Raw genomic sequence first — 72089 nt, forward strand, 5'->3', positions numbered from 1 at the left:
GTTGTTGGAATATTCTGACTTATTGAGAAGCCAGGATATGCTTGGAGCCTCAGTAGGACAGCTCTGAAGACTGGAGCTACAACAGAACAGCTCAGCAATGAAGGAAAGGTGTTCTGACTACCAGGAAGCCAGGTTACCTGGAGCTGCAATGGGACAGCTCAGCCCTAAAAGAAAGGTGTCCTGACTATTGAGAAGCCAGGCTACTGAAATCTGGAGGTGCTGTGGGGGATAGTCTTCCTGCAGGATATAGGGACCCTGCTCTTCTCCTGGAGAACCACTATAGTTGGGTTCTGCTCTGTTTCCTTACCTAGCAGAGCTCTCAGCTTCTTTTGCCCCAGATGGTTCTTCTGCTGACCCTCTGTTAAAGTGAAGCCCACTGCAGAAATGTAGCAATCTCCTCCATCTCCAGTGAAAAGTTGTTACTTTTCCTCATCTGGCCTTGCTCAGCCCCCTTAAGGAGCTTCCTAGCAAGGTTCTTCTGTTCTGCTCTGCCTTGCTACGCCCCGCTAGGGAGCATCTTAGCAAGGTTTTTCAGCTCAGTCCTAAAAGGGGAAGGTCTTGGTCAGATTCTTCTACTCTGTGCCAGCAAATGAAGGCTGTAACACAAGACTCTTTTGAGAAAGAGGTTTATTTGGGAAGGAAGAATCCAGGAGAGTGGCTGTCTCTGCCAGGGAGGGATTAATGGCAGCTCTTAACCGAAGGGGTGGAGAGGCTTATATAGGGCTTCTTAGGGGCAGAGTTTTCCCAGGGACATGGGGGATTAGTTAGGTGTTCCATGCTCAGGGATTGGTCAGTTTAGCTGGTCAGGGGCAGAGGTGGCTCTGCCTTCATGGCCAAACTGTTTCTTTCATTGGTCCTTGAGCTTTTTGACTCTTAGTACCAGGGCATATTTCTTTGACTGACTCTGATTCTAGGGATGAAGTGTGTTTCTTCGATGCTAGTTTCAGAGTCCGGGCACATGTCTTGAGTCCTGGGTTCAGGGATAAAGATGTTTCTCTCCTTGGCCCAGGTCCCAAATTCAGGGTGTGTTTCATTTCCCTGACTCTGAATTCAGAGTCAGAGTGCTCAGTGATTGGTCGGTTTCCTGCTCCTGTTGTCCCTTTTACCCTACAGTTACTACTGGAATCTCTTACCAGATGGAGACTGAGTGTACTCATCCTTGAATCCCACAACTGTTGTAGATATGTGTTCAAGCTTACAATTTCCCTGTTATATAGTAATTATATGTTCAAAATTTTGAAGTACTGTCGATTTTTTTTAATATAGCAGTCACAATACTTCATAGGCCCAACATTGATGTGTGGAAGTTCCATTCAGTGGGAGTTTCCTGTTCAGTGTCTCACTGTGCATCCCACACTAAGGTCAATGGTCTTAATGTGTAGCTATCCTGATCTCACAGGGTCACACTTGTTGCCAAGGCTGACCTCACAGGGTCTCACCCTGCATTTATTCTGACCTCACAGAGTCTCTCTCACCCTACATCTATTCTGACCTCACAGGATCGCACTATGCAGCATGGACTGAGCTCACAGGGCCACACTGTATAGCTATGTTGACCATACAGGCTCACACTGTGTAGCTATGCTGACCTCAAAGAGAAATCAGGGTACATGATAAAATGTTACAGCAACTTAAGAATGTAAGGTAGAGACATAGTAATAAATGTACACATATTACTAGCTTTCACTTCTTCAATTAAATATACTCCTAAATATTTAATTTTCTATGCTTCTATAAATAAGATTTGTTTTTTGTTATCTACCTGATTCAATTTGTGATGCCCATCAACTCATATATTTTATTAGTTCTTTGAGAATTTTGTATATACACAGGATGTATTTTGATCATATTCATATATACTCCTTTCTGAATCAAACCAAACTTACCTCTTGTCCTTCCACTCAACTTCATGTTATATGTCTAACTGCAGTAAGCTGGGCACATACTACCATTATTTCTACACTTGTAAGAGTCTGTCAATCTAGGACATAGCTCCTTTTACAAGTCTCAGTTCTCCAGTATCTTAGTGGAAGGCTCATAAACATCTGGAATTCACCAGTATTCTAGTGGAAGGCTCACATACGTCTGGAATTCACCAGTATTCTAGTGGAAGGCTCACATACATCTGGAATTCACCAGTATCTTAGTGGAAGGCTCACATGCATCTGGAATTCACCAGTATTCTAGTGGAAGGCTCACATACATCTGGAATTCACCAGTATTCTAGTGGAAGGCTCACATACATCTGGAATTCACCAGTATCTTAGTGGAAGGCTCACATACATCTGGAATTCACCAGTATTCTAGTGGAAGGCTCACATGCATCTGGAATTCACCAGTATTCTAGTGGAAGGCTCACATACGTCTGGAATTCACCAGCATTCTAGTGGAAGGCTCACATACATCTGGAATTCACCAGTATCTTAGTGGAAGGATCACATGCATCTGGAATTCACCAGTATTCTAGTGGAAGGCTCACATACATCTGGAATTCACCAGTATTCTAGTGGAAGGCTCACATGCATCTGGAATTAACCAGTATTCTAGTGGAAGGCTCACATACATCTGGAATTCACCAGTATTCTAGTGGAAGGCTCACATACATCTGGAATTCACCAGTATCTTAGTGGAAGGCTCACATGCATCTGGAATTCACCAGTATTCTAGTGGAAGGCTCACATACATCTGGAATTCACCAGTATTCTAGTGGAAGGCTCACATGCATCTGGAATTCACCAGTATTCTAGTGGAAGGCTCACATACATCTGGAATTCACCAGTGTTCTAGTGGAAGGCTCACATGCATCTGGAATTCACCAGTATTCTAGTGGAAGGCTCACATGCATCTGGAATTCACCAGTATTCTAGTGGAAGGCTCACATACATCTGGAATTCACCAGTGTTCTAGTGGAAGGCTCACATGCATCTGGAATTCACCAGTATTCTAGTGGAAGGCTCACATACATCTGGAATTCACCAGTATTCTAGTGGAAGGCTCACATACATCTGGAATTCACCAGTATCTTAGTAGAAGGCTCACATGCATCTGGAATTCACCAGTATTCTAGTGGAAGGCTCACATACATCTAGAATTCACCAGTGTTCTAGTGGAAGGCTCACATACATCTGGAATTCACCAGTATTCTAGTGGAAGGCTCACATGCATCTGGAATTCACCAGTATTCTAGTGGAAGGCTCACATACATCTGGAATTCACCAGTATTCTAGTGGAAGGATCACATACATCTGGAATATACCAGTATTCTAATGGAAGGATCATATAAATCTGACAGTCACTGACAATTTCTTATGTAGCAGCTTCTAACTAGCTACTGTAAACTTGTCCTGTTCCAAAAAACATATAATGTCTTCACCATTTGATGGACAACAAACTATATATTTCCAAAATATTGGAATCTCAGTGTTCAGGGAAGAACTTACTTTTCTTCCTTATTTGGATATTTATCTTATATTCACTGTGTGTAAACTTCACTTTCAAATAAAAGAATTATTTTAGTTTGTTCTACAATTGGATTCTAAATTATAAAATATGGAAATAATGTCAGTCTTATAGGCATAAGATGAGCAGTATTTTTTCTGTATAGCTTATATTTAATAAATAATAAAATCCACAAAGAATTTATGTGAAGCTCATAGTCTGAAGGAAAATGATATAATTGAACATGTTCTTTTCAGTTACATTTAAGAAGCAGCATCTCAATATTACTTAAGGTTATTTTTAATATTAACCTTATAGTCTAGGTTTTTTTAGAACATTGAGATTTTTTCCAGTTACTTTATATTTCTTGACTAAAAAGCAATCATTTGTGGATGAATAAATGTTTCAGCAATTAGGAGCACTTTCTCCTCTCATATAAGATGAGGCTTTGCTACACAAAACTCATGATAAGTGGTTCAAAACACCCTGTAGCTCCAGTTCCAGGGGCATCCAAGAGCTCTATGTTCTCCTTGGGCATCATCACCAACCTGGTACACACAGAGACACACATATTCAAGCTCGATAGATAGATAGATAGATAGATAGATAGATAGATAGATAGATAGATAGATAGATAGATAGATAGATAGATAGATGATAGATAGATAGGTAGATAGATCCATAAAAGAAAGAGGCATTTGGTTATGATGATAAAAGTATGAGAGAAGAAAAAATAAATGAATTACTAACTACTCCAGTTTAACCTTCTGCGTAAGTATCTCCAAGTGACATCCAACTCTGCATTATAGTAGAGATTATTGTCAACAGGTAAAAAAGTTGGAAGTAATTTAATGTATTACCTATGTATGTAAAGTCTAAAGACCCTGTTTAATTGCTATCGGAATTCACATTTTTTTTCCTCCAGAGCTTCCTTATTGCATTTTTTACCTCAGAATTCCTGAGGGTATAGATTAAAGGATTCAGCAGAGGAGCCACCATAGTATAAAAGACAGCAACTGCTTTATCAATTGGCAAAGTGGTTACTGGGCGTAGATACACAAATATGCAAGGAATAAAAGACAAAATCACTATTGTAATATGAGACACACAGGTGGAGAGGGCTTTGTGCCTGCCTTCCAAGCTATAGTTTTTTAGAGAGCGTAAGATGATCACATAGGATCCCATCAAGAGGAGGAAGTTAAATAGGCAGATGAACCCGCTGTTGGCAGCAACGAAGAGACCAAGAATATGTGTGTCCATGCAGACAAGTTCCAACAGTGGGTACAAGTCACACATAAAATGGTCTATGATGTTGGGGCCACAGAAGGGCAGCCAGACTGTAAAAAGGATCTGAATAGTTGCATGGAGAAACCCTCCAGTCCAGGCCACTCCCACCAGGAGAATGCACAGCTTGTAGCTCATGATGGTCATATAGTGCAGAGGTTTGCAGATGGCCACATAGCGGTCATAGGCCATCACTGTCAAGAGAATGATCTCAGTTGCACCAAAAATGTGCTCTGCATAGACTTGTGCCATGCATCCATTAAAGGAGATGACTTTGTTCTCTTGAAGGGAGTCCACAATCAGCTTCGGAGCTGAAGAGGAAGTGTAAATCACATCTATCACGGAAAGGTGGCTCAGGAAGAAGTACATGGGGGAACTCAGAGCTCTGCTGTGGATGATGGTGACCACAATGAGCAGGTTGCCTGAAATTGTTACCAGGTACAGAACCAAAAATGTCACGAAGACCACTTTCTGCACTTGGGGGTTCTGTGTGAGACCTATCAAGATGAATTCAGTCACGTTCCTTTTATTCTCCATTTGTGTAGTGTAGATATTTGTTTTTGAACAAGAAAGTATTATTTTTACCTTTAGGAAAAAAGAATCAAAATAAATATTCCAAAAATTCAGTATCTTCATCACTCTATTGTTTCAAAAATGAGGTCCTGTTTTCCCAAATTTTGTAGAAATAGAAACCTCAAGTCTTTTCTTATTTGATTTTTTTAGTCTCTTATTTTCTCAACCTCAACTGTATTCTTTTAAGACACAGAACATCAAGAAAAAATAAATCAAATTTATTGGGGTCCAAGAAGCAGTTGCAAACTTGTTTTTTCTCCAGAAGAATGGAACATTGTAATCATTAGAAGCAATGGTTTTAGAAATTAAAAAGATCTAGAACTGTATATGAAATAAGGTGAATTAGAACTATAAAATAGGCTTTATCCTACTCATAATTATGTAAACATGTCATGGGTGTCATGTTTTTCTTAAAATTTTTTATACAATATATTTTGATCATTTTTTTCTTCTTTCCCCAACTCCTACAAGATCCTCCTCCTCTCCTCCCTATCCATCAACTTTATGTTCTCTCTTTACAAAAACAAACAAAAAACAAACAAGCAAAAACAAAACCCAATCCCCTAAACAAAGAACAAAACTAAAACCAAAAGGCAGCAAATAAACAAACACTCAACAAAAAGTAACCCAGGTACCAAAAAACAAATACTTTTTTTTAACATGTGGAAGTTAGTCTATAAGTTTTTGATAGTGTGCTGAATGTCATCTTTATTGTACCAACTAAACTTGTTCTCTAGTTTAAACTAATATCGTCAATCAAAATTTACATAATTAGCAAATAAGTCTACTCTGAAAAATCAACCAGAATCCACTCAATATAAAATCTATTTTATTTGCTTGACAAAGAATTAATATATCACTAAACTTCAAAATAGTATTTAAAACGCCGTTGTTATTACTAGGCCTTGCATTTTTCTGGACTTTCAATTTATTACAACTTTTTATTTGTTCCTAACACAGAAGGACTATGTAAAGTAAGGCAATTTGTCCCCATCTCTTGAGAGTATGATACATACTTAAGGGCATGTAAAAGAGAGCTTGTTCTCTGTGATCCCAAGAATAGTTCTTTGACACAATGGCTTTATAGCCCTAAACCTGGGATTATGACCTCCCTTGTAAACAGCTCAGTGTATCAGGGAACCCAAGAACTGCTGAGAATATAATGGAGTGGATTTCTAATTGCTAGATCTTCTCTAGAGAATCAGCAATGGACTAATAGATTTTTCTAAATTCTAGAATGCATATGCCAAAATCGTACTTCATAATCAAAACCATAAATAATCCCAAAACATGACTCATTCATCATTCAGTAATAATTCTATTTTCTGCAAATTTTATGTAATCTGAATATATTTTAATTCTTTTAAAATATTCAGATCCCCTCTTTTCCCTCCCATCATGCAGACACAAAGACAAACTAAACAAATCAGCCATTTGTCAAAACTGGCGTCTCTAGTGTTCAATGGCTGGTTAAAAGAATAAATGAGTTTCATTTCCTGCTCTAGTTCAAAGACTAATAGCATACACTGAGGTATATATTTATCTATATCAAAAAGAGACCGATCTTCCATAAAAGGAAAGGCAACAATGGAGAGGTAAAGACATAAATGAACAACCTCATCTCACACTGAGAAAATCTGGGTACTTATTTCAATTTCTATGCTCAGATATTTGAGCATGAAGCTTTTGCTGTGCTGTGTTTTTGCACATTTGTTGCAGCATGTTTAGGCTTACATGTCCTGCTCAAGTTTTCTGAGAGACAGCCTAACACTGAGCACTGGTTGAGCACTTGTCATTATACTAAGTGATTTGTTTGCAGTATTTCACCTATTTCTCCTAAATAGTGCCAAAGTTTTAGACGCCTTTAAATTTGAATTTTAAAGAAAAGAAGACTTACCTAAAGTACCAGTGGGAAAATGTAAAGAAGCCTGTTTCCAAACACAGGACGTCTGTCTCTAGCTCTTTAGCATTTTCAGTGCCTGTGTCTCTAATGCATATCAGTTTACTTTGAGGACCAGCATTACCAGAGCTCAAATAATTGAGCTAGTGCCTTAAAGTCACCAGCTGTGGTCATAGGAAATCCCCCACAGTCCTCTGCTAAGCTGCAAAAGAAAGCCAAATGGTAATGAGTTCAGGTTTGCAGCCTGCAAATCTGTAGAGTCACTCTAAATAAGGATACCCAGTTAACTTGTATTTCACATGCTTACATATTGTTAAGTTGAGGAGCCAGGACCAGGTAGGTGAATTTCAATGACAGAGGACAAGAATATCCTAGGTTTGCTAAATTCTAAAACAGATGTTTTCTGCCTCTGTAACTCACCTTTCTTAAGATGATACAGTATAAATACATACAGGAAAACAGTAGCCCTAAAGGAGAGAGTTTAACTGCCACTTTGTACTTATCAATAACTGCCTTGATTCTTTAAAAAAGCTATATCACACAAGGTTATAAGGAGGAGCAGAAGGAGAGAGAACATGAACAAGGAAGTCAGGACCACGAGGGGTGCACCCAACCACTGAGACAGTGGGGCCGATCTATTGGGAGCTCACCAAGGCCAGCTGGACTGCTACTGAAAAAACATGGGATAAAACCGGACTCTCTGAATGTGGCGGACAATGAGAGCTGACGAGAGGCCAAGGAGAATGGCACGGGAACTTTCATCTGGCGATAGATCGAGAGAGAGACAGAGACCCAATTTGGAGCAACGGTCTGAGCTCTTAAGGTCCAAATGAGGAGCAGAAGGAGGGAGAACATGAGCAAGGAAGTCAGGACCACGAGGCGTGCACCCACCCACTGTGACAGTGGAACTGATCTATTGGGAGCTCTCCAAGGCCAGCTGGACTGGGACTGAATAAGCATGGGTTGAAACTGGACTCTCTGAACATGGCGGACAATGAAGGCTGATGAGAAGCCAAGGACAATGGCACTAGGTTTCGATCCTAATACATGAACTGGCTTTGTGGGAGCTTAGCCTGATTGGATGCTCACCTTCCTGGGCCTGGATAGAAGTGGGAGGACCTTGGTCTTCCTGTAGGGCAGGGAATTTGGACTGCTCTTCAGTATCGAGAGGGAGGGGAAATGGACTGGGGGGAGGAGAAGAGGAGTGGGGATGGGGGAGGGGAGTGGGGGGAGGGGGCAATGTGTGGGAGGAGGGGGAGGGAAATGGGAAACGGGGAGCAGTTGGAAATTTTAATTAAAAAAGAATAAAAAAAAAGCTATATCACATCTTAAGAATACTAAATCCTGCAGTATAGCTAGGACTTTATTCACTGCATCAGAAACATGTCTCCTGGTTAGTTTCACACACAAGAATGTTCTAAAAGATCAAAATTAAAGGTGCCCTTGATCCTGAGTTTTAGTACAGATATCCATTCATATTTAAAAGTATACCCTTCTCTCTCCAAGACAGAATTTTTAATGCATCAGCCTTTGAATATTAGCTTCAGTGTTGAAAGTGTTCTATTGAAAAAAGAGTTTAAAAGAATTCTTCCTCCCATTCTAACCGAGCTTCATGACTGTGAAGGCCATACATCTGTCACAGTTTTACTTTCAAATGAGCATTTTAAAATTCTTAGCTGTACCCAGTGCCTATTTGTACTGATATAAGATGAGATAGATTAATTTTTGTTGACTCCCATCGTAGTCCTTCCCCTTTCGGAATGGAGATGGAGGAGGAATAAAGGGGGAGTGTAAAAGGGAAATGAGGGAGGGGAACGGGAGGAAAGGAGGAAAGGGGAATTGTGGTTGGTATGTAAAATAAATGGAAAAAGTTACTAAGAAGAAAAGTGTCACTAAAAAGAAAATATGTATGACAAATTACACAAACTTCCATGTACAGATTGCATGTCATATACAGGAAGAAATGTTTGGTGACCCTCCCTACTACTTCATTCTCTGTGTACCATATGTACACAACCTAGATTCCATAAATTGTATTTCACATATATCTGTGTCTATAGTTAGGAGATCAAATATTTGTGCATGATCTCCTGAAACATCTAAAGGTGTCCAAATGTAATGCTTTAATTCTTTTAATTGCAAACTCCTTCCAGGGAGAGAAGGAAAATAAGAGAAACTAGCTTAAAAATCAGAATTCTGGGTAGCCTACCTTGGCTGCTGGTGCAGTTGAGAGTGCCCGGTGTGTTCAGAAACACAGAGAAATCATCGCATACAGCTGCTTAGGCAGCATTTCAGGTAATGTATGAATCTCCAATTATTAATGATTAAATGATACTTCAGCAAGCAGACTGTCGAACGACGCAGGCTTCTTTTTTATTGTTTTTATTATTATTATTATTAAAAATTTCCACCTCCTCCATTTTGATGCTCACAAGCTTCTTCAAATGGCTTTAACACATACTTTTGAAGCTCTGATGCCTTTGCAATTTTTTAAAAAATTAAAAGAAAAGATGAAAGAAGGGCAAATTCTATGTTGAATTTGAAACTGAAAGTTCTGGGGAAAATATAGAGTATCTTTTGATTTTCTGTTATTATTAAAACAATTACAGAACAAGAGACACAAATATTTCTAACCCCTAACCTAAGAATAACCTAAGAATAGCTTATTCTGGAATCATTGTGTGTGGAAAGTCTGCTGAGGACGTTATTATTGAGTGAATCTGTCTCACCTTTGCCCTCACAGGAATTAATTATTTATGATTTTTGAAGATTTTATTTTAGGAACGGATATCTTGGTGTATTTATTTATAAACAAATCACTGATTAGTTCTTTTCCCTGAAGTTGAAATTAGTTTATCAGCAGTCTGTATGTCTGGTCCTGGATAATATGTGGTGAAGTGTGCATATTTTAACCCCTTGAGGACCATGAACTAGGACACACATGACTCTCATTACTGTGTGTATAACAACCTGGGGTTTTGCTCAGGTTGTGTCCCTGGGGAAGTTTTCTTGGTCTGAGGTCATGTAGAAGACAGAAATTTTTACTCTTTGAATTGTACTAGAATGTATCTTATTCTGTCCATAGGAATGAATTTTGGAAACTGACACACTTTCAATTGATGTGTTTGCTCTCTAGAGCTAGATGCTAAACAAAAGATAAGATACTAGTATCAACTTTCCTAGTGTAGAAACCTTTCCTGATTCTCTGCCTCCCCATTGACACTTTGTTCACAAGTTTACAGATCTAAGTGACTTTCTTTTCTTTTCTTTTTGATTTTATTGAGCTATACATTTTTTTCTCTGCTCCCATCCCTTCCTCTCCCCTCCCCTTCAACTCTCTCTCATGGTTCCCATGCTCCCAATTTAATCAGGAGATCTTGTCTTTTTCTACTTCCCATGTAGATTAGATCCATGTATGTCTCTCTTAGGGCCTCCATTGTTGTCTAGGTTCTTTGGTATTGTGATTTGTAGGCTGGTTTTCTTTGCTTTATGTTTAAAAACCACTTATGAGTGAGTATATATGGTATTTGTCTTTCTAGGTCTGGGTTACCTCACTCAATATGATGTTTTCTAGATCCATCCATTTGCCTGTAAATTTCAAAATGTCATATTTTTTCTGCTGTGTAGTACTCCACTGTGTAAATGTACCACACACACACACACACACATACATACAAACACATGATTCCAAATTTCTTCATATATTCTTTACATATTCACAAATTTCTTCCTCAGGACTGTGAAGATTTTCATGACAAAAATTCCCTGACACCCTGAAAACATAAGTTTGCAGTTACTCTGCATCCTCAAGGACAGGTTATTGTTTCAGTCATCTATCATAAAAATTTAAATAGCTGTTGTCATTACACATATATCTGTAGACCGAGAAATACTATTAAAAGCAAAACAAGAACTTTCATGTTTTTTATTGTAGTTACTAATTTCTGTGTTCTTTATTCTATAAATAAGGAATTACATTGACTAATTTTCATATATTAAAACAACCTTTATTGCTGGAATAAGTTCTGCTTATTCATGGTATACAACTTTTATAAACTGCTGAATCTTTTATTGGTTTGGGGGGGTCTATTTTCCTAGGCTATTGTAGTTTTCTTTTCTTTTAGTATCTTTGTTTATTTTATTCAGATTACTATACTAATCTCCAGAAATGTTCTTTTCATATATTTTTAGAAAGTTGAAGGATAAGAACTTCCTTAATTATTTCAGTGCCTTTCCCATTGCAATCAATCTGATGTATATCTTATTGTCCTAAGTCACCATTTGCTCCAGAGACAAGACAGAACCTGCTATTTCTTGTTCACATCTCTAGCAGAAGAGTGGATCTCATTATACTTGTGGCTGATTATTCAGGGTTAAATAGACAAGTGTGTTTTTGAGGAACAATGACCTTTATAATTTAAATTCTTGAACTTAGTTAATAACCATAATCCTTGTGTGCCTCTTTGTTAAGTCCACTTTACCCATTTCTGGGAAGACCAAAGCCTTCAAACTTTACTTTCTACTAACCCAGGACTTTGGCAATGAACAGGCTGATCTCAGCATTTATACATTTAGAGCCTTGTTAAGAGAGTTTTTATTTTTATTTTATTTTGTTTTATTTTTTTAGAACAGACTGTGTCTTGGTTCTTTTCTGTTTAGCCTCTTTTGGACTTAGTCTGTTCAATAACCATTCAGGGGCATGTACAGTTCCACTGTCCTCCCATGTGTTTGTCTTTTCCTTTGATAAGATTGTTGAATGGTGATACCTCAGGACTTTCCTTTGTTAAAATATCCTTGGCCAATGGGTATTCCTGAGATATAGGATTTTCAAAGGAATGCACTTTCCAAACAATATTCCAAATAAATATTTAATTTCATGTGTTTGTTGCTCTCAAATCACATCCTTAATTTATATTTGCTCTTTCATTTGACCAAAATGTAAAGAGCTTAAAGTTTTAACCCTATAAATAGCAGAGATATTTAAAGAATTGAATTCACATTCAGCTTCTACAGTGTTTAGTGCTCAGTAGCAGAAGCTACAACCCGGGTTTCTGACCCAGGGTAAATCTCACAGGTATTGAATGGGCTTTACAGCTCACAATAGCAGGAGATATAAACTCAGGAAAAGAAGCCTACAAAATCCTTCAGTAAATCCCACAGGCATAAGGAATCCCAGTTCAAACACTTCAGCCACAGACAGGAGACCTGAGTTGACTCAAGCCAACACCTGATGTTCAGAAAAGGACTAGAGGCCGGGCAGTGGTGGCGCACGCCTTTAATCCCAGCACTCGGGAGGCAGAGGCAGGCGGATCTCTGGGAGTTCGAGGCCAGCCTGGTCTACAAGAGCTAGTTCCGGGACAGGCACCGAAAGAAAGAAAGAAAGAAAGAAAGAAAGAAAGAAAGAAAGAAAGAAAGAAAGAAGGAAGGAAGGAAGGAAGGAAGGAAGGAAGGAAGGAAGGAAGGAAGGAAGGAAAGAAAGAAAGAAAGAAAGAAAGAAAGAAAGAAAGAAAGAAAGAAAGAAAGAAAGAAAGAAAAGAAAAGAAAGAAAAGGACTAGAGATAGACCTTTTGCCCCTAACAATCAATCTCAGGGGGGAAAATATTATCTCGCCCATACTATGACTAAGTTTTATTCTTAATATTGTAAATACTTCCATTGAAAGGAGAATTGAACTTAAAAACTCAATAAACTAACTCAAGACATATAATTTTCACAGTATAAACAAACAACAGAACCCCCACATCTGGAAAAAAAAACAAGACAAATTGTCCTCTCCAAAATTCAATAGTTTTATACGATGGCTCCCACTGAAGAAGACTTGGAAGAACTTTCAGAAAAAAGAATTTAAAAGAATATTAGTAACTATGTTCAAACAATTCTTTAATGAACCCCCAGAAAACAAAAACAAAGAGCTGAAAGAAATAAGGAAGTCAACTCAGGATAGGAAAATATAGTTCAATAAAAAGATAGATTTGCAGAAGAAAACCCAAACTGAAATAAGAATAAAAGTAAGGAACTCAATAACTAGAATAAAAATCTTTTCAGAAAGCTCCACCAATAGAATGAACCATGTGCAAACAGCAGGGCTGGATAATGAGGAAGAGGAACTGGATCTTTCAGTAAAGGTAAATTATTTTTAAAAAGGAAGAAGAATGGAATGGGAGAGTCCTGAACATCAGAAAAAGATCAAATCTTCTAATTATGGGCCTAAGTGAAGAAGAAGAATACCATACCAAAGACATTAAAAAAATATTCTCAGTAAAATCATAGAAAAAAGTCTAAATCTAGAGCAAGAGATACAAGAAGCTTACAAAACACCACATAGACAGAAAGAGAAAAGTTAAGATCATACCATATCACACTTTTATAAACTAACACAAACAAAAGCAGGATATTTAAAGTTGTAAGAGAGAAGGGTCACAAGACTGAAACAATAATGAAAAATCACTTAAGTAAAGTTCAAGGCTACTAATACTTCAAAGGTGAACAAACACCAATACCACCAAAATTATTCTATAGAAAAGGAAGGAAGGCTTCCAAACGGTTATGAGTCAAAAATACCTGAATATTTAAAAAAGGTAAAAACAGTGCAAATAAAAAATTACGTCTGAACTTCCTTATGAAGATAATTACAAAGATTCTCAATAAAATTTGAGCAAAGAAAATTCAACAACACATTTAAAAGATCATTCAAAATCAAAAACGAAAAAGGAAAAGAACTGTGATATTTTTCCCCCTGAAAATGGTTAACCATATACGTGTATCCAACAATAATGAAGAAAAGGTCATGGGTTTGAGAGGAGTGGAAGGATCACAGAAATTATTGACAGAAAAGAGGTAGAGGTGAAAATAGTAATCAGATAAGAAATTCTCTAAAAAGAAAAAATATTAAATAAAAAATATAAAAATAGACCAGCTAAACAATAAGCCTTATAAACCAATTTCTTTGATGAATGCAGATGAAAAATCTCTCAATGAAATCCTGCAAATCAAGTCCAAGAGCATGTTAAGATTTTTCAACATTAAGGCCTGGTTTGTTTATTTCTGGATTTCAATGATGGCTCACTACATACAAAATAATAACTAAAACGGTATGTGAAGCACACTGACAGGAAACATGATCATCTCACTTTATTCAGACAAGGTCTTTAGCAAAGATCCAGTCTTTTCATGAACAAAAATTCTATGAAGAACCTAGGGATAGAAGGAACATATCTCAACTCCATAAAATATGTATATGACAAACATTCGGCCAACTTATACTAAGAAAGACAAAAATGCTTTTTTCTAAAATGTCTAAAATAGACAATAGTGTCTATTATTTCCAGTATTACTCAATATACTTTGACAATTTATCCAAATCAATAAGACAAGACAAATAAAGGAAGCAGCTACCTGAAAATGTTCATCGAGCACGGGAAGAAATAGAAATGCATGCTGCTATGGATATAGGAAACTGCATAGAGCTCAATAAAGAAAATGATTTCCATTATAATGGTACAATGTGAGCTTTGAAGATGACTCTCTTGGCTCTGCATGGCTCTCTTCCAATACTCCTAGCCGTGCAAGAATGATGTTCAACTATTGAAATTATAGTTCTAGTTCTATAGGAAGTGGGTCCACTGATTCCTATTTTGAAATAGGCTGGCTGACTTTAGTCCAAAGAGCCCGTTTAGTACAGGAAACTTTTCGTTTGGAAATACACTACCATCTATAGGCTCAGAAGATCTTGCAGTAGACTCTTCTGCCTTTGCCTCTTTACCAACATCTGCTCAAATTATCTGCATACCATTTGAACCCGTTAACCCACTCTCTGGCTTTGGGAGTGATCCTTTAGGTAACATGAAGATTCAGTGAAGAGGAAATCAGCCATCAACTCCTCATCTGTCTCCTACATTTCCTGAGAGCATAGAACACCCACTTGCTTGGAGAGTTAGGAATGACCCACCTAGTATAGCAACCATGTTAACCTTCCAATATACATTCCTGATTTTTCTAATGGTACCAATAGTTACTTCTTTTCCAATGGTGATTCCACCTCTAGCTCACCTCCAGAATCAAGAAGAAAGCACAACTGTGTGGTTTGCTTTGAGAATGACATTATTGCCACCCTAGTTCCATATGGCCACAACCTCTTCTGAATAGAATGTGCCAACAATTGGGTGGTGTGGGAAGTCCTTCTGTCTGTGTGTTGCTTTTCTTGGTTAATGAATAAAGAAACTGCGTTGGCCTATTGATAGGGCAGAACTTAGGTAGGCAGGGAAGATGGATCTGAATGCAGGGAGAAAGAAGGCAGAGTGAGAGAGATGCCATGTAGCTGCCAAAGTAAGAGATGCTGAATTTTTGCCAGTAAGCCACTGCCATGTGGCAATATACAGATTAATAGAAATGGGTTAAATTAATATGAGTTAGCCAATAAGAAGCTAGAGCTAATGGGCTAAGCAGTGTTTTAATTAAGACAATTTCTGTGTGATTATTTCAGTTCTGGGTGGCTGAGATAAACAAGTGGCCTCCTCCTACAATTGTGATTAGGCTAAAGTTGTTAGAACACTTATAAAAGGCTGCTATGTTAATATTAAACCTAAGTGGTCTCTTATCTATTGGTTTGGTTTGAATTATTAATGCTATCTTGTAGACTCAAAGACATAGCTTGTGTAAGAGTTGTTAAAGCTGAAGTTCTACTCGATTGTGTTATTTATTAGCAAAATGTATATACCTGAGACTATAGCAGTGAATCCCAAAGCCTAGCCACATTAAGAGTTTATGGAGGGTGCGTGGCATTACAGATGACTGATACTTCCAGTGCCTCCTTCTTTACACTGCCAGTTTTGACAAGGCAGATTTGTTTTTTATTTTACAACAACTTCTGCCTAATTCTGCAGGATTGCAAGTAAGTTCTTAAAGCCTTGTGATTACTTATTAGTAATAATAAGGCTGATAGCAGTTTACTAGGTCACTGGTTATAATTTGGGACAAAAACTGCTACATTGACTTTCATCTCATCCAGAGTACTCTAGGCTGGTGTGTTCAGTGGATCAGGAATACAATTGTCTTGGATTGTAAATTCCTCCTTATTGCCTTCCTTGGTGAATGTGGAAATAGTCACCTGCATTTTTCCATTTCATAATGGGCTTTGGGATACACCTATATTGGCTGAAAAATTTGAGAATGAGAACATTACATTTATTAGTCTGATCAAGCTATTAATATTTAGACTGTAGATCAAAATGTGCCTCATTCTTGGCTCTGTTATCAAACCATTTTCTAAAGGATATAACAATGAAGAAAAAAACCGAGTCCCAATATCCAATAAATGGATGTATCACAGTAACCAGAGGATATTTTAATATATATATTCTGAACATTTCCAAACTCAAAAAATTAAGGGAGAAACACTTAGTGATTAATCAGATTATCACCTTGTATTTAGTCTTTGTTGCAGATTGATTTGGTTCATTTTCCATCTTGCTAAAACAGAAGTGGAACATGTTCCATACATCAAAACCCACCATCCTATTACTATATTTTATAGGGTAATATATTTTATATGCTATAGTAACAAAGCAAAATGATTTTACATATATTTTATACATACACATACATAGGAAATTTTAAATTGCAGATCCTCCTTCCTGCTTACAGTATAGCAGAACAGATATTTATTATGCTGTGATTGCTCCTTGTGGGCTTTTATATGTATATCTTAAAATAATTGCAGGAATTAGAGCAGTGCTTTGTGTACTGTCACCTAGAATTGCTATACAAGGTAGTTAAAGTATTTTATTGTGCCATATTTCATAAGACCATTTTCATGTGGTGTGTCATGCAATTGGAGTCAATTCTCTACACTTTCTCAACTTTCTCACTCAATTCACTTCCCATAGGTCCTGATGATTTTCATACACAGCTTTGCTTTTACATTTATATCATTAAGGGACATATAAATGAAAGAAAATATGCAATTATTATTTTTGAGACTGACTTAATGAGCTTATCATGATTATCTCCAAACTATACAGTTTCTTTCAAATGGCATAACTTCACTCTTTTTTATGGTTGGAAAATTCCATTATTTTAACTGATGCATATTTTATATTCTTTAAAATATTATTAAAATCATCCATTTGCACGCAAAATTCGAGAAGTCATTGTTTTTTACTGCTGAGTAGTACTCTAATATGTATATATTCCACACTTTCTTCATCCATTCCTCCATTGAAGGGCATCTAGGTTGTTTCCAGGTTTTGGCTATTACAAACAATGCTGCTATGAACATAGTTGAACAGATACTTTTGTCATTTGATGTGGCATCTCTTGGGTATATTCCCAATAGTGGTATTACTGGATCTTGGGGTAGGTTGATCCCAAATTTCCTGAGAAATCGCCACACTGATTTCCAAAGTGGTTGCACAAGTTTGCATTCCCACCAGCAATGAATGAGTGTGCCTCTTTCTCCACAACCTCGCCAGCAAAGGCTATCATTGGTGTTTTTGATTTTAGCCATTCTGAAACTACCCCTCTCTTTTCCCCCTCCAATCCTTCCCTTGTCCATCTCACTTACTGTCAAACTGAACAGTTCTTTTTCTTTATTATTGTTACATATCTGTCTTTAAAATGTTCTTAAGAACTATATTAAATTATTTTTGTTTTGAAACTATTAACAATAGTTTAAAACAAAACCATTCATATTGTAGTTCCCCAGGTGAGCTACGCTCAGGGGCCTTCTGGGGAATAACACATATTATTTAAATTTTTAATAGAATAATATCTTTTAATAATTTCCAGTATAGTTTACATGTATTTAAATATGATATAGTTTAAATACCTGATTTTTATTCTATTATGTAAATAATTACACTAGTTACTAAATTTCCCCTGGTGGTTCAGAACAGTTAATGTAGACAATGTGGAAAATAAGATATTAAAGAAATGTCATTAGATTTATATTTATATTCCTGTGTTTTATAAGAGGTGTACCTTTTTCAGTCTTGTGTCTTCAAGAAGGACAATTACACCTTCTGAGTCAGAAAGCAATAATGTGGACAAGGCATCTAGAAGATACATACACAACTAGCTTTTTTAAAAAAAGCTATGACTTTGTGCAAGCCCTTCTTCACCTAATGTAAATGTGAATGGAATTTGCTTGCTTTCTTTAAGTCAACATAATTTCCTTCCATTGTTACCTGTGCATACTTGCAGTATCTTTATATACTTAGAGGATTACTAACACGTATTTTAAATCTATAGCCTGAAGTGGTTCCCACATTATATTATTTTTTGTATCTTGGAATATGTCTTCAATTCTTTTTGACCAAGAACAGTATGATTAGTAATAAGCTGATGCTTTCAGGGAAACAGTAAGAACATCAAAAGAGTTATCATCCATTTAGGTTTTACCAGTGCTACAGAAATTTTGCATGAAAAAAATTATAGCTTTTGTCTGCAGTGTCTGGGACTACCTCTGGTGTGGATGCTGATGTTTCTATGCTTTGTCTGCAGGGTCCTGGGACTACCTCTAGTGTGGATGCTAATGTTTCTATGCTTAAATGAATCACAGAAATAAAAGGATTATGAGGTTGCACAGTGTCATATAGTAAGTGAATCAATCTGACATTTCCACATACGAATGGCACCAAAGTCCAGAGTGCTCGCCATTGGGATTCATTTCATCTCTGCAAGTGTGCCTTGCTTCCTAATTCACATGAACAAGAAATTTAAAGTCATCATTTGGTCACAGTAGCTGCCAAATCCATTTTTCTTTATTAACATTATTCAGGAAAGAGTAATAAGCTTGCATATCTTATTTGATTATATAAATATAAAAACAATAAAAATTACCAGAAGAATACATAAAGATAGATCTGAATGTGACCATGGTTAATCAAGGCTGTGCTAGCGCCAAGTCCTTATGAACTGGAATGCAGATCAAAGGGATTGAGGCCAATTGGTAAGAAGAAAAAGAATCAGTAAAGACAGAGTGTGGTTTCAGGAAGATCCCATGTTCCATGCCCAAAAAGTGTAGTCATTTATTGGTAGTGAAAAGTCTTTAAATATTTTATAGTAGAGAAGTGTAACAATAATATTTCTGTTTTCTCTTCTTTCTGACCAGAGTAGGGTCCGATTAATTCTGCATGGCATTCAATGAACAATAAAGTAAATCAAATGAGAAAAGGCAGGCAATGGAATTCTCTTCTGGCTCTTTTTGGCTTCTTATGTTCTTTGAAGCAGACCAATTGATGTATTTCTATTTTCATTTAAGAAATTTATGTTAAATATTTGCCCACTATTGTATGGAGGGACTGAAATGAGGCTGCCTCCTCTAGATCTGTGACTGGATTTCCCACTACAGGATGTCAGTCAGCATGATTAATCAAATCAGGTACTAGAAAAATACCTCCTGCCTTTAAATTATAGGATTCCTTTTGAGTCCCACACATAAATCACTTATATAAGCATCTCTGACTTATTGAAATATGTATGCAATGTTGAAGGTATGTGAACATTTATAATGCAAACTTCTAACATAAAATTCTATCACTAAAGAACAATATGGCACTTTTAGGAATGATACAGTCTTTACAGACTAATGATGTACAGCTAGTTGACAGAATTAATACCATTGAAATCAAAAGTTCCCTGAAAAATTAATACTATTAAAAAGGATAAAATTAATTTTATAGGCAAAATTGAATACATATCTAAGGCTACAAAGAAACTATCTGAAATAATTCATACTGTTGAATTTGACAATCAAAATTTGTTAAATAGTTATGATAAGTTAGAAGAAAGAGTATCTCTCCAGGATAGCAGTCTGCATGCTATTCAAGTAATGTTGAAGGATGAGATGTTATCTTTAAAGGAGAAACTTAAGACCTTGTGATCACATTTGCATAATTAGTACCAGAGACTAGATGCCTTAATGAAATTACTAGAAATATATAGGCCAGGAGATTCAGGCTTTTTACAACAGTTAAAAGTAAAGACAATAGTAAAAAGATTTGAAATAATCGAGGAATTGGAACTGATGCACAGAGAAAGAAGGTACAAGGACAGGATTCAACATCGCTAGTAGCTGTCAAAGATGACTTACCCAGGGTTATAGCTTTCTACCTTGTAATCTACTCTGACAAAGCATTGAGTTCTAAAGGCCTAAAAGGATCCAGAGAAGGTAGAGGAAAGCAAGCTGTTGTAACTTATGGATTGCATTTTGTATTTGATAGGGAGATGATAAAGGCATGGATTTCTAGCATCAAAGCAATGCCACATGATTGGATTCAGTTAGTTTCATCAGTCCTGGATGATGGGCCTCAATTAATGTTTAAAATTTATTTCAGAAAAGAAGCAAAAATTTTGGAACAACAGGGAAAAGCAAAAGGCCTTGAAACTTCCCAAGATCAAACTCTTGGTGAAGGCACTTATGCTGACCCACAGGTTCAAACACTTTACAATGAACAAATCGTGTCCTTATGCCACAAAGCAGCCTTAAATGCTTGGGACAGGATTCAAGAACTAGGAAAATTAGTTGAATCATATATCAGGATTAAACAGGGATGGAGAGAACCCATTAGTGATATTTTACAAAGATTAACCTAGGCTATACAAGTAGGAGTAACAGACCCAAGTGCTACATGAGTACTTATTGTATCTCTGGCTTTTGAAAATGCCAATTTAGAATGCAAAAAGATACTTGGGCCTTTAAATGTTAGATCAGTACCTATGAATGAATGGATCCTGCATACAATGAACATTGAGACATTTGAATATAACTGAATCTTGAGTAGGAGAAGCAATTTCCAAAGCAATGAGGAGATATAAAAATGCCAAATGTTTTAATTGTGGTAGCATAGGACATATAAGAAGGGATTGCAGACAAAGAATTCCTAGAAATAATATCTCCTTTGGGAATGGCAAAAATAGGAGGACTCAGCCTTCAGGTATATGTAGGAGGTGTGGCAAAGGTCAACATTGAACCAATAAATGTAAATCAACAAAAGACAGACAAGGCAACCTGATATTATCAGGAAACTCCTTGAGGGGTCTCTCACAGGCCTCCAAGCCAAAAGTGACCCAGTCATTCCCAGTCACTGTGGAGGACATGTCTCACCAGGAAAATTAAAAAATCCAGAGCCTTCTGTAAAATACCATAACTATTCTAGATGATGACATAAACATGTAGGATAAGTCAAAAATTTCAATAGGAAATAGGAAATGTATATTCTGGCACACTTCTATAAATTATCAAAGACCAAAGCTAAGAGTGCATGTAAATAGCATTGTAATTGTTGGTTTGATAGACACAGGTGTGGATGTGAGTATCATTACTCCATAATCTTGGCATCCAAATTGGCTTCTTTAAGAGGCAGATGTTCAATTTAAAGGAATTGGAACCATATCTCAAGTTAAACAAAGCACAAGATGGGTTGACTGCTTTGGGCCAAAATGTGAAAGAGGGAAGCTGAGGTCATAGGCGGCTAATATTTCAGTAAATTTATGGGGCTGTGACCTGCTGCAGCAATGGAATACCCAGATTAACATTCCTGCAGTCCCAGGAACTCACAGTTCTGGGAAGAATATTATATGGTACTATACACAAAGGTCACCAGCCATTCAGGGTATACAATAACATAAAACAACTATCAAACCTTTAGAGGTACCAAGAGCCCTACCTTTAAAATGGTTAACTGGAAAACCAATATGGGTTAAGAAGTGCTAGAAGTAAAAACCCCAACCCAACAAGCTAACTGCACCCACAAAACACAGGCATCTGATAACCCCCCACCAACATAACCCAAAGAAGGGAAACACACAAACATTACCACCAAAAAATAACCAGAACTAAGAATTACTGGTCAGTAATATCACTTAATATCAATGGACTCAATTCAACTATAAAAAGCCTTTCTGTAAGGCTGGGTTTGTGGCTACGTATTATTAAAATCTGTCTTTGTCGCCGGGCAGTGGTGGTGCACGCCTTTAATCCCAGCACTCGGGAGGCAGAGGCAGGCGGATCTCTGTGAGTTTGAGGCCAACCTGGTCTACAAGAGCTAGTTCCAGGATGGGAACAAAAAAAAAAAAAAAGGCTACGGAGAAACCCTGTCTCGAAAAAAAAAATCTGTCTTTGTCATGGAATATCTTGTTTTCTCCATTGATGGTGAGTGAAAGCTTTGCTTGGTATAATAGTCTGGGCTTGCATCTGTAGTCTCTTAGTGTCTGCAGCACATCTATTCAGGACCTTCTGGTTTTCATGGTTTCCATTGAGAAGTCAGGTGTAATTCTAATAGGTTTACCTTTATGTTACTTAAGATTGTTCCTTTGCAGTTCTTAATATTCTTTCTTTATTCTATATGTTTTGTGTTTTGATTATTATATGGTGAGGGTTTTTTTTTATCGAGTCTATTTGGTATTCTATAAGTTTCTTGTACCTTCATAGGGATATCCTTTTTTAGATTGGGAAAGTTTTCTTCTGTGATTTTGTTAAATATATTTTATGTGCCTTTGAACTGGAGTTCTTCTCCCTCTTCTACCCCTATTATTCTTAGGTTTGGTCTTTTCATGGTGTCCCCAATTTCCTGGATGTTTTGTGTTATAAATTTGTTGGATTTAATTTTTTGATCAATGAGTCTATTTCCTCTATAGTATCCTCAGCACCTGAGATTCTTTCTTCTGTCTCTTGTATTCTGTTGGTATACTTATCTCTATTGTTCCTGTTCATTTACCCAGATTTTCCGTATCCAGAATTTCCTGGTTTGTGTTTTCTTTATTGCCTCTATTTCAGACTTCAAGTCTTGAACTGTTTCCTTCACCTTTTTGATTGTCTTTTCTTGGTTTTCTTGGGTTTCTTTGAGGGATTTATTAATTTCTTCCAATTTTTTGTTTGTCTTCTTTTCCATTTCTTTAAGGGAGTTTTAAATTTCCTTTTTAAAGGTCTCCCACACTTTCATAAAGTTACATTTAAAGTAATTTTCTTCTACTTCTTATGGGTTAGGATGATCAAGTCTTCCTGTTGTGTGACCACTGGGTTCTAGTGTTACAATGTTTCTTCTTAGGTCATTGGAGAAATTCTTGCATTGGTACCTACCCATCTCTTCCTTCAAATGAGGCTGGCAGTGTCTTTGTGTCTTGGTCCAATCCTTGCTGTGGCTGTCTGGGTGTTTGGGAGTTTTTCTTTGCCTGCTCTGTACTGCCAATGTCTGTCTCAGAAAGCCTCTGAGGTCTCTATATGTCTGCTCTCTTGGTCTTCTCTCCTGGTTTGCTGTCTTGGTGCTCTCTCTTAATCCCCTCAGTGTTGTAGCAAGCTCTTTGTCCCTTTCAGGTCCCCTCAATATTGGAGCAAGCTGTTTTTCAGAGTTCCACTGAGGTTTCAAGAAGATAGGTGGGTTTGGGGGTGGGGTGTGGCTAGTAGTTTGGACGGTGGTTGGATGGGTTTGGGGGGATCCTAGCCACAGGAAACTTCCTGCTGGCTGACTAGAAAAACCAAGGGAGTTGGGGGAGGTGCCTGGGGTTTTGTTCCACTGGAGAGGTCCTAGAGAGTGGGGCATCCTGCCATGTGGCTGTTCATTCACCTCTTCTTAACTCCCCTTAGTACTGGAGCAAGGTATGTTTCAGAGCTCCTCAGAAATGATAAGACTTCCCATGGGGAGTCAACAAAGTCTGGCACATCACTTTGAGGCAGGACCAAGGTCCTCCCCATTATATCTAAGTTGAGCAAGGTATCTTTTCAAAGAGAATGTGCTCCAAGATGCCAGTTTAAGCAATAGGGATAAATCCTAGACCACTGCTAGTGGCCCCAAAGATTACCCAAGCCTCATAACTGTTCTCCACATTCAGTGTGCCTAGTTTGATCTGATGCAGATTCCCCTGCTACCAATCTAGAGTCAGTGAATTCTCACTAGCTCTAGTCAGTTGTTTCTATGGGTGTCCCCATCATGGTCTTAACCCTTTTGCTCATATTATCACTCCTCCCTCACTTTGACTGGTCTCCAGAAGCTTGGCCCAATGTTTATCTGTCAGTCTCTAAATCTGCTTCCTTCAGTTGCTGGATGACAATTAAGTAGTTATCAATCTTATTACAAGAGATGGCCAGTTTAAGCATCCTTTCCACTGTTGCTTAGAATCTTAGCTGGGGTCATCCTTGTGGATTCCTAGTGCCATGTTTCTTGCTAGCCCTTTAATGGTTTCCTCAATGAAGATATCTCTTTCATTTCTCTTTCTCTTTGTCCTTCCCCCTCATCTCCTCCTCCTCCTCCCTGGTGTGGGACAAAAGTCTATATTCTGTCAGTTATATTTTAAATAAACACTGATTGACCAGTAACCAGGCAGAAAGTACAGGTGGGACACCCAGACAGGAAATAGAGGCAGGTCAATGAGAACAGGAGAATTCTGGGAAGAAGGAAGCCCATTCCTCTGCAGTCCCAGCCCAGACACAGAAGAAGCAAGAAATGACTGCCCTGCTGAAAAAGGTACTGAGCCATGTGGCTAACATATACAAGAACAATGGGCTAATATAAGTTATAAAAGTTAATAAGAAGCCTGAGCTAATGGGCCAATCAGTTTATAGTTAATGTAGTCCTCTGTGTGATTTCTTTGAGACTTAACAATTGCAGGAACAGGGTAGGACAGAAACCCCAACAACTCCTCCTTTTCTCCCTACTTCTCCCATTTCACACTCTCTTCTCCACCCCCTCCCCAAATACTCCCAAGTTTCTTAGGAAATCTTGTTTGTTTCCTTTCCTTGTTACCTAGCTCCTCTTGGATTACGTACTACGGGCTGTTTATCTTTTACTTTACATCTAATATCCACCTATGAGTACATACCATGTTTGTGTATCTGGGTCTAGGTTATCTCACTTAGGATTTTTTTTCTAGTTCCGTCCATTGGCATGCAAATTTCAAGATGCCCCTTTTTTTTGTTTGTTTTGTTTTGTTTTTTACCATTGAATAGCACTCCATTTTGAAAGTGTACCACAACATCAAATTAAATGGAGAGAAATGTAAAGATATTCCACTAAAATAGGGAGTAAGACAAGGCTGTCCACTATCTCCTTATCTATTTAACATAGCACTTGAAGTACTAGATAGAGCAATGAGACAACAAAAGAGGACCAAAAAGATACATTTGGAAAGGAAGAAACCAAAACTTTGCTATTTGCAATGGTATGATAGTACATATAAGTAACTCCAGAAATTCTAGGAGGGAACTTTTACAGATAATAAACATCTTCAGTAATGTGTCAGTATTTAAGATCAACTCAAAAAAATTAGTAGACCTCTCCTATATACAAACATTAAAGGGGCTGAGAAAGAAATCAGAAACATCACCATTTACAATAGCCACAAATAATGCAAACTATCTTGGGATAACACTAACCAAAGCAGTGAAAGATCTGTACACCAAGAACTTTAAGTTTTTTTTTGTTTGTTTTGTTTTTTTGTTTTGTTTTTTTTTTTTGAGACAGGGTTTCTCCGTAGCTTTTTGGTTCCTGTCCTGGAACTAGCTCTTGTAGACCAGGCTGGCCTCGAACTCACAGAGATCTGCCTGCCTCTGCCTCCCGAGTGCTGGGATTAAAGGCGTGGGCCACCACCACCCAGCCGAACTTTAAGTTTTTAAAGAAAGAAATTGAGAAGATATCAAAAAATGAAGAGATCTTCTATGTTCTTGGGTAGGTAGAATCAGCACAGTAAAACTGGCAATCCTACCAAAAGCAATCTACAGATTTAATGCAATCCCCATCAAAATCCCAGCACAATTCTTCACAGATCTCAAAAGAACAATACTCAATTTCATATGGAAAAACAAACTACCAAGAAAAGCCTAAACAATCCTTTACAATAGAGGAACTTCCAAAGGTATCACTATCCCTGACATCAGGCTATATTATAGAACTTCAGTAATGAAAACAACTTGGTATTGGCACAAAAGCAGACAGGAGGGGCAATGGAATTGAATTGAAGACCCTGATATTAAATCACACACTTATGAATGCCTGATGTCTGATAAAGAAGCTAAAATTATACAGTGGAAAAAAGAAAGCATCATCAGCAAATGGTGCTGGCATAACTGGAAGTCATCACGTAGAAGAATGCAAATATCTATCTCCCATGCACGAAACTCAAGTCCAAATTAACCAAAGACCTCAACATAAATCTAGCCACACTGAACTTCATTGAAGAGAAAGTGGGAAGTAGCCTTCAATCCATAGGCACAGGAGACCACTTCCTAAATATAACACCAGTAGCACAGACACTGAGAACAAAAATTAATAAATGGTTCCTCCTGAAGCTGAGCAGCTTCTGTAAAGCAAAGGACACAGTCACTAAGACAAAATGTCAGTTGACAAAATAGGAAAGATCTTTACTATCCCAACATCGGACAGAGGACATAAAAAACTCAAGAAACTAAACAACAAATTACCAAATATTCTAATCAAAAAGAATGGTGTGGAGAGATAAACAAAATTCTCAACTGAAGAATTGCAAATGACCAACAGACATCATCTCAGAAATGCAATGAAAACAACTCTGAGATACTATCTTAAGTCAGTCAGAATGGGTAAGATCAAAAACACCAATGAGAGCTTATTCTGGAGAGGATGAGGAGTAAGGGGAACACTCCTCCACTGCTGGTGGGAGTGCATACCTGTACAGCCACTTTGGAAGTCACTGACTGTTTCTCAGAAAATTGGGAATCGATCTACTACAAGACCCAATAATATCATTCTTGGTCATATAACCAAAGGATGCACACTCATATCACAAGGACATTTGCTCAACTGTTTTTATAACAGTATTATTTGTAGTAGCCAGAATCTGGAAACAATTTAGGTGCCCCTCAACTGAAGATATATATAATAGCAAGATAGCTTAATATTGGGTAGAAATTAAGGGATAAGGTGAAAAGAATGAAGATCAATATGGTTCCATCTCATACAGATCCAACCCTTAATCCAACACTTTATTTCTCCAAAATCTCCGATTTTTAGCTCTAAGAGATGCAAAAGGCTCAGTTATCAGACTTGGCAATTCAGGGCTTTCTAAACTTATTGAGACCATGCTTTGCAGTAGTGTCCTTATCTTCAGGGATCAAGGCTGCTAACATTTCATGCTGGTTTAATCATTGCTTTATTATGTGCATGCATCATAATGTGTAATTTATAGTTCTTATATATTGCACTTTGGAAATTTTCTTCTCACATCATAGGTTTTCCGAAGCATTTTGAAAGTTAGCTACTCATTTTTGGCAAGATCTGAGGCCCTTACCTCTGGGGACTATGGAAGTGAATAAGCCTGTCCAAGAGATATTACTTCTTTTGAATTTGTTCCAAATATTTTAATTAGCTTATCTACTAAAATAGAGATGCCCGCACAGCTAATACAAATTAAAGAACATTTTCTAGTTAAATGATCTAGCAGCTTGTGAAAACTCAAAGGCTGCCAACCTGGATCATGTTGTCATTTGATATGTAGTCCTTGAGATATTAAGTCTTTCTTGTAGTGACTATCTTTGATGATGAAAATTTGTGGAAAGTTTTGGTTTTCCTGGACCTTCAATATATAAGGACATGTTTCTAAGCAAGAAAGAAGGGGCTTTAGTGAGATTCTACTTCAAGATCTTTAAAGATAGAAGATTTCTTTTGCTCATTAAAATTCTTCATCAGGGTTTCAAAAATTTATATTATTATCTTTGCATTATTAGGTACTAATATACTTATGAGGTGTGTCAATCCTACCATATCTTCTTAAAGCAAGAACGTTTTTGAGTGTTTCTCTTCAGTGAACTGAAAATAGAAAAAGTCACATAATTAATTTAGAGATGAAATTTTTGTGTCAGAAAATAATAAAGTTGGACAAATTAATTTTTATTTCTTCTATTAACTTTTGCATTCTTGTATAAATGCAGATTTTTTTCTGTACATATTTTCTCAGAAGATGAAACTAATTAATCTATCCAATTGTCTTTTACAGTAAGTATTGATTTTATATTTAAAGGTTTTTTATTTTAGTTATTCACTTGGATACACTTATACCTCTCAAAAAGACTGAGATGAAGGGAAGTATTAAGGAAATATGCTGGGTACTGTCACTTGATAATCTTTCTTTGTTTACTTAACAACTCTAAGTTAGTATGTGTTGTCAAAGGCACACAAGCACATAAAGAATTTGTAATCAATACATTAAAAGACCCTTCATTTTTCCAGAACAAAAATTAGGCCTAAGATGTATGATTATGATGCCAGCAAAAAAAACACATAAATTAAATATTCCTTTGCTAATGTCTTAAAGGTCATGCATTCTCATAAGAAATACATAAATTGGGAATATTAAACAAAATTACACAAAACCACATGGACAAAAACAGAATTTACAAAGTATTTTCATAGACTGATTTGATTTATTTTCTGTTTTACAAAATAACAAGTGAAATACATTTTACGTTTTAAAAAACAGAAATGGATTTATTCTTTTATTTTATTCCATCTGTTATGTGGAATGTATTAACAAAGATGTGTAGCTATTTTTAGATACATTTAAATTAAGATATTTAGACTAGCATATTATTGCATGTGGTTAGTATATGGGGAAACAAATGTCAATCAAGTAGCTATTCTCTAATCTTTCTCTTTTAGCTACACAAAAAGCACACATCCATCAGTCACTTGGATGTGTGCTTCTGAATGTAGCTAAAATTATTCAGTATGGTAGCATATATGTAAAAAATGATCCATAGGGAAATACCTCATTCACTTAGATTTATTATGTTGGCTTTGTAAAGTATTTTACTTAAAAAATTAAAAGTGTTAAATTTTATTGTGCTGACTTTCATAAGTTCATTTTCTCGTAAGTATATAATGCACATTGAGCCTATTCCCTTCATAAGCATCTACTTGTGTTACTTTCACCCCGCTGCCTCTCACTTATATTGTTTATTCAGATATATCTCACTTATACCCTATATATTCTGTACATATACAATTTGACACATCTTTGAAAATTTGGGATCAACAAATAAAAGACCATGCAATATTAGTATTTCAAAGATGGACTTAATTTCCTTAATATAATCATATCTAGTTGCATTTGTATTCCCTTAAGTGTTATAGAGTCATTCTGCTTTATGGTTGAAAAGAATAATAAAACTATCTTTCATAAAAGCAATTAATGCCTGGCTTAATTATTTTTTGAAAGTAATTAAAAGTAATTTGAATTTAAAGCATTCATAGTCTCCAATTTTTATGGAATCAGATATGTAGTAATCTGGGTCTAGTTTACATGGTTTATGTATGATATGGCTGAAGGACTCTGTTCTCACTTTGTTTTGTAATAACTCCGTTGGTTTCTAGGAAATTTGTTCCGGTGGAACCCAATGCTGATTAAAGTTTTAAAGGTGCTAAAACACACAGAAAATAAGGTGTGAAAGTGGCAGAACCGGATGTTTTCTTACACTTACGCTCGATCGATTGCGTGTGCCTTCATCAGTCTGAAGCTTCACCACTGGCAGCTGTAGATCTTGTATATCAGGTAACGGCAGAAATGTAGATGAATTTCCCCTTGCTTGTTTCCAGTCGAAACATAATTCTTTACAGGCAATGATTGTGAGCACTTAAATGTAATAGAATAAAAAATTCCTAAAATACTTTTTACCTATGCACTAAAAGTGACGCAAATGACAGCTCCTCTAACAACTGAAATTCATTTAGAGGTCACGAGTAGTGAGAGGAGCTTGAAGAAAACTCAAAAGTAAACAAAGCACTGAAGGACAGAGACATTGCAGATCCCCGTAGTCAGATAATATAGATCGTAAGTAGATGACCCTGCCACTTGTAGCACAAGCACATGGCCCAGAATCCACAGAACTCTCCACTGTGTTACTCTCTCTTAAAGTGTGTTTGAGATTATTTGGTTGTACACTATTAATAAAAGCCAGAATCATTGTATAGGGTTGTGTTCACATCCCATTTATTCCTGATTATTATTGTTAAAGAAGTAAATATAAGCTTAAAGATTGATTATGCAATTAAACTTTGATAGCATCAGGATAAACCACATTGTGAGGATAAGAGACCACAAACAAGGAATGCAAGCAAAAGATTACTGTGGTACACTGAAATGTAGCTGATATTTTAAGTCCTGTGATCTCACAGGAAGTATCTAAATTGGAAAATTAAAATGCTAATCAAACATTAATCATAAAATACAAACATATTTGCTATCTGTGTAGCAGACTACTATTTTTGTAGGGAGATTGTACAACTATCCTTCATCTGGTCAAATAGCAAGTGAAATATGTACATATTATGAACAGCAGTGCTTTATTATTTTTATTTATGGATGCTGTGTTTTGTGTGCTGTTTTTTAAAAGAATGCATAATCAGTTAAGATATTTTAAACAGAAAATTAAAAATTCTGTATCCTCACAAGTGCTTAACCTGTACAACATCAAAATTTATTATATTTCAGTTTCTTGATGTTGTATTTCATGTGTGCATCTTAAAATCCCCAAGGAATATGTTAATATATTATGTTAACATACATATATATATATATATGCACATAGGAATGCCTCACATTTTAACACTGACTTTTGTTAGTTTGGTATTGTGTACTACTGTACATGGTATTAAAAAACTGAATCGTTTCCCTGCATATTTTCCCTTCCACTCTTATGTTTTCTGTGAGTATATAATTTTATATATCTCCTAAATGTCTAAAACTGGCAAATGAGAGAAAATGTAATAGCATTCCTTCTGATTCCGATTTAAACCAGCTAATATTTTTTCACTTGTATCTGTGTTTTGTCAAGTGATATATTTCACTCTTCTTTATTGGTGATAAAATTTCAGTGCTATGCAAAGCATTTTTTAAAATATAAGACTATATTTCAAAAAAGAAATATTCTTAATAATGGATAATATTTTTTCAAGAAGTGTGTAAACAGTCAGGTGGTAGTAGTGCACACTTTTAATCCCAGCACTCAGGAGGCAGAAGCAAGTAGATCTCTGTGAGTTCTAGGCCAGCCTGGTCTACAAGAGATTGTTCCAGGGCAGGCTCCAAAGCTACAGAGAAACCCTGTCTTGAACCCCCTCAAAAAAAACCAGAGAAACAAAATGAAAGCAGTCATACTATTCTCCAATGTTTATAGAGTTGATACTTTGATAATGTACATTATGCATACGTCTAGCATTATGTAGCCTATGTACTCTGTGTTTCTCTATTACATAATAATTATATATGACTAGAAGGTTTGGTTTGGTGAAAACCAATGCTAATCAATACCGAAGCAGCTAAATGTGTAGAAGTACAATGTAGAAGACAGAATTGAACATAAGTTATGTGATAACCCTGTGTTCTGTGACAGGCATGCCTATGGCAGTTGGGAACTTCAGGATGGACAAGAACAGATGTTCTGATTCAGGTGGTAACATATATGTAAAGGAGGCATGTATAAGATCCATCCCAACTGCTCTTACATCTGCTCTGACTCTGCACGTGTCCTCTGGTACCAAGTTTTTGGATATGAAATTTTCCTGATTGCTATTAGTTCAATTATATTTCTTCACAGGTAAATATTGATAATATTAGTACATATACTAAAACAAATTATTCCTAAAATGTATGATTTTAATCCAAGTCCAGAAAATGATTCATGCTGTTTTTTTTTTTCTAACCCATTCTACATTCCTGTAGTGCGGACAAAAATTCTCATGATTTATTCTCAGCTGATGCTAACAGTGAATCATCAGAGAATAGTGATCACAGCCACCACTGAGATGCCTGATATGCTGGGCAGTGTTTAGGCATTTCATAAGAACACCAACAGGCACTCTAGGAGATGGATATTATAGAAGTCCCTGTGGTACAAATGTTGAAACAGAGGCAGAGGGAGATTTACTAAGATGGTCAGGATCAGGATGATACAAACTGAGTGAATCTCATGCTGTAATCAGGTGTGGCTTCGGAGTCCACGACTTTCCTCAGCGCTCTGTTTCTTTCCAAGTATTTCTCAGATTCTTTCTTGATGGACAATGTATAATAAAATGAAAGATATTATTCTGTCACAGTAGTTATTAAATTTTATTCTCCATTTAATGTCATTCAGGAAGCAGTGGTAAACTTGGAAATATCGTGCAAATGTGAACAGGGAAAGTGCGGCAGTAGCAGAGGAAAGAAAAGCTCGGAAGAGACATTACTTAGAGGCCGGGAGGTCTGAAACATTGTCCAGTCTCCTTGTTTTTCAGGATGCAAACAGAGACATGCCGGTAATTATGTTTAGAAAATGGACCCAACCGACACCTTTGCATTATGTCTACACATTTTCTTTGAGTGTTCTGCTTTTGAAGATCTAGGCATTGATTTTCTATGTGAGGACCCTCAGTACCTAGGATGTATTAAGATAAACACTATGCCCCATTTAGTATTCACTCTCTCCTTTCTGTTTCTATTTCCCTCTATATCTCTGCCTAGTTCTTCCTGAGAGTTCTGGGAAAAGTAAACGGTCTGCTGTTGCAGGACCTGGTAAGAGCAATGGTTAGTTGAGGTAAAGTAAAATAATTGTGTCACTGATTATTATAAAAAGCATCACACAGAACTGTAACTACTAAAATATGTCAGAGTCAGATGAATTAATTGTTACTGGTAATGATATGCTCAATAATATTTGAGGTGTTTGGTGTAGTTCAAAATCTACTTAATTTCTAGATTGAATGAGTTGTGTATGGTGACCAAAATTATCTTGTGAGGTGTAGTTTCTATATCTACTGGTATGAATCTTTGAAGACCAATGTTACTGTGGGCATTACACAAGCTCATATTTTAAAATATTCTCCACAGGTATCAGCAGCTCAACCTTGCTCTTTATTACTAGTAGATATATTTTAGTTTAATGACACAATCATTTCTCAAGTTTCTTAAAGGAGAGAGCTTTACTGTTTGCTGCTATCAATGCCAAGATGTTATGTGCTTTAAATAATCACATTTAAGAGTACTGGGGACAGAGATACCTCTGTATGCATTTGAGAATAGAGATTCACTAATATTGAGACAAACCTAGGACTCAGAGATTTATTGAGAGAAAGTGATGGAACTTGTTTCAGGGGGAAGCTCAATAGATATTTGTTAAATCCTACTACCGGTTCACTACTGTATTATAACAGAATGCATTCATAGTCCTGTTCACAGTTTCTGGTAGACCCTGTTCTCATGGGCTCCTTCTCCGGAACAAACGTGATAGAAGAATAAATGGGCCAGAACAACAGTGTCACCGAATTCATCCTGCTGGGCTTCACTCAGGATCCTGCAGGGCAAAAAGCATTATTTGTTATATTTTTACTCATCTACATTGTGACGATGGTGGGAAACCTGCTCATTGTGGTGACAGTGATTGTCAGTCCCTACTTGTACTCCCCAATGTACTTCTTCCTGGCCTCTCTTTCATTCATGGATGCTGTTTATTCCACTGCCATCACACCCAAGTTGATTGTAGATTTGCTCCGTGATATGAAGACCATCTCCTTCACAGCATGCATAAGCCAGCTCTTTATAGAGCATTTATTTGGTGGTGTTGATATTGTCATTCTAGTGGCAATGGCTTATGATCGCTATATGGCTATCTGTAAGCCCCTGCACTATTTGATTGTCATGAATCGACGGGTATGTATCCTTTTCTTAGTGATGGCCTGGGCAGGAGGGTTTGTACATGCTCTGATTCAAGTACTCACTGTGTATAAACTTCCTTTCTGTGGTCCCAATATCATTGACCACTTTGGCTGTGACATATACCCACTGTTGCTACTTGCATGTACTGATACCTACTTCATTGGCCTATCTGTCATTGGCAATAATGGGGCCATGTGTATAGTGATATTCATCCTCCTCCTACTCTCCTATGGAATCATCCTAAGATCTCTCAAGACTCACAGTCAAGAAGGGAGGCGTAAAGCCCTGTTCACCTGCAGCTCCCATATCACTGTGGTTTTCCTCTATTTTGTTCCCTGCATTTTCATGTATGTTAGACCTGTTTCTAGCTTTCCTGTTGACAAGGCTATCACGGTCTTTTGTACAGTTATCACTCCCATGTTGAATCCTTTAATATATACTCTGAGAAACTCAGAGATGAAAAATTCCATGGAAAAACTTCTGCAAAATGTATTAAGTACCATTAGAATAAGACTTTCTTCTTGATGCTTATATTTCTTTTTTTAATTTTTTTGTTTGTTTGGTTTTTTAAATAATTAATTTATTTATTTCTTAAAGATTTCTGCCTCTTCCCCGCCACCGCCTCCCATTTCCCTCCCCGTCCCCCAATCAAGTCCCCCTCCTTCGTCAGCCCAAAGAGCAATCAGGGTTCCCTGCCCTGTGGGAAGTCCAAGGACCAGCAGCAATCATGAATGAATTCTAGAAGTATGTGTTTATATCTTGAACATTCACACAGCTACTCATTGTTGGCACGATCTGAGGCTCTTACCCCCAGGGACTACGGAAGTGAAGAAGCCTATTCAAGAGACATTGTTTTATTTGAATTTGTTCCAAATATTCCAACTAGCTTATCTACTAAGATAGGTGTGGCTACACTACTAGGATAAACGAAAAACTATTTTCCTAATTAAATTATCTAAAGACCTTTGAAAACTCAAAGACTGTCAAGTTTGTGTTTGCTTTCATTTGCCATTTCATCCTTGATTTGTTTTCTTGTAGTGTTTTTCTTTGATCACAAAATTTGTGGAATATTTCGGTTTTCCTGGACCTTCTACATTCAAGGACATATTTCTAAGCAGGAAGAAAGAGGCCTTGGTGATATTCTACGCCAAGGTCTTTAAAATAGAATATTTCCTTTATTCACTGAAATTCTTCATCATCAGTGTTTCAAAATTTAAATCTTTACCTGTGTATTGTTAGGTACTACTATATTTATGAGATATGTCTGTAGTTATATTTTGTTTACACTTTAACAAATAAAGCTTGCCTGAAGATCAGAGTGCAGAGCTGAGCCATTAGAGGTCAGGCAGTAGTGGCACACTCCTTTAGAGGCAGACAGATTTCTGTAAATTCAAGGCTACCCTGATATAAAAGAGAAACAGTGTCAAGTGGTGTTGGCCCATACCTTTAATCCCAGTATATAAAGGTCACAAGCATTTTATCCCAGAACTAAGGAAGTGGAAACAGGAAGGGATATGGCTAAGCAGAGAAAGGAATGTGAGTTGGGAGGAGACAAGAGAGGATGGAGTCTTGCAGTTAGTAAGAGGATGCAGTCTGAGGAGGCAATTTGAGGACAGGATTACCCATTGGGTCTATTGATTCAGTAGCGGTAAAATATCTTTCTAGTGGCTGGCTGCACTGCTTTTCTGATCTCTCAACTTTTACCCCCTAACATCTGATTCCGAGATTTTATTAAGAACAATTAGAATCCGTGCTCCAGATGTCAAGTCTATCATAGCTCCTTGAAACAAGGCCTCTATGGGGTGCTTCACTTCAGTGACCTGGAAACAGGAAAAGCCACATAGGTAATTTAGAGATCACCAATCTTGCATCAATAAATAATTATGTTGGGCAAAATAGTACCCCTTCATTCTATTTTTTGGTTACATAGTTAATAAACACAGATTCTTTGCTTTTTTTCTAAAGATACTTTCCTTGAAAATGAGACAATCCAACTGTTTTTTACAATAAGTGTTGATGTTATATTTAAGGGTTTCTTTATCTTATATGTTTACTTGGATACACTTATATCTCTTAAAGAAACTAATATAAAAAGATTTTGCCACTTGCTACTCTCTCTTTTCAAGTGTGTCTGAGGTTACTTGATGATACATTATGAATAAAAATCAGAGTCATTATTTAGTGTCGTGATCATAACCCATTTTTATATCATTATAAAGAAGTAAACATAAGCTTAAAGATTTATTATGCAAGAAAACTTTGATAGCATCAGGATAAAAGATAATTTTGAACTAATTGTGCTGTAGACTACAAGGCTAGAGAATCTCTTAAATCATGTAGTCTAATTTCTTTAACTTACAATATATAAATTGAGTCATGTTCATAGCATCTTTATCCACAGCCATATCTTCCCATGCTAGTTAAGAAGTTTTTCTTTGAGTATGCTGTGTTTAGAGATCTGATCATTGAATTTCTATTTGAGTTCTTCAGGACCTAGGAAGCATCTCTATCCCTCTTCCAGTTTCTATTTCTCCTGTTTTATCACCTGGTTTATCATAAGAGTTCTGAAAATGAAAGCTTCACTAGTGGTGCAGTAGTCAGTGACATCTGTGGGTTAGTTCATTTCAGATAAAAGGATGTGGGATAATTATGGTCCATTTAAATGTTTACTAAATGTGACAGCCAGCAATGAAATGAACAGAAATTTAGCTCTTGAGAACCCTGACAATCTAAATCAAATAAAGTAATTGCTACAGATGATACTATAAAAATAATGCTAGAACAACTTGATACAGTTCAAAGAAAGTCTTTGAGATTGAAAAAAGATAGTGAAAGAATAAAAGCCTTTTGAAATCTATAGCATTTGAAATGTATAATAGTTACAACTTAAATTTTTGAGAGGGTACTCTAAGGTCAGTCAACATTTTATGTATTCTAGTAGGTAGTTTTACAGTTTATTGACATCATTTCTTTGCAGGATTTTGAAATAGAGTTAATGCTTCTCCTTTATTTTCTGATGTAGTATATCTTAAATGATCAGTTTTAAGTGTACAGATGAGAAAGAGATCTTTGTCTGCTCCTCTGTAGATAAATAATCTGAGATTCTGAGAGAAATGCTAGTATCTACAAAATTACCAGAGCTGAACTATGGAGAAATCCCCCAAGAGGAACTCAATAGAAATCCCCTCAAGAGGAACCACCGAGGTTCACCACTGTAGAAGATGTTGATGAAAACAGGTTTTCTGGCAGAATGGAAATGTGAGTTTTGGTCACAATTAATGTCAGTTCCTGTTCTCTGCTATGGTATCCCTGAAACAAGCCTGATAGGAAAGTAAATGGGGAAAAAAAAGAATGTTGCAGAGTTTATCAAGCTGGATCTCACCTGATGGTCAAAAGCATTGTTTGTAATGGTTTTACTCATCTGCTTTGAGACAATGGTAGGAAACCTTCTCATTGTGGCAATAGTGACTGCCAGCCCCTCTTTGGATTCCCCAATGTTCTTATTCCTTGCCTATCTGTCCCTCATGGATACTGCTTGTTCCACTGCCATCTTGCCTTACAGATTGGTTTGTGATAAAAAAAATAATAAATCATCTCCTTCACAGCTTGTCTAGTTCAGCGTTTTGTGTAGTACTTATTTGGTGGTGCCGAGATCATCATTTTGATGATGATGGCCTATGATCGCTATGTTACAATCTGTAACCCACTGTACTATTTGACCATCATAAATTGTCAGGTTTGTATTCTCTTGCTGTTGGCATCCTGGGCTGGAGGATTTTCTCATGTTCTGCTTCAAGTCATCTCAGTGTATATACTTCCTTACTGTGGACCTGATGTTATTGACTATTTTGCCTGCGACATGTACCCATTTATTGGGACTTGCAGGCACGGACACCTACTTCCTTGGCTTTACTTTAGTTGCCAATAATGGAGCAATGCCTGTAGTGGTCTTTACCTTTTTCCTTGTCTCCTATGGAATTATTCTAAACTCTCTTAAGAATTACAGTCAGGAAGGGAGGCACAAAGCCCTGTCCACCTGAAGATCATCATAGGGATTGTCCTCTTCATTCCCTGCATTTTCATGTATGTTAGACTTGTATCTATTGATAAATACATCGCTGTATTTTTTTCACAATTTTCAATCCCATGTTGAATTTATGTTATGTTACGCCCTGAGAAACTTGAGATTAAAAATTGTATGATAATGTTTTGGAGTAAAATGGTAACTAAAGATATAATAAGAATTTTTCCTCACTGAACATACTAATGGGAAAGAAAAAAATTAGCAATTAGTTTTAACAGTATGAGTTTCAGTGTTCTGCTTTTGTACCAACACTTGGCATTGTGAGAAGGTTGATATTTTTGACAATGCAGTGAGTATAAAAATGACGTTCACTGTGATTCTAGTGTTCTTTTTTTTTATTGAAAAAAAATTTCCGCCTCCTCCCAGCCTCCCATTTCCCTCCCCCTCCTCCCCCTCCTCTCTCCCTCCCCCCACTCATCTCCCCCTCCCTCTCCAGTCTGAAGAGCAGTCAGGGTTCCCTGCCCTGTGGAAAGTCCAAGGTCCTCCCCCCCTCCATCCAGGTCTAGGAAGGTGAGCATCCAAACTGGTTAGGCTCCCACAAAACCAGAACATGAAGTAGGATCAAAACCCAGTGCCATTGTCCTTGGCTTCTCATCAGCCCTCATTGTCCGCCATGTTCAGAGAGTCCGTTTTTATCCCATGCTTTTTCAGTCACAGTCCAGCTGGCCTTGGTGAGCTCCCAATAGATGGGCCCCACTGTCTCAGTGGTTGGGTGCACCCCTCGTGGTCCTGCCTTCCTTGTCAGGGTCATGTTCTCCCTCCTTCTGCTCCTCGTTAGGACCTTGGGAGCTCAGTCCGGTGCTCCAGTGTGGGTCTCTGTCTCTATCTCCATCCATCGCTAGATGAAGGTTCTATGGTGATACGCAAGATCTCTGTGAGTTCGAGACCAGCCTGGTCTACAAGAGCTAGTTCCAGGACAGGCTCCAAAGCCACAGAGAAACCCTGTCTCGAAAAACCAAAAAAAAAAAAAAAAAAAAAAAAAAAAAAAAAAAAAAAAAGATATTCATCAGTATGGTTATAGGATAGGGTCATTTCAGGTTCCCTCTCCTCAGCTGCCCAAGGAAATAACTGGGGACATTGCCCTGGCACCTGGTAGCCACTCCAGATTCAAGTCTCTTGCCAACCCTTAGGTGGCTCCCTTAACTAAGATATGTGCTTCCCAGCTCACCTATCTAACCTTCCTTTATCCCCAATCATCCCGTTTCCCCAAGTTCCCCCCATCCTCTCCTTCACACTTTTCTCTCCCCATCTCCCCTTACCCCCATCCCACCCAACCCCCAAGATTCCAATTTTTTGCCCGGCAATCTTGTCTACTTCCCATAGCCAGGAGGATAACTATATGTATTTCCTTGGGCTCACCCTCTTATTTAGCTTCTTTAGGATCACAAATTATAGACTCAGTGGCCCTTATCCACGGCTAGAAACCAATTATGAGTGAGTACATCCCATGATCTTCTTTTTGGGTCTGGGTTACCTCACTCAGGATAGTATTTTCTATTTCCATCCATTTGCATGCAAAATTCGAGAAGTCATTGTTTTTTACCAGAGTAGTACTCTAATGTATATATATCCCACACTTTCTTCATCCATTCTTCCATTGAAGGACATCTAGGTTGCTTCCAGGTTCTGGCTATTACAAATAATGCTGCTATTAACATAGTTGAACAAATGCTTTTGTCATATGATAGGGCATCTCTTGGCTATATTCCCAAGAGTGGTATTGCTGGGTCCAGGGGTAGGTTGATCCCAAATTTCCTGAGAAACCGCCACACTGATTTCCAAAGTGGTTGCACGAGTTTGCATTCCCACCAGCAATGGATGAGGGTACCCCTTTCTCCACAACCTCTCCAGCAAAGGCTGTCCTTGGTGTTTTTGATTTTAGCCATTCTGACAGGTGTAAGATGATATCTCAAAGTTGTTTTGATTTGCATTTCTCTGATCGCTAAGGAGGTTGAGCATGACCTTAAGTGTCTTTTGGCCATTTGAACTTCTTCTGTTGAGAATTCTCTGTTCAGTTCAGTGCCCCATTTTTTAATTGGGTTATTTAGCATTTTAATGTCTAGTTTCTTGAGTTCTTTATATATTTTGGAGATCAGACCTTTGTCTGTTGTGGGGTTGGTGAAGATTTTCTCCCAGTCAGTAGGCTGCCTTTTTGTCTTAGTGACAGTGTCCTTTGCTTTACAGAAGCTTCTCAGTTTCAGGAGGTTCCATTTATTCAATGTTGCCCTTAATGTCTGTGCTGTTGGGGTTATACATAGGAAGCAATCTCCTGTGCCCATGTGTTGTAGGGTACTTCCCATTTTCTCTTCTATCAGGTTCAGTGTGTTCGGACTGATATTGAGGTCTTTGATCCATTTGGACTTGATTTTTGTGCATGGTGATAGATATGGGTCTATTTTCATTCTTCTACAGGTTGACATCCAATTGTGCCAGCACCAATTGTTGAAGATGCTTTCTTTCTTCCATTGTATACTTTTAGCTCCTTTATTGAAAATGAGGTGTTCATAGGTTTGTGGGTTAAAATCCGGGTCTTCTATACGATTCCATTGGTCGACTTCTCTGTTTTTATGCCAGTACCACGCTGTTTTCATTACTGTAGCTCTGTAATAGAGTTTGAAGTCAGGGATGGTAATGCCTTCAGAAGTTCTTTTATTGTATAAGATTGTTTTGGCTATCCTGGGTTTTTTGTTTCTCCATATAAAGTTGATTATTGTTCTTTCAAGATCTGTGAAGAATTTTGATGGGATTTTAATGGGGATTGCATTGAATCTATAAATTGCCCTTGGTAGAATTGCCATTTTTACTATGTTGATTCTCCCAATCCAAGAGCAGGGGAGATCCTTCCATTTTCTGGTATCCTCTTCAATTTCTTTCTTCAATGCCTTAAAGTTTTTGTCAAATAGATCTTTCACTTCCTTGGTTAGAGTTACCCCAAGATATTTTATGCTGTTTGTGGCTATCGTGAAAGGTGATGATTCTCTTATTTCTCTCTCTGCTTCCAGATCCTTTGTGTATAAGAGGGCGACTGATTTTTTGGAGTTGATCTTGTATCCTGCCACATTACTAAAGGCGTTTATCAGCTGTAGGAGTTCTTTGGAGGAGTTTTTGGGGTCGCTCATGTACACTATCATATCATCTGCAAATAATGCAAGTTTAACTTCTTCCTTTCCAATACGAATCCCCTTGATCCCCTTATGTTGTCTTATTGCTATTGCTAAAACTTCAAGGACTATATTGAAGAGGTATGGAGAGAGTGGACAGCCTTGGCGTGTTCCTGATTTTAGTGGGATGGCTTTAAGTTTCTCTCCATTTAATTTGATGTTAGCTGTTGGCTTGCTGTAAATAGCTTTAATTATATTTAGGTATGATCCTTGTATCCCTAATCTCTCCAAGACTTTTATCATAAAGGGATGTTGAATTTTGTCAAATGTTTTTTCAGCATCTAATGAAACGATCATATGGTTTTTTTCTTTCAGTTTATTTATATGATGGATTACATTGATAGATTTTCGTATGTTGAACCAGCCCTGCATCTCTGGGATGAAGCCTACTTGATCATAATGGATAATTTTTCTAATGTGTTCTTGGATTCGGTTTGCCAGTATTTTGTCGAGGATTTTTGCGTCGATGTTCATGAGTGAGATTGGCCTGTAATTCTCTTTCTTGGTTGAGTCTTTGTGTGGTTTTGGTATCAGAGTTACTGTAGCTTCATAAAAGGAATTTGGCAATGACTCCTCTATTTCTATATTGTGAAATACATTAAGGAGTATAGGTATTAGGTCTTCTTGGAAGTTCTGGTAGAATTCCACATTGAAACCATCTGGTCCGGGACTTCTTTTGGAAGGGAGGTTTTTGATAACAGCTTCTAATTCTTCGCGACTAACAGGTCTATTTAGGTTGTTCACCTGGTCCTGGTTTAACTTTGGTATATGGTATTTATCTAAAAAAGTGTCCATTTCTTTTACATTTTCCAGTTTTGTGGCATACAGGCTTTTGTAGTAAGATCTAATGATTCTCTAAATTTCCTCTGTGTCTGTGGTTATGTCCCCCTTTTCATTTCTGATCTTATTAATTTGCAAATTCTCTCTCTGCCGTTTGATTAGTTTGGATAGGGGTTTATCAATCTTGTTGATTTTCTCCAGGAACCAGGTTTTTGTTTCATTGATTCTTTCAATTGTTTTCTGTGTTTCTATTTTGTTGATTTCAGCCCTCAGTTTGATTATTTCCAGTCTTCTACTCCTCCTAGGTGAGTCTGCTTCTTTTTTTCTAGAGCTTTCAGGTGGGCTGTTAAATCTCCAATGTGTGCTTTCTCTGTTTTCTTTAAGTGGGCACTTAGTGCTATGAACTTTCCTCTTAGGACTGCTTTCATAGTGTCCCATAAGTTTGAGTATGTTGTTTCTTTATTTTCATTGAATTCAAGGAAGACTTTAATTTCTTTCTTTATTTCTTCCTTAATCCAGGTATGGTTCAGTAGTTGACTGTTCAGTTTCCATGAGTTTGTAGGCTTTCTGGGGGTAGCATTGTTGCTGAATTCTAGCTTTAATCCATGGTGATCTGATAAGATACAGGTGGTTACTAATATTTTTTTGTAACTGTGAATGTTTGCTTTGTTACCGAGTATGTGGTCAATTTTCGAGAAGGTTCGATGAGCTGCAGAGAAGAAGGTATATTCTCTCCTATTTGGGTGGAATATTCTATAGATGTCTGTTAAGTCCATTTGATTCATTACCTCCATTAATTCTCTTATTTCTCTGTTAGGTTTCTGTCTAATTGACCTGTCCATTGGTGAGAGAGGAGTGTTAAAGTCTCCTACTATTAGTGTGTGCCATTTGATGTCTGGCTTGAGTTTTAGCAATGTTTCTTTTACATACGTGGGTCCTTTTATATTAGGGGCATAGATATTCAGGATTGAGACTTCATCCTGCTGAACTGTTCCTGTTATGAGTAGAAAATGTCCCTCTCCATCTCTTCTGATTGATTTAAGTTTGAAGTCAACTTTCTTAGAAATTAGTATGGCCACACCTGCTGTTTCTTAGGTCCATTTGCTTGATAAACCTTATCCCAGCCCTTTACTCTGAGTAGGCGCCTGGCTTTATGGTTGAGGTGTGTTTCTTGTAAACAGCAGAATGCTGGGTCCTATTTTCGTATCCAATCTCTTAGCCTGTGCCTTTTTATAGGTGAGTTGAGTCCATTGACATTAAGTGATATTAATGACCAGTGGTTGTTAACTCCAGTTACTTTTTTAGTAGTAGAGTTTATGTGTTTCCCTTCTTTGAGTTGCGCTGGTGAAGGGTCTCTAGATGTCTGAGTTATTGTGGTCATTGTTGGACTCCTTGGTTAGTGAATTTCCTTCTATTACTTTCTGTAAGGCTGGATTTGTGGCTACGTATTGTTTAAATTTGTTTTTTCCTGGAAAATTTTGTTTTCTCCATTTATAGTGAACAAAAGCTTGGCTGGGTATAATAGTCTGGGCTTGCATCCACGGTTTCTTAGTTTCTGCAATACATCTATCCAGGACCTTCTGGCTTTCATGGTTTCCATAGAGAAGTCAGGTGTAAGTCTGATAGGTTTACCTTTATAAGTAACTTGGCCTTTTTCCTTTGCAGCTCTTAATATTCTTTCTTTATTCTGTATGCTTTGTGTTTTGATTATTATATGGCGAGAGGATGTTTTTTTTGATCCAGCCTATTTGGTGTTCTGTATGTTTCTTGAACCTTCATAGGTATATCTTTCTTTAGGTTGGGAAAGTTTTCTTCTATAATTTTATTAAATATATTTTCTGGACCGTTGAGCTGTGCTTCTTCCCCTTCTTCTACTCCTATTACTCTTAGGTTTGGTCTTTTTATTGTGTCCCATATTTCCTGAATGTTTTGTGATGAGTGGTTGTTGACCTTGCTGTTTTCTTTGATCAGCGTGTTTATTTTCTCTATGGTATCGTCAGAATCTGAGATTCTTTCTTCTATCTCTTGTATTCTGTTGGTTATGCTTGTTTCTGTAGTCTCTATTCGTTTACCTAGATTTTCCATGTCCAGCCGGCTTTCTGTTTGTGTTTTCTTCTTTGCCTCCATTTCAGTTTTCAAGTCTTGAACTGTTTCCATTATCTGTTTGATTGTTTTTCCTTGGTTTCCTAGGGTATCATTCACTGATTTACTCAATTCTTCAAACTTTCTGTTATACTTCTCATCCATTTCTATAAGGGCATTTTTTACATGCTGTTTAAGGGCGTCAATCACTTTCATAAAGTCAATTTTTTCTACTTCTTCTTGATTAAGGTGTTCATGACCTCCTGTTGTGAGGTCACTTGGTTCTGGTGGTTTCATGTTATTTTTCAGATTGTTGGTTGAATTCTTGCATTGGCGCCTGCCCATCTCTTCCTCTGAGTGCTCCCCTATGGATCTTCTTTTACAGGATCAGGTCTCTTTGCCTACTGATGTACCTTCCAAGTGATGGCTCTCCTGGTGCTCCAGTGATGGCTCTCCTGGTGCCAAGATCAGATCTCTGTGCTGGTTGGGTAGTTCGTAAACAAAGCGCCTACCTTGCTTGGTGCAGGCAGGTTATTGACACACAGGAACTCCCGCCTGCCCGCTTGCCCTGAGGATTCGACCCCAGCGCCCAGGCAGGCAGAGTTGGGTGGTGTTATGTGCCCAAAGAGGGAAGGCAGGCAGAAGGGAGGAGGGTTCTGGATGCAAGCTGGGTGGGATAGGAAGAGAGAGGCAGTATGCAGGGAGTAGAGCCCCTGCAGGGAGCCCAGGAAGTATGGGGGGGAGGGGATGAGGAACTTCTGAGTTCCCTGTCCTGGGTTGCTGCCGCGGGTCAGAAACTCATCCCAAAGATGGCTCTCCTGGCGCCAAGAACAGATCTCCTCATCCCAAAGATGACTCTCCTGGCGCCAAGAACAGATCTCCGTGCTGGTTGGGTAGTTCGTAAACAAAGCGCCTACCTTGCTTGGTGCAGGCAGGTTATTGACACACAGGAACTCCCGCCTGCCTGCTTGCCCTGAGGATTCGACCCCAGCGCCCAGGCAGGCAGAGCTGGGTGGTGTTATGTGCCCAAAGAGGGAAGGCAGGCAGAAGGGAGGAGGGTTCTGGATGCAAGCTGGGTGGGATAGGAAGAGAGAGGCAGTATGCAGGGAGTAGAGCCCCTGCAGGGAACCCAGGAAGTATGGGGGGGGGAATGAGGAACTTCTGAGTTCCCTTTCCCCGAGCTGCTGCCGTGGGTCAGAAACTCACCCCAAAGATCTATTGTGTGCAAATTGATGGTGTGATTCTAAAATTCACATGAAAAACAACTAAAAATGTAACTTTTCATGTTGTTGTCTTTCTTTTATTGAAAATAGGGTCTTTCATACAATATATTTTTATTAGGATTTCTTCTCCATCCCCTTGGATCCTCCTCATATATTCAACTCCGTGTTCTTTCTCCATTTCTTTAGAAAACAAACAGGAAAGTTTTAAAAAGAAAAAGTACAAGAATCATATACCCAAGCACATATATAACACCCAAAAAGTAGTCATAATTTATCAATCAAAAGACAAATAAGGTTTTAAAAAAGCCAGACAAAACTTTATGAGGCAAAAAATCTGCAATAAATGTTAGAGTTTGAGTTGGCTGTCTACTGCTGGAAATGGAGACTTCTCTTAAGTGTGGTTTGTATACTCAGTAAAACTCTATTGAACAAAATGAATATTTTTTGAGTGGTCAGTTGGTCTAGGTTGTGAATGGGATTTCATGTCTACTTCCCCTACTCAGTGCTTGGAACCAAGTATGGACTTATGTAGGGCCTGTGCAAGCAGCCACAGTCTCTGGGAATTCATGTGCCTATATTCATAACAGCCCTGTTGTGTCTAGAAGGCATTGCTTCCTTGGTGTCTTCCATCCTCTCTGACTCTTACAATCTTTCTTCCTTCTCTTACACGAATTTCCCTGAGCCATGAGAAGAGAGGTTTGATGCAATCATCCCATTTAGAGCTGGGTGATTCAAGATCTCTTGACCCCTGTACATTGCCCAGTTGTGGGCCTCTGTGTTTGTTTCCATTGACTGCAGGAGGAAGCTTCTATGATGATGGCTGAGAAAGACACTGATCTATGGATATAACATAATGGAATGAAGAGCCATTATATTGCTACATTTCACTAGCAAAACAATAGCATCTGACTTTCCCATGGGCCTATGGCCTATCTATTCCCAGGTTCTTGGTCATCCAAAGAGTTCCAGGCATGGGAGCCATCCCACAAAGTGGACCTTAAAACCAATCAGATAACGGTTTCTTACTTCCAAAATTTTGCACCTCTCTTGCACCAGAGTATCATGTAGGCAGGTCACCACTGTGGAAAAAGGGTTTAGAGGTGAGAGGATGTTTGCTCTTATTAGACATTAATTAGGTACCAGCTCAATTCTTCGTATTCAATGAGATATGTGCATGTCAACTTTAGCAATATGGTCTTACTATCAGTTTGTAGAGACACCTCAGTGCCTGAAGTGGGTTACATCTAACTGAGTATAAGCCAAAGGCACAAAATATAAGAAAACACACAATGCCAACATCTATATCCCTGTTATTTGAGGAAATGGCTGAGATCCATAATTACATTTTACATGTTTCACTAATGCTTTATTATACATAGCAATCATTAGTTGGATGAAATTCATGATGTTATATTTTAATCAATTTTTTATTGAGAGTATCTGCATCTCCATTATTTTTATGTTAAGTGGGACAATATAGACAATAATCACATTTACTTTTGGACATGAAAATGCTTTTCCTTAAAGAATAGAAAAAAATACAACGTTATATGTTTTAGTTTTTTTTTTTTTTTTTTTGTTTTTTTTTTTTTTTTGTTTTTGTTTTTTTTGTTTTTTCGGGACAGGGTTTCTCTGTGGTTTTGGAGCCTGTCCTGGAACTAGCTCTTGTAGACCAGGCTGGTCTCGAACTCACAGAGATCCGCCTGCCTCTGCCTCCCGAGTGCTGGGATTAAAGGCGTGCGCCACCACCGCCCGGCATGTTTTAGTTTTGCATGGCAACCATGTCTTCCCTTGGCCATAAGCATTAAGAACCCCAGACACAATGACACCTCTGTATACTGGTTTAGGGAAAAATCCAAAATGACTGGTAGTTGTTTCAACTTCCAATTTAGTAAAACATTGTATTATGTCTCATGATGAAACCATCCCTGAGAATTCTATTATTCACTGCTATGAAATGTATAATTGCAGTTTTGTGGGCTCAGGTATACAGTTACCACACAAATATTTTCTTTGAACAAGTAGACAGAAGTTTCTGTCCCACCCAAGCCCACAGTCATTCAGTCCCAAATAAGCACACAGAGACTAATATTAATAATTTCACCTATATTTCATGCTTATTGCTAACTAGCTTTTACAATTTAATCTATAACTCTTATATATGCTTAGCCATATGACTTTTCTCATTAAGAAATTCTCATCTTACTTCCTTTGCTTCTGGTGGGTAACTCTCTGCCTTCTTCTCTTCCCAGAATTCTCCTAGTCTGATTGCCTCATCTCTACTTCCTGCACAGCAGTAAAGAAGAAGATATTCAAGGATTTAAGGTATTTCCAGTAAGAGAACAGCAGGATACGCAAGAAAATGTAGCCAGAGTTTACATAACTATGCCTTTTAAGCAACTTAAAGAATTAAAACCTGCCTGTCCTCAATAAGAACCAATGGTTTGCTACTCAAGCAGTTTTAGAAACAATGGAAATTGAAGCTTTATCTTCTGGAGATTGTAAATCCCTGCTAGAGTTTGTCTATCTGGAGGAGATAATTTATTATGAACAACAGAATTCCGTGAGCACTGTAAAATTACAGCTAATACTAATAGATCTCAACATATTCCTATTACTTTAGACGTTATCAGGAGAGGGTGATTATAGAGACACAGAAAATCACTTAAAATTTAATGTGGTAGTATATACTCAACTTAGTTTTGCATCAAAGAAGACCTGGATTAAATTGCCTGGCCCTGAAAAGCAAATAGAAGAATTATACAAAATAAGACAGGAACCTGATAAGTTATTCCAAGATTTTGTTTTCCAGCTAATGACAGCAGCAGGAAGGCATTAGGGAACTCTGAAGCTCAACCTTTACTTGTAAGTCAGTTGGCGTATGAGAATGTTAACTCTGTTTGTCAAGCTGAGATAAGGTCATTTAGGAAGAAGGGTAACATTTCTGATTACATTTGACTGTTTAGATACCGGTCCTTTTTATAATCAAGGGCTGGATACAGCTGCTGCTTTGCAGGGTAGAATGTCAGAAATAATTTGGTAAAGAATCCTGTACTATTAGTGCACCTTTTACTAACAAGCAAGTCAACAGGTTATTTCAAAATGGTGATTCTTGGGCAATTGCTTGCACGTAGTTTACATGACTGATTAATAATCATTTTCCTACTGATATATTACTACAATATATACAAATGTAGTACCCTAGTTAACTCAGCAGCAACAGTAGAAAGAACAGAAGGAGATATTAGACAAAAGTTGTGTCTGAGATATTTGAATCCTATGGAGCATCTGCCTTGGATCAAGATATAACATTTGTTTTAATTTAAATATTATACTGCTATCAATATCTAAATTCAATAAAGTAATAAAATCTTGGGAAATGAGGGAATCAATCAACCTCAAGACCCAGGTATACCACTCTGGGGCATATACTCAAAGAATGTTCCATTCTACCACAAGGACATTTGCTCAACTATGTTTATTATGGTTTTATTCAACAGGAAGTAGAAACAACATAGATGTCCCTAAACTGAAGAATGTAAAAAGAAAATAAGGTACCTTTATACAATAGAGTATTACTCAGCTGTTAAAAAATTACATGAAATTTGTATGTACATGGATGCAGCTAGAAAATGTCATCCCAAGTGAGGTAATCCAGAACCAGAAAGACAAATATAGCATATATTTACCTATAAGTGGATATTAGCTGTTATGTAAGTGATAATCAAGCTACAATACAAAAACCCAGATGAGGTGGGTAAAGAGGAGTGTTCTGAGGGTGGGGGCATAGATCTCCCTTGGAAGAGGAAATAAAATAGATTCTGCAGCTATACTGTGTTGGGTGAGATGGGAGCAGGGGAGTACAGGAAAGAATAGAGGGAAAGAGTACTGGGATAGACAGTTGGAAGTTGGGTGCAGTGTGGGAACCTAGTAGAGTGGAGGCATCCTGTAATCTATGAGGCTAATGATGACTCCCAGTACTGGAGGATGCAGAGTCTTAACAGGTCATCATTTGTAGCCAGGTAAGGCTTTCAGTGCTGGAACTAGGTTATATTTGGTTGAGCATTTGGCCAAGGACATCTTGGCAATCCCTAAACAATCCAGGCTGACAATGGGACAGAAGTAGTCTCTCTGACAACTGACAGTGGGGTACCATTGCTGAGGACAACATTCATACCTCTCATTGAAATTCCAGAGGTCGAGCTGGCATGTGCTTGGAACCTTCACCCCTACATTCTTTGGCATGGGAAGGTAGTCTGCCAGCTGCAAATAGAGAAACCTGGACATCAACACAGCCACAAAAACTTCCACCTACCATCTGTCCTGCCTGCAAGATGTGCTGGGGCAACGGTGGTGTAGAACTTGTGGGAGTAACCAATCATAATTAGCCTTAACTTGAGGCTCACTCCATGAAAGGGAGCCCATACCCTACACTGCCTGGGTGGCCAGGAATGGGAAACAGCATATCCCAGAGACCTAGGGTAGAACCAAACATGACTGGTCAAAAAAAATCAATGATTCCTATTGATATTCTGCTATACTTATAGATCAGTGCCTTGTCTAGTTGTCATCAGATAGGGTTCCTCAGGCAGCTGACCTGAACAGGTGCAAAGGCTCATAGCCAGATATTATACAGAGAGAGAGAGAGTCTAAATTAAACGTCTCTATCAGGTCCCTTCTTTTGGAGATCTGGGAACGCTGAGGAAGAACAGGAAGGAAGATTGTAAGCATCAGAGGGGATGGAGGACTGCCAAAAAACAAGGCCTACTGAATCAGCTAAGCAGGGCTCATATGGGATCACAGGGATTGAAATAGCAAGTACAGCGGCCTCTTTGGTCTGTACCAAGTCCTCTGATTATACATTAGGGTTGTTGGCTTGAGAACAAGCATATCTCTAACCCTTTATCCTGTTCTTAAGACTCCATTGCTCTTATTGGATTGCCTTGATATGAGAGTTTTTGACTTGTATTATTGTATCTTGTAATATTTTACTATTTTCTCTCATAGGCCTGCTCTTTTCTGAAGAAGAAATGGAGAGGGAATGGATCAGGGAAAGAGGGAGCTATAAGCAATGAGAAGTGGAGGGAGGGGGAATGATGAGTAGGATTTATTGTATGAGAGAAGAATCTATTTTCAATTTTAAAGAGGAATGTAGGAGTGGAGATCTGATTTTTAAAAAGTAGCTTTTACCTAATGCTTTCCTACAATCACACATACAAGGCAGTGGATGGCATAACTGAATCTATAAGTTCTCTTTCTGTAACTGAACTACTTTGCAAAAGGAAATATTATGTAGTATGTTCATGAATATGTGTTTCATTGTCGGGATACATTTTTAATATTATTATCAATATATTTACCAGATAAATTTAAGTAAAAGTCCCAGTGTTGCCTTATAAAGAGATTTTCTTTTTGCAAATAACCATCCTCAAGGCCTCTTTCATATCTCTGTTTCTCAGGCTGTAGATAAAGGGATTCAGCATGGGAGTCACCACTGTGTACATCATGGCCATGGCTGTCTCCTTCACAGTGGAGTTATTACCTGATGGACATATGTATAGACCAATAATTGTTCCATAGAACAGTGAGACCACAGACAGGTGGGAGCCACAAGTTGAGAAGATCTTGTGGATAACCCGAGTAGATGAAATCTTGAGGATGGAGCAGACAATTTGTACATAGGACACAATGATGAGTGAGAATGGGATGCCAATAATGAGCCCTCCCAAGATAATTATCAATAGTTCATTAATATAAGTGTCAGAGCAGGCCAACTTGAACAAGGCAGATATGTCACAGAAAAACTGAGGGATCATGTTGTCCCCACAGAATGACAATCTAGCAAAGAGTACAGTGTGTAACATGGAATACAGCATGGTAAATACCCAGGACAACACTACCAGACACACACAGAGCTTAGGGCTCATGATGCTGGTGTAATGGAGTGGGAAGCAGATGGCCACATAGCGGTCATAGGCCATGGCCAGAAGAAGGAAGTTCTCCATGTCTGCAAAAACCATTAAAAAGTACATTTGTGCTAGACAACCTACATAGGTGATGGATGGGTCCTGGCCCTGCATGTTCTGCAGCAATTTGGGCATTGTGACAGAGGAATAGCAGAGGTCAGAGAAGGACAAGTTGCTAAGAAAAAAGTACATGGGTGTGTGGAGATGGGAGTCCAGTAGAATGAGGATGATGATGATGAGGTTTCCCAGGACAGTGATGAGGTACATGGCCAGGAACAGGGCATAGAACAGGTTCTGGTACTCTGCAGGGATGGGCAGGCCCAGGAGGAAGAACTTGGAGACAATAGTTTGGTTGCTCGTTATCATTTTTCTTCTCCAGTATCCTAGTGAGAAAATATAAGGATCCTGTAGAATTAAAGATACATATGACCTACCACAATGTATCTTACAGTCATCATAGTGGTTTTAATCTCAAACTCCAAGTGTCTGTAATCAGTACAGAAATTTATGATTTTTCTCAACTTCTCCTTAACTCCCATCCTAAAACAGACAGATCTATACATTTCTACAGAGATTTTTAAAATGAAGTACTTCTCTCTCCTGCTGCCTGTTCAATTGTTGTTTGTTCTTTTGTGATTTTCTCTTTGTTCTTTTGTATATTGATATTCTTGAAGAGTTTGGATAAGCTTTCTCATCATAATTTTACATAAATTTCAGGAAACCTCACATAATCCAAAGCCTAAATTACCATTTCAAACACAGACGTGGAAGTTTCTTTAACAAACATGTTTCTGCTCCATTATTCACTAATCATCTTCCCTCCGTTGCATGTGCAACAGGCATGAGAAGCTCAAACGCCCCCAAATGAAATCCATGTCTTCACTTTGTTTTCTCCCAAGCATTCCTCATTCTCTTACTTCTCCAGTATCCCACAGTGTATTAAACGAAATTCAGGTTTGAGTCAGATATCAGTGAATTTTGATCTATTCACTTTTTCTTACCTTGAAATGCTGTCATAAATTATATAGTCTCCCCTTTATTGTCTTATTTTATCTATCCCTTTCCGTGAATATATCCATGTAGCAGGATCACATCTTATCTTTACAGGAAGACAAAAGCAGATTCAGTTCATGTCTATGTTCTCATATCTCCTGACGCATCTCTTCAGACACTTCTCTTCACCTCCAACATGCTTCATTTACAACAGAGGAATTCCATTATCTCTTGTGTAATTTATTCTTTATATTATCATTGTTTCTGTGAAGATAAGGACACAGATCATATTAGGGACACAAAAGTTGTTTTGTTATCTCACGTGTGCCACTTGCATTCTCTCTTCACCAATGCTAGGGTTAAAACACATTTTAGAGTTTCTCTTTCACTCTCCTATCAACTTCCTCCCTTCTGTTTCCTATTCATCTAGTTCATTCTTTATGTAAGGGATATTGCTTATCACATACACAGCTCAACTTGCTCTACCTCTCTATATGAAGTCAGACATTCAGCATTTTTCTCTAGCATCCTATACATATCCCAAACACTTACTTCTTTGATTACTGCTTTAAGCTATCTTCCATCAATTGTAAATTACATGCAAAAATATCATATATGCTTTTGTTCTGTGTGGTTGTTTGCAATCTCTCTTAATATCCAGGTAGGAAAACTATCTGTCATATGCACAAATTTGGTCAGAAAAGATTTGTTACCTGCTGCTCAAATTGATACAGATTTCTTCAACTTTAATAGTACAAAAAAAATCTCAAGACTGGACTCAAACATGTGACATTCCTGTCTTTGCTTCCTGAGCACTGTGATTACAGGCATGTGCTACCATGATTCTCTTCTTCTGTAAATGAAATGAACAATACCTTAGTGTTATATAAGCATGTGTACAAAGATCAGAATTCAGAGAAACCACCATCAACTATTACCACTGATTAACCAATGGACTTCATACCTTCTTTAGATGTTAAGTTCACAGTTCTCAAATTAAATTGCTCATAGAAATACCAAGGGATATGTTTCTAGCATTTGGTACACCTGCATATCACATTGGATATGCATATCACATTACTTCTATAGAAGAAATAATTTTGATTGAGTAGCTTTTATTGCACATTTTACATGAATACCTATATGATATTAATGTTTTCCTTGATGGGATAAACTTAGAAGCAATCACAGATGTTACCATGAAAACACAGATTTGTGAATTTGTACAAATAAAATTGATCATCATCTTGGGTAGAGAATTGTTCACAGTTTACTAAGACCCCACAGGGGAAAGTATAGAAAACAACTGTTCAACACTACAGCAGTGAACTCTATCTTATTGTGCTGTTCTTGTGTTGAAATGGTGTGAAATTGAGAGAAAATTTTATAATGAGCAATTGTAATTAACCTGTCAGAATGAAAGTATTTATATTATGATCATGAAGCAAATACTTGCACAGTGTGGTAAAGTCTTGTGAAAACGAGAAAAAAAAGGTTATTATGCCTTGAAAACTATCCTACACAACACTGGAAATTCATTTAAAATGACAATAAGAAATCAACTTATTTTTCTGAACATACCCAGTTCTGTTGAGACTGAGTCGAAGTTTCTGGTCCAAGATTCTGCCTACTTTTATTTTGTTTGCAGGCACAAGAACTATCTATTTAGCTCTCTACTCACCATCTACCTTCACCATCTGTACTCATGTCCCTCTGCTGCCATCCCTGAGCCTTAGGGGCTCAGTACCCCAGAGGAGTCCAGATCCTGTATAACTCATTAAAGACACAATAATTACCTAGGACCTTTCCAAGACCAGTTTACCTCAGGAATCTCTAATGGAGACAAATTATAATCATACTCTCTCCTACAAATAGGGGAAGGTAGAATTTAAAGAACAACAAATAGCACAAAGAAATAGCAACAACAGAACAAAAAGCATGTAAGGATACATACTCATTGCCTATTCAAGTAATGAAAAGGGCTTCTACATGAGGGTAGCCAACTTTGCTAGTGGAGAAAGTGAGGAATGGTGACCCGAAAACCACTCCAAATTATCATGAAGTAAGTATTCTGATTGCTAGTGACTTAAAAGTGCCTCAAAAAAGAAAAAATTACAGAAGAAGCTACAAATAGTTTTATGGTTTTGGTTATATGCCTAGCCTTTACTGGCCAAGCCATTTCTCCAACCCATCCAATAGTATATTTTAAGCATAATAAGACTATGTAAAACCATGCATACTGGGAAGGCTTCAAGGACAGCACCACAATTCAACATGACCCAGTACTTGCAAAAGGACTTATATACAAAACCTTCTAGATAAATTTAAATTTCATCAGTCAATGATGAAATTGACTTTTATATGAGCCAATATGTGAAAGGGTAGGCCCAAGGTAAGCAGATGGCATGCTTAATGCTTCCTTAAGCCAATAGAAAAACAATCTACATTCATACACATGTTCACTCATTTTATATTTTACCTATCTATGAAAACCTTAATTGTGTCCACTACCACCATTACCCCAATCCCTCTCCATATATGTGAGATCACTTTCCTAATGCCATGTTCTATGAGTTCTCCATTGATCATGAGGACATAGGTGGCATTTATGATTCCTTCCTTCAGGATAGTCTTAAACTTGGCAATTATTTGTTGAATGAAGTTCCATACATAATAATGAAACACAAACTTTCTACCCCAGGGAATCTTGATCCTTATTGGTCTAACCTTTGCTGGGTTCTTGGAGATTACAAACTATTGTTTTGAAAGTGGAAGTAGTGCCTGAGATAGAAAGACATATCCAGGATTTTAGATGCAATCCTATTCTGATGCAATCACATTTTTCTTGCTACTCAGTTGGTTTCAGTTACTCCAAAAAGAATGATGTGTCTACTCTCTGTATTTTGATTCACCTGAAAAGTCAAATTGGTTGGATGATGAGCTCAAGTTCTAATTTGATCATCCCTAAGGACTGTGATGTTCACTTATATAAGCATAATTAAATAGCTTTAGTATTTTCAATTCATTTAAAGCAATCTACAATGTATTTTAGAACCCATAATCACCCAAAGAAGTAATGTGCCCATTCACACATACGCTTCACCTCCAACCAGCCACATGTACTTCCACACTACTTTATGTTCATATAGATTGCCCTGTTTTTCATATTTCATGTGAATATAAGCTCTCCTTGGTTGGATTCTTCCTATTATCATGTTCTCAAGGTACATTTGTGTAGTTGTATGTGCCAACAATTGATTTTTAGTTGTCAAATAATACATCATTGTACAGATATGTATTGGTTATTTACTTAATCATTGGTTGACAGGTCTTTCTGCTTTGGAACAATGATAGGTAACACTGATGTGAATGTTAGTGTACAATAATTTGGTTGAATCAATCATTCATCTTATTATATAATAATTCTACATTAAAAGGTTTTATGCCCTTTTAACTTATAGCTTATTTTAAATTAACAACTATCGTTATTTGAATTAGCCCACAAGGTAGTTGGATTCCTTGTGGCATTTTCATTGTATTTAGTTTTGTTAATTATCCACTCAGTGCCTTCTTTATCCCATCTCTCTGCCCTCCATCTCTGCTTTAAGTTTACTACAATTTAATATTCTCTCACGCATTTTTATATCACATGTATTCTGTTTTCTTTCTACATCTCTTAAGGCCTCCATTTTCCCCGTCTCACGTTCTGCTCTCTATACACAATCCTATACAAATGTAAATGTATAAAAATTATTAATGGGACTGGAGAAATGGATCAGTGGTTAAGAGCACTGGCTGCTCTTCCAAAGGTCCTGAGTTCAATTTCCAACAACCACATGGTGGCTCACAACCATCTGGAATGAGATCTTGTACCTTCTTCTGGCATACAGGCATACAGAGAGGCAGAGCACTGTACACATAATAAATAAATAAATAACCTTTTAAAACATTATTAATGGGGCTGGAGAGATGGCTCAGTTATTAAGTGGTATAGGAGGTTCTTCTGTTTGTGTGTTGCTTTCATTGGTTGAATAAAGAAGCTGCCTTGGCCTTTTGATAGGGCAGCCCTTAGGTGAGTGGAGTAGACAGAACAGAATTCTGGGAGGAAGAAGGCAGGCAGAGAGAGCGGCCATGAAGTCACCAGAGTCAGACATGTTGAATCTTTCCTGGTAAGCCATGAACTCATGGTTCTACACAGATTATTAGAAATGGGTTGAATCACGATGTAAGAATTAGCCAAGAAGAGGCTAAATATAATGGGCCAGGCAGTAATCTAATACAATTTCTGTGTGGTTATTTCGGGTTAAGCTAGCTGAGCGGCAGGACTCAGCCCTATCACCTCGTACAATAGTTAAGAGTACTTCCTGCTCCTGCAGAGGATACAGATCCCTTTCTCAGCACCAATGGGGCAGCTCACAACCATTTATAATTCCAATTCCAGAGATCCATACCTTCTTCTTACCTCTGTGTGCACCAGGCATGTGTGTGCTGCACTATTTACATATGTTTAGATCAAACCACTCGTATGCATGAAATAAAAGTAAAATCTTTTTTGAACCAGTAATTTGAACTATGCTGGCTTAGTAAAATGGTGGTTACAGGTTCTATGACTTCACATGCTGTGGGGAGTTGACACCACAAATACATCTACAATACAACTCTATACATGAATAAAATTCACGTATACTGGTCCATTTTCACTTTTCATTCATCAGCTATATACATCTAAGATGATTCAATTTATTTGCTATAAGAGACAGAGCATCAATAAACATGGACATGCATGTGTCTCTGGAGAGGATGTGATGTAGATAAATGGATGGAACTGGAAAATATTACAGTGTTGCTACCCAAGTCCCAGAAGGACAAATGCTACCTATTTTTTTCTTATTTGTAAATCATGGCTCTGAATATTTCAGTTTGAACACATAACCTCAAGAACCAATATAAGTGAGGAAAACAAAAAGAACTCATAATTTGAAGAACAGGCCTAAAAAGTAGCTTTGGTTAGGTTACTTCCAATGTATTATTTTTGGTGACAATTGTGAGTTTGCATTATTGCCATCATTCTTCCTTAGTGTGGTTGCTATTTGGCTACAGCAAGGCTACTGGCTTTTGTGATGCTTATTTTGTATCCTGGCACTTTACAGAAGATGTTTGTCTGTTCTAAGACTTTTCTAGTGGCGTCTTTAAAGTTTTTTATGTATAGACTATTTTCAAATAAAGATACTTTAATTTCTTTTGTTGTTTGTATGTTTTATCTTGTTTTGTCAAAATGAGTTTCTCTGTATCGCCTTGGTTGTCCTGGAAGTTCCTTTGTAGACAAGGCTGGCCTCAAACTCACAGAGATCTACCTGCCTCCCAAGTGCTGAGATTAAAGGCATATAGTACCATCATCCATCTTATTTATTGTATGCATTTTTTCATTTCCTTCAATTCTCTAATTAAGTTGTTCTCAACCTTCCTAATGCTGTGACCATTTAATATAGTTCCTCATTTATTGATGACAATTTATATGTTAATATCTCCTTTATCAATTTATGTTAATATTATCCTTTATCTCTGATAATTCTATTGTAATATGCCACTGATATTTTAGTTTATCTATGACAAGAACTGGTGCAACCTTTATAGCCACATAGAGAATGATAATCCAGGAAGAATATTCGGTGGAAAAAGGCACAACGTAAAATTTATATTAATAATTATCTATGTTCTTGAATAGTTATGCACATAAAGAAGTGACTGCTTAGGTAAATGGGTAGGAGGTGGTATCATAAATCAAACATGAAATGACAAAGAGAAGATGTGATGAAACTCACCATTTAAGTTTATGTATGTTAAGATAGAAATGCTCACAGAGCCTTACATGAAAGCTGCATTGAACAGACATGCAGAATAGCAGAGAATACCCAAGCAGATGAAACCTTTAGGATAGAGCAGACAATTTGTACATAGTACACAATGATGAGTAAGATTGGGATGACCATAACAAGGCCTCCCAAGACAGATATCAAGAGTTTATTAATATGAATGTCAGAGCAGGCCAACTTGAGCAGGACATTTATGTCACAGAAAAACTAAGGGATCACATTGTCTTTACAGAATGACAATCTAGCCAGAAGTAAAGTGTGCAACATGGAATATAGCATGGTAAGTAACCAGCAGAGCACCCTCACACACACACACACACACACACAGAGAGAGAGCTTGGAACTCATGATACTAGTGTAATGAAGGGGAAAACAGATGACCACATAGCAAGCATAGGCCATGACCATAAAATGGAAACTCTCCATGTCTCCAAAGGCCATTAAAAAGTACATTTGGGTCAGACAACCCACATAGGGGATGGTTAGGTCCTGGCTCTGCATATTCTGCAGCAATTTGGGCATTTTGACAGAGGAAAAGCACAAGTCAGAGAAGGACAAGTTGCAGAGAAATAAGGACATGCATGTGTGCAGATGGGAGTCCAGTAGAATGAGGATGATGATGATGAGGTTCCCCAGGACGGTGGTGAGGTACATGGCCAGGAACAGGACATAGAACAGGTGGTGGTGCTCTGGGGGGATGGGCAGGCACAGGAGAAGGAACTTGGAGATGATAGTCTGGTTGTTCATTATCATTTTTTGTCTCTAGTATCCTAATGAGAAAATATTATGCTTCTTAAAACTCAAAATAAAAATGAACATATGTCAAATATATATATTTATAACAATGAATCCAACGGTAATCATAGTAATTGTATTCTCAAAATTCCAAATATCTCTAACCATTAAAACCACACATGACTTTTCTCAACTTCTACTTAACAATATTTAAAATCCCATCCTTTCCTAGACTTTTCTGTGCCTTTTCTTCTAGATATAAAATGGACTAATGCTTCTTTATCATGCTGCCTGTTCATCTTGGGTAACTGTTTGTTTATAACTTGTTCTATGTTAATCTGTATATTGATGTTCTTGAAGAATTTAGATAAACTTTTGCATCATAATTTTATATAAGTTTTAAGAAAATATACCCCATTACATATACCCCATTGCTTTAGATTCTCATTTCAAACTCAGGCATGCATGTCTCTGTAACATACAGATTTCTGCTCCACTGATAACTAATCATCTTCCCTCCGTTGCATCTATGACAGACATCAGAAGCTCAAAAGCCCCAAGAATTTTATGCCTTCACTTCATTGTCTCCCAAAGTGCTTCCCAATCCCCTTCCTCTCCAGTCGCCCATAAAAAATTTAGGTTTATGACAGAAATTCATGTGGATTGACAACAAGATACCATCTTATTTTCCTGACAATTTACTTAGCTCTGCTGAGGATGAGGCAGTTTCTAGTTCAAAACCCTGCTTATCTTTCTTTTATTTGCAGTCACAGAAACTACCGGCCCCTGTACTCATCGCCTCTCTGTACCATTCCTACCCACATGCCCCTGCTGCCATCCCTGGGCCTTAGGGGCACTGTACCCCAGAAGAGTCCAGATTCTGTATAACTCATTAAAGACATAGTAATTATCCAGGACCATTGGAGGACCAATTTACCTCAGAAATCTCTAGTGGAGACCAATTATATAGTCATTGATCACTCCTCCCTACACATACAGAAAGGTATAATTTAAAGAACAGCAACAAACAAAACAAACAAATAGCAGCAGCAAAGCCAAAAGAGCATAGGAAGCTGCATATTCCTTGTCTGTTCAGACAATGAACACGGCTTAATTTGACTGAACCCCATTTTGTTAGGGAGGAGGTAAAGGAAGGTAATTGGAAAACCTCATGAAATTATCAGAAGTTATTCTGATTATTAATAACTTAAAGTATCTCATACAACAAATATTTACACAAAAAAATTATTAGTAGTTTTTATACCTTAGGTTGAGAGCCTAGTCTTTGGTTGGAGGCCAAGTCATCTCTCCAGCCAATCCAACAGTAGTTTTTATGTGGAGTGAGATAATAGAAAACCACAAATGCTTGGAAGGCTTCCAAGGACAGCATCTCAATTCAACATGAATACTTGCAAAAGGACTTATATACACAGCATTCTAGAAAAATTGAAAACTCATTAGCTAACTTACTCTGTGTACAAATATGTAAGGAGAAGAGGAACACGGTAAACAGATAGCATTTTTAATGTTTCCTCTAGCCAACAGAAAAGCAGTTCATTTTCCTATGTCTGTTCACACATTTTAACTTCGTACCTCTCCATGAAAACCTTAATTATATCTACTATGATTGTGAACCAATTGGTTTCAGTTACTCCAAGAAAAATGATGCATCTACTCTCAGTGTTCTGGTTCATATGAGATGCAAAGGTGGTTGGATAATAGGCTCAAGTTCCATTTCAATCAGGCCTGAGTACTGTGATGTTCACTCACATAAATAGAATTAAATAGCCTTAGTATTTTCATGTTATTCAAAGCAATCTACATTGCATTTTTAGAACCCTTAATTTTCCCAAAGAACTTCTGTGCCAATTCACACATATGCTCACCTCCAACCATCTGCATGCAATTCCATTGTACTTTATGTTTGTACAGATTTTCTATTCTTTATATTTCATATGAATATAAGCTCTTCATGGCTTGTTTTTCTCTATTAGTATAGTTTAAAGGTATGTCTATTTAGTTCTATGTGCCAATAATTGTTTTATTGCTCATTAATATGACATTGTACAGATACGCCTTGGTAATTTAATCATTGGTTGGTGAGTCTTTCCACTTGGGTACAAAGATAAGTATAGCGTCTGTGAATGCTAATGTACAAGCATTTGTTCGAATCAATTCTTGTAGGTATGAACCTAGTCTTATAGAAAGTGAATATTAAAGGGTTTTTTTTCCTTTTTTATTTTAAACTTACTTTAAAATAAAAACTATTCTTATTTATAACAGCCTATAAGGTGGTTGGATTTCATTTGGCATTTTCATTTTCATTTAGTTTTGTTAACATCTGCTTAACCCTTTCTTTAACCCATTTCTCTGCCTTAAACTTGCTGCAATTCAGTATTAACTCTTATATTTTTATAACACATGTATTATATTCTGTTTTCCTTCTACATTTCTCTCTCTTAAGGTCTCTGTTTTCCCCTCTTATGAGTCATTCTTCAGTTTTCTTTCCTCTATACACAAGCCCACATAAATATAAATATATAACAATTATCAATGTGGCTGGAGAGATGACTCAGTGGTTAAAAGTATTTCCGCCTCCTGCAGAGGATACAGATTCCTTTCTCAGCACCAATGGGGCAGCTCACAACCATTTGCAATACTAATTCAAAGAGATCCAATATCCTCTTCTGTCCTAAAGGTACCAGGCATGCATTTGTTAAACTATTTACTTATATATGAGCAAAAATTCTTATATACATAAAATAAAGAAAATCTTTTTCAAATTACTGATCGGAATTATGTTGGTTTAGTAAAATGATAACTATTCATTTTTCTCCAAAATTCATGACTTCACAAACCCTGATTAGTTGGCCCCACAGATGCAGCTACAAGACAACTCACACTTAAATAAAATCCATTATACATGGGTCCATATTTTTACTTTTCATTCGTCACCAATAAACATCTAAGAAGATTCAATTTCCTTGCTATGGGAAGCAGAGCATCAGTGAACACAGGCATGCAAGTGTCCCTAGAGAGGATGTGAATACTTAGGACATACGATCATGGGTACTAGAGAATATGGTAATTTTATTATGGGTTTTATTAAGAAACCCCCATAGTGATTCTCATATTGGCTGCAACGGTATGCACTGTTGTCAAGAGCAAGAGGGAATAAGGGTCCCTTGCCAATGTTTAGTGATATTTGTTTTCTTGATGATGGCCTTTCTTATTGGAGTGGAATTGAATCTCAAAGTAGTTTTCATTTCTACTGCCCTGGTCATGAGAGATGTTGAGTACTTTAAAGGGTATATTTTGGCCATAACCCTCTATGTAGTTTTTCTTCTGCCCATTTTTATTGGGTTTCTTATTTTCTTGTTATTTAGATTTTGAGTTCTTTGTATATTCTGGATATTTATCTTCTGTCAGATGTGCACCTACCAAAGATTATCTCACATTTTAAAGGCTATTTCTTCATGCAGATCATTCTTTCCTTTGTTGTACTAAAGCTTTTTTGTTTCTTGGTATCACATTTATTTACTGTTGTCATTAGTTACTGAGCAATTGGAGAAAACTTCAGAGTATCTGTACATAGTCTCATCTCTTGTACCATTTTCCTGCTCTGTCCTCTAAAAGAACATTTTCAGAGTTTCAAGCTTAATGTTCGTCTTTGATCCATTTAGATTTATTTATTTAGTTAGTTAGTTAGTTGTTTTTTATTTATTATTTTTTAAAAATTTCATTTTACATTCCAACCTCAGTTGTCCCTCCCACCTATACTCCCATAATCCCTTGCCTCCCCCAACTCACCCCCATCTACTTCTCCCAAAGGGTAAGGGCTCCCAAGGAGAGTCAACAAAGCCTGGCCCATTAAGTTGAGGCTGGACCAAGCCCCTCTCTGCTGCATTAAGCCTGAGCATGGCACCCCATCATAAAGAAGGGGATCCAATAAGCAGCTCATTCATGAAGAATAGATCCTGGTCCTACTGCCAGGGGCCCCTTCGATAGACCAAGCTATGCAACTCTCTCCCACATGCAGAGTGTTTAGGTTGGTCCCATTTAGACATCACAGGTTTTAAGGTTATATATTACTGGGAACATTTGTAACAAAAGATAGAATGTGGTGGGAACTCCTTCAGCCAATACCTTTAAAATATCAGGCCACTTGGGGATGGTCTCTTGTACTATAAATGTAGATGTAAAGTTTGTGTGGCCTCTCTCTCTTGGCTGCTGGATTCAGTTCCTGTTTCCCTCGCATGCAGAGGACTATGATCTGTGAGTCTACCCCTAAATAAAGAACCCTTTGTTATGCTCAGTTCTGAGCTAGTGTAGGACTACTTGTTAGTGTCCATCTACAGAGAAGAATAAAGAAACATGAGTAGACAGAAACTGTTGGGAGTAGACTTCGTAACCCTAGGATTCTAACCTCCTGACTTTAGTCCCTTTCACTTATTGTGGTGTCTTTAATTGAACTGTGAGAGGGGTTTCTTAAGAGTTGAACTCTTAGGGACTCTGTTAGATTCTGTAGGTTTTCTTGTGGTATCCTTGACCCTTCTGGCTTCCACAATCCTTCCTCCCTCTCTTCAGAGGATTCCCGTGAAGGCAAAGGCGTAAGTCACAAACACCAGTTTGGAATTATGATTAATAAAATGGTTATTTATTTAAAAGGGAAAAAACTTACAGATCACAGTCACAGACAACAGCCCTCTGCGCAATCAGGAAGGGAGTCTAGTCGCCGGAAGTGGAGCAGGAAGTAAGAGAGCGCGAGGAGGGAAGTGGCTGCTTTTTTAAAGGGAGAGAGACCACACCCCAATGGGCTGGTATCTCAGCGGCTATTGGCTGGAGGAGCGGAAGGACCTCTCACAACACCTCCCCCTTTTGTTTAAGTAAGAGAGTTCTAAATCTACTACAAAATTATATACAATAAGTACAAATATCCTATTCTAACTAGCTTAAGTCTTATATAATAAATAGCTTGGAAACAGTTATCAGGTAAAAATTACAATATTTACATCTATTTTATCTTTATCATAACTAAGGAAAACTATAACTATAACTAACTATTCTTCAACTCCATCAAAGACTCCAGAAAGATACAATATTACCTAAGAAAACAAGAAATAAGCAACTTTCAAACTCTAGAAATGACAGAGACATCTCACTGCCTTGACAGTCACCCAAAGTTTCTCTGTACCGTTGGGGCATCCATCTTCGGCCTAAAGGCCCATAGTTTCCAGCAGACATTTCCATGAAGCAGGAAATTTCAAAGGCAGTTCAGTTACTATCTGCTGTGTCCTGCAGAATGTCTCGCAGACTCTTTCATGAATCAGGAACCCCGAAAGATCATCTCACCTTTAGGCAAGTTCAGCAGTCCTCTCTCTGTGGGTTCTTTGTGTCCAGTTATGCATCAGTCCAGGCAAGAGCAGTTTCTTGTCCAGATGGCTATCAAACTCCATAAGGATCCTCTTCGATGCCCATCTTCTTCTTGAAGTAGATTGGTGCTGCCAGGAGCAGAGTGTCTCATTGTCATGAAAAGTCCTAAGTTATTAAAACATTAAATAGCATATTCCATAGTCTTTGAAAAATTTGAAGAATGTCTATCTAAAATATATTTATGTATATCTAGAAAATCTAACATGACTACAAACTTGACTATTATAGATAACTATTCATTAACAACTTATATACATAACATTTTTACATGAGCTACACAATCACAATACCTTAATCAATATCAGAAATACATATACATATAACAAAATTGACCTTAAATTTAAATCACTAAAGCAAAATCCATATCAATGCAAATTATTCATACCTATATCATATCCCCCTTTAAGTGTAAAAGAACATTTATAAACAATATTTGGGAATATGGACGTAGTTATTTCTCTCCAAACTGCTTCCTGCTGAATGGGGCGCTGTTAATCAGATATTTCAGGGTATAACCTGTGTGCTAGGTTCATCTCAGTCGTCAATTGAGTGAAGTAATTTTTTGAAGGTGTTCACTGCAACCTTTCAGGAGGGCGTGGTCTATCATACCATATGGGGATGGAAGCAATCCACAGGGTGTCATCGTCTGTGAAAACAAAAGAAGAATCTCTTTTCCAAAGTATCATATCCTTAGATCCAAATTTTAAAGTCAAGGTATTTTCAAAATATCTATGTTGGATTAGTTCAGTAGCATTTATAAACAAATATCTTTTAGCAGCTGTTGCTCCTTCCTCAGCATTCAAACAATTCAAACAGAGCATAATAGCATACAGTATCAAAATTCTCTGTGTATTTTCCATCTTTGTGCACTTTATTTTAACCTCTATTTTGTTTATTTTTACTTTTATTTTTTGCTTTTTGAGACAGGTTCTCTATATCTTTGACCTGGAATAAGTCTGTAGACCAGGCTGTCCTTGACCTCTCAGAGATCCACCTGTCTCTGCCTCCCAGGCTTTGGGATTAAAGGTGTATGCTACTACACCTTGAACTCACAGAGATCTGTTTGTCTCTGCCTTTTAGGCACTGGGATTAAAGGCGTGTGCTACCACACCTTGAAGTCACAGAGGTCAATCTTCCTCTGCCTCCCAAGTGTTGGGATTAAAGGTGTGTACTACCATACCCAACTACTCTCTTTCTTCCTTTTTCTTTTTTTTTACTTTTAAGTACTTTAACTTTTAGCTTGCATATATTTTTAACACACTGTAAATCATTTAAAGTTTTCTTTGTCTTTGAATCTTTCTTTACTGTATATTTCTCTTTTTCTGACCACATGAGTCTTTAATTTACCAAGCAATATCACTAGGACGAAAGCCATGGCTTTGACGGCTGGATCCAGCCCATTCCTTAGCTTTCCAGCCTCATGGTGGAGATACCGGCTGTAGCAATTTTTATTGCCACAAGTCTAAGTCTACGGCATTTCAATGTCCCTGCCAGCAAGTAAGTGCAACAGACAACACTCAAGTCCTTTTTCTGTAGTCAGCCCTCCTGCCTCAATGTTATTTCTTTTTTATTTCAGTGTGGAAACAATAATAATGAAAGAAGAATTGGTCATAAATTTGGAAGGGAGTAGGGAGACAAGGGAAGAGTTAGAGAAAGAAAGTTAGAAGTAGAAATGATGTAAACACAGTACACATGCATAAAATTCTCTAAACATCAAGAGAAAACAGACATAAACAAAGAAGTCAAAGACCTCTATCATAAATCCTTTAGAAGGCTGAATATAGAAATTGCAATAACATTTTTTCAGGAGATCAGTGTTCAAAAGAATACAATTTCCGTGTAATTATTTCAGGTATAAAACTAGCCGTGCAGGTGGCCAGGTGCCAGGAACGTAGCCCGCCGCTCTTATTACTACAGAACCCAAAGGAAAAACATATATAAACCCACCTGGAAATTGGAAACAGACAAGATCTCCTGAAAAAAGTGGGAACATGAGTGCAGGGGGAGAAGGGAGAGTAGAAAGAGAAGAGGAGAGAAGGGGAGGGTTGAGGAGAACATGAGGGAATGGAATAGTCAAGATGGAAGAAGGACAGAGATGAGAGCAAGGAAAGAGATATCTTGATTGAGGGAACCATTATAGGGTTAGCAGAAACCTGGCTCTAGAGAAATTACCAGGAAACCACAAGATGACCCTAAGACCCTAAGCAATAGAGGAGAGTGGGCTATGATCTTGACTTGCCCTGTAGTCAGACTGATGATTTTCTTAAATATTATCATAGAATCTTCATCCAGCAACTGATGGAAACAGAGGCAGAGATCAACATTGGAGCACTGGACTGAACTCCCAAAGTCCATTTGAAGAGTGAGAGGAATGAGAATATGAGCAAAGAAGTGAAGACTGTGATGGGTCCACCCACTGAAACAGTCTACCTGAGCTAATGGGAGCTCACCAACTCCAGCTGGACTGGGAAGGAACAAGCATAGGAGCAAACTAGTCCCTCTGAAAGTGGCTGACAGTTGCATGGCTGGGGCAGACTGAGGAGCCACTGGCAGTGGCACCAGGATTTATCCTACTGCATGTACTGGCTTTTTGGGATCCTATTCTCTTTGGATGTATACCTTGCTCAGACTAGATATAGTTGGGAGGGCCTTGGACCTTCAACAAAGCAAGTGCCTTACCATCTCTGAGAACTAGATGGGGGTGGGGTGGGAGGGTGTGTGGAGGAATGGGAGAAGGGGAGGGATTGGAAACTTGGATTGGTACTTTTTAAATTAATGAAAATTTAAAAAAAGGAATTCAAGAGCCATTATATAAATTTTATTGCACTTCATTTTTTCTTACCTTGAACTATGTCTATCACATTATACAGATTCTCGTCTTTATCTTCCTCTTATCCAGGAATTAAAAACCATCTAATTATATTCTTAGAATTGGAGGTCAGCATTCAATTCCAAACCATGACCCAGTCTCAACACTACTATCTTCAGTATGTTTAACCAACACAGGCATTCTGAGGTGGAAATGCAGTCCTCTCTTTCCTGAAACTTTCTTCAGACAACTATCTCGTTCTTATGGACAAAATTCCTATCATGTGCACAATCAATACTTGCTTACCGTGCTTGTACCAATTTCTTGTAGTCCAATATGGCCTCATCCAGTACCTGTACTCTTCTCTTCAGCAATGCTGTACTTCAAGTTGAAGTTTGTGTCTCCATAATTTCTGATTTGATATTCTCCTTATCTGTCACATCCTCTTCCCAATTTATCTTTCCTCAATATGACATGGCATATGCTAAGTTAAGCCTTTTTGTGTCCCTACACAGAGTAAGATCTGCTACCATGCATCTGGTGTCATCTCACAGATTCTTATGACCTTAAGCACAGCTATTGTTTCCAGACTGTAAATTCATGCAGGAAAGACCATGTCTGCCCTCATCCTGAACAAGGCCAGTCATGCCTGAATGTGACCCAGTGTAAATGAAGATTTCCTGGCCATTCTGTAGACTGAGACATAGACTCTTTCAAATTTAAGGCAAAATGTGCATTAAATTCAATAATTACTCTTCCTCAGTCTTCCAAGAATATAAAGTCACTAAACTTGACATTTTACCATGAAAACTTGATAATCTGTGATTAATTTCACAGACATGACCATATTTATAAAAAGTATTAAGGTGGTGAAAATGTTTTGCTCTTTTCAAAATAACAATGACTCAAAATTTTTATGCTTCAGTTTATATGACTGCACAGATACTGATGTACGAAAATAATTGTGATGGATATTTCTTGAAGACCAAAAACAAACAAACAAATATGAAGCAGTAGGGAAGTTTAATCCTCACTTAAGTTCACCTTCAGATAGTCATGCTTTACCACTGAGTGTGATAATTTTTGTAGGAAGTAGTATAGGTCTTGATAGCAGTTTTGATCAAAATATAGTTCTGAATATTTCTATAAATGTGTTTTGTAATATTATTAACACTTAAATTAATAACTCATAGAGGAAGTAACTCTAAGCCCTCATATTGTAATGAGCCTCTTAAGAGATGGAATAAAAACAGAGAAAAACTACAGTATTTTAGGAAACATCACCCACACTGTTTTGTATTTAAAACTATAATCTCCACTCTTCCAGCGTTTCCAGTCCACAGCTACTGGACTTATCAATTTCCAATTATGTAGGCTGTATTTTAAAGAGTTCCTTGCCCTGATCTTTTTTTTTATCTAGATAACTCTAACAAACCCCAGTCTGTATCAAAGCTGGCAAATAAGAAATGAGAAGCACCGAAACATGTGGGGATAGGGGTTGGGGGTTTACCTCAGTGGTCCTGTCACTATCTAGCATGCCCAAGATCCCGAGTTCCACATCTAACTGGGAGAGAGAGAGAGAGAGAGAGAGAGAGAGAGAGAGAGAGAGAGAGAGAGAGAGAGAGAGAGGATGACACACAAAGAGGTGGGAAATCCCTCCACTGACACTATTTGACTGAGTTCAGTTACTGAGGTCTCCATCATGCTGATGGTCATTAGGACAGCTGTACTCATTGTTTAACTCATGGACGATATGTTTGATGACAAAGGGAAGAGCAATACAGGAGAAATCGTGCACCTAGGTTCTCATAATTATTCATATTCCATGAGTGAGTGAAGCCCATGTTAGGTGGTCTCACACGCAGAGATTACAAAGCAAAGGTCATCTATGTAGCTTGCTGATGATGATCTAATGGACTTTACTTCTTCAATTTTTAAACTTAAAATTCTTGACCTGAATAACAGATGAGAATCTCCCATGGACACGGTTCTAGCAGATAATAGAGATGCAACTCCTGTGGGATTCTCGGAAAACACTATCTCTGGTTTGAAGATGGTAGTCACCTTTATAAATGGACACTCATGTGATATCAGCATGCTGGTTGATGTGTTCCAGTAAAGACAAGGCTATTTTTGATCTGATCAAAGTGTACTAATTGTCCAAAGCAAAAGCTGTGCTAAAAGAAGGCATAAGAACTCCAGAATGGCACCAATGGCACCTACTCTAAAGACCTGGTATTAGCTTGAAGTAGAAAAAGGCTGTAATAAACCCGATCATTATCAAAATGATTACCAATGCAACTGTGGACAAGGCATTTATACATTATGGCAAAGTGTTGGAAAGAATAGAAATGGCAAAGAATGTTAACATACCTGAAAACTCTCAGTCAAACTATTATAAATCTGGAAATGAAAGATCCATAGGTTGGAAAAAAGTAAGGTAGCTCCTGCCAATTTATCTAGGATGACTGAGGGCGTATTAAGGTCCCTGCTTCAGAGCCTGGTCTTAAGCATTTCTTCCTTAAAAGAACAGGAAAAAACAAACTCTATAGTCAACACCTTCTTAGATGTCTCCTTCTAGCCATCTCTGGACCCAAGAGCTCTGCATCCCAGAGGAGTCCAGATCCGGCATAACTCATTAGAGATACGATAATTATCCAGGACCTATCTAGGACCAATTTTTTCAAAGCCCTGAGGTGGGAGCTGATGATGGCCACTGATCACCCCTGAACATGCCAAAGGGAAGATAGACATGAAGAGAAAGTCAGATGCATACTTACCCTTCTACTGTTTGTGGAATGTCCAGGATCTATGTGTAACTCCAGCTTAGGTTTCAAGTAAGCTAAGGCTGTGCTATTTGAAAACCACTGAGGTAATTGTAAGTGCTTTGATCTAGGCTATCAATGCTGGGAATGGAATTGTTCACAGTATTCTTTTCTTACTCTAAATTTTATTGGACATATAGCATGCCTCCTCTTTCATTTCTCATCCTCATGATTTTTTGCCCTCTTTCTTCAATTTTAGTTTGACTGATGGCTTCTTTTTTAATGACTCTATTAAAAGCTCACTAACTCCAGCCAGACTGGGAAGGAACAAGCATAGGACCAAACTAGTCCCTCTGAATGTGTTTGACAGTTGCATGCATGGCTGGGGCAGACTTAGGGGCCACTGGCAGTGGCATCAGGATTTATCCCTACTGCATGTACTGGCTTTTTGGGAACCTATTCTCCTTGGATGTATACCTTGCTCAGCCTAGATATAGTAGGGAGGGCCTTGGACCTCCCCCAAAGCAATGTGCCTTACCCTTTCTGAGGATTGGATGGGGGTGGGGTGTGAGGATATGTGGAGGGAATGGGAGGAGAGGAGGGAGTGGGAAACTGGATTGGTATTATAATGAGAAGATAGTTTGTTTTCTTTTTAAATGAATAAATAAATAAATATATTTACATGCTTCAAACAGAAGGTAATGAACACAAAAGGTAGCAGTCTCAAAAGGCAGATCATAGCCAGGTGTTAACATTCAAAAATCAGACCAGCTGCAGAGCTCTATGTGAACTTTAATTATATTAGAGACAAAAAAGGCTTAAGAAATATTTTGATATACTATTTTCCTAGACTGTAAAGTTAAATTTTGCCAAGATGTTGTCTCTTCAAACACTGATTTCAATACTCAATCAAATTATAATTACAATTTTAACAAGAATTATTGTGTACAAATTGATTGTGTACTTTTATATATAAAGGCAATTAAAGCTCAAAACAAACTTTGTATGTTTTTAGCCCTTTGTGTTGTTATCTTTTTTATTGAAAATAATTTTTCCTATAATATATTTTGATTACAATTTACCCTTCAATTCCTCCTAGATCCTCCCCATCCATTCAATTTAACACTCTCCCTCTTGTTCCTTGCAAACCAAACAGGCAAATTTAAAAATAGAAAAATGAAACCCAAATAAAAAGTATAAAAACCTCACCCAACATGTAAAGACACGTGCACTCACACACATGCTTAAAACCTACGGTGGTGGCGCACGCCTTTAATCCCAGCACTTGGGAGGCAGAGGTAGGCGGATCTCTGTGAGTTCGAGACCAGCCTGGTCTACAAGAGCTAGTTCCAGGACAGGCTCCAAAGCCACAGAGAAACCCTGTCTCGAAAAACCAAAAAAAAAAAAAAAAAAAAAAAAAAACCTACTCTGGGACAATGGTCTTGTACCCTGTCACTTATATTGTAATGTTTTAATAAAATGCTGATTGGCCAGTAGCCAGGCAGGAAGTATAGGAGGAATGACCAGGCAGGAAGTATAGGCAGGGCAACGAGAAGAGAAGAATTCTGGGAAGAGAAAAGATGTAGTCTGCAGTTGACACAGAGGAAGCCAGACACAGAAAGCAAGATGAGAACACCTCACTGATAAAAGATACCAAGCCTCATGGTTAACATAGACAAGAATAATGGGCTAATTTTAGATGTAAGAATTAGTTACATCTGGGCTGGAGAGATGGCTCAGAGGTTAAGAGCACTGACTGCTCTTCCAGAGGTCCTGAGTTCAAGTCCCAGCAACCACATGATGGCTCACAACTATCTATGAGATCTGGTGCCCTCTTCTGGCCTGCAGGTGTACATGCAGGCAGAACACTGTATACATAATAAATAAATTTTAAAAAATTATTTTAAAAAAAGAAGAATTAGTTACATCTAAAGCCTGAGCTAATACTGTGTCTTTCTTTGGAACAGCATGACTGAAGGACTGGGTGGAACAGAAACTACTGCAACATAAAACCCATAAATTGGAAACAAAAAAAAAAAAAAGGAAAACCTAGTAGTTTTACAGATGACCAACAAGTTTTTAATATGCCCAGAAAAAGCATTATAAGGCAAAAAATGTTTCCAAAAGATATTATTCATCTTGTTTTGAGTTGCTTGCCTTCTACTGGCCTTAAGGACTGCCTTTAGTGTGGTTTGGATACCCACAGAGGCTCCATTAGAGGAAATGAATTTTTCCTTTTTGAGTAGTTGTCAATTAGAGATAACTTCAGGTTAGGGTCAGGGGATCATGCCCACTGTTCCTTCTCAGTGCTTAGATCCTTCTTGACTTAGATTTGTGAAGC

The 72089-nt window shown here is 37.6% G+C and overlaps 3 protein-coding genes and 3 pseudogenes across 3 annotated transcripts; 3 read left to right on the forward strand and 3 right to left on the reverse strand.

Moving 5' to 3' along the window:
• Positions 1–4326: 4326 nt before the first annotated feature.
• On the reverse strand, positions 4327–5259 carry LOC130877342 (olfactory receptor 4C12-like). The gene has a single exon (XM_057774543.1). It carries the CDS (start codon positions 5257–5259, stop codon positions 4327–4329), a length of 933 nt encoding a protein of 310 aa, XP_057630526.1.
• Positions 5260–13257: 7998 nt separating this feature from the next.
• LOC130877025 (RNA-binding E3 ubiquitin-protein ligase MEX3C-like) lies at positions 13258–27476 on the forward strand (annotated as a pseudogene).
• A 5951-nt stretch (positions 27477–33427) lies between these two features.
• LOC130877907 (olfactory receptor 4A8-like) lies at positions 33428–34369 on the forward strand. The gene has a single exon (XM_057775555.1). It carries the CDS (start codon positions 33428–33430, stop codon positions 34367–34369), a length of 942 nt encoding a protein of 313 aa, XP_057631538.1.
• A 2696-nt stretch (positions 34370–37065) lies between these two features.
• On the forward strand, positions 37066–37997 carry LOC130877026 (olfactory receptor 4A8-like; annotated as a pseudogene).
• A 12570-nt stretch (positions 37998–50567) lies between these two features.
• LOC130877265 (olfactory receptor 1468-like) lies at positions 50568–51506 on the reverse strand. Its single transcript, XM_057774394.1, has one exon. It carries the CDS (start codon positions 51504–51506, stop codon positions 50568–50570), a length of 939 nt encoding a protein of 312 aa, XP_057630377.1.
• A 6482-nt stretch (positions 51507–57988) lies between these two features.
• On the reverse strand, positions 57989–58759 carry LOC130877027 (olfactory receptor 1468-like; annotated as a pseudogene).
• Between the last annotated feature and the right edge of the window lie 13330 nt (positions 58760–72089).

This window comes from Chionomys nivalis, chromosome 7 (genome assembly GCF_950005125.1).
Source record: "Chionomys nivalis chromosome 7, mChiNiv1.1, whole genome shotgun sequence".
Lineage (NCBI taxonomy): Eukaryota > Metazoa > Chordata > Mammalia > Rodentia > Cricetidae > Chionomys > Chionomys nivalis.

Excerpts from the sequence above, each read along its gene's own strand:
- LOC130877907 (XM_057775555.1), top strand. The coding sequence starts at position 33,428 with ATGGGCCAGAACAACAGTGTCACCGAATTCATCCTGCTGGGCTTCACT.
- LOC130877342 (XM_057774543.1), bottom strand. The coding sequence starts at position 5,259 with ATGGAGAATAAAAGGAACGTGACTGAATTCATCTTGATAGGTCTCACA.
- LOC130877265 (XM_057774394.1), bottom strand. The coding sequence starts at position 51,506 with ATGATAACGAGCAACCAAACTATTGTCTCCAAGTTCTTCCTCCTGGGC.